This window comes from Dermacentor silvarum, chromosome 11, assembly GCF_013339745.2.
Source record: "Dermacentor silvarum isolate Dsil-2018 chromosome 11, BIME_Dsil_1.4, whole genome shotgun sequence".
In the NCBI taxonomy this organism is placed as follows: domain Eukaryota; kingdom Metazoa; phylum Arthropoda; class Arachnida; order Ixodida; family Ixodidae; genus Dermacentor; species Dermacentor silvarum.
The window spans coordinates 16,483,636-16,555,724 of NC_051164.1; the positions used below are offsets into that span (position 1 = coordinate 16,483,636).

Genomic DNA, 72,089 nt, shown 5'->3' on the forward strand with positions numbered 1-72,089 from the left:
CGGTGGACTCTGTCCCCGTCGCAGATGGATTTCAAGACAAAGCGGCCCGGGCGGGTGCGCGCGGCCGCCCGGGCCGCCCGGAGTAAAACGCCCACCCCCTCTTTAACTTCCCCCCGGTGCCTTGCGCGTGACGGAAGACGGCGCGCCTCCTTCCCGCTTCCCTCCCTTGCATGCGCGAGATTGAGCCGCGATCGCCGGCTCACCCTCGCACGCTTTCACTAACACATACAGCATACTGCGCATACGCATACATACGCATACTACACATACTATTTTATTGCCCTTGGACTTTATACGGAACCTCACGGCGACTGCAGAAATGCGCCTGGAGTGTCCATACAATTGCTATAGCAATAAAATCGTAGTCTAGAAGAGCGACCGCTACTGTGGCCGTCTCTGCAAGGCAGTCTTCCGTAGAGTTACTGTATATGATACCAAACGTCAACTTTAGTCTTACGCCAGCACAGCAAGTTTTCGGCTCGATGATAAGATGCTGTCAATGCTTACCTTTCGACTCAAAAGAAGAACTAAAGGTGCCGATAACCAAATGCAAACGTTGCCCATTCACCATCATCCACGCTACTCAGACAAAGCACGACAGCACAATTACAGAATCGCATAAATGGCCCCGCCGACACCAGCACAAGCGCACTGACGGAAACTGCATGGCACTCGCGTGACCAGAAACCAGCCGGATCTTACAGCTACTCCGATGTTGTCGGTGAGAGCAATTCTGCGCGCTCCAAGTCGGATTTCAGCGATCTGAAAGAACCAACCTAATGTAATTGGCGTGCCCTTTTTGTACCATCCGAACAAGATCACTGCCTCTAAAACGCTAGAAAACGAACATCTGAAAGTGCCAATAGAAAACCTATCATTTAGTAAATGGATACTGGTAAGCGCAGTTTCAAAACGGGACAAGAGAAAACAGCGACACACGGGACAAGCGCTACTCGCAACTAATCTTTATTGTGAACATTTTGCCTATACTTATATACACAGCAGAACAAGATTGCGCAAGCGCATTGCCCATCAAGCTACAACTGCGTCTCATATCACAGAGCGCACAGTTTACAGCATCCTATCTAAAAAAATCAGGCAAGTTTGCACTCGGTCGCGCCAAGCTTAGGCACGGCGAAGCTTACTGGCTGCTACTGCTAGGTATGAACTTGGTTGCTGCTAGGTTTTAACTTTGTTTAACTTAACTACGCATGTAGGAAGGTATTCTCGAGCGATCATTTTCGGAGGTACCTTCCCTTTCGCGACATTTCGCGTGACTAGCGCTGGGCGCGTGGGCGCCTAGAGTGACAGCGCTCCTGGAATGCCACAAACGCAGGCAGGCTAACCAAGTTTGGTACAGTGCCAAGAACGCTGTCGCTTGCCAACGCCAAACGCGTTGGCGACATTTCGCGTAACTAGCTATGAAGGCGTTGGCGCCTATGTTGTTGTTGTTGTTGGGGAAAGGGGGATAGAAAGTAGGAAAAGGGAAAGAAGGGGAGCGAGAGGGTAGTCGTCATTGTCTCTAGCAGGGTGCCCAGCAGGGTCTCTAGCAGGGTCAGCCAGCATCGAATCGGAAAGGTAGCAGAGTACGACCTCGAATACCCTGCTGGAACTGCGGGCTGGGAAGAGCAGGTCCGTGCTGGAGGCTGAAGGCAGGCCCATGCGGCGTAGTTGGGTCCCCATGGCGGCTCGGTGTTGGTTGAGTGCGGGGCAGAAACAGAGGAGGTGCTCCAGTGTTTCGTCTGCCCCGCACTGTGTGCAGGCTGGTGAGTCCTACCCAGGCGGAAGCTCCGGGCGGCCGTCCAGCAGCAGCCAATCCGTAGGCTAACCAAGGTCGGCACAGTGTCAAGAACGCTGCTGCTTGCCGACGCCGAACGCGTTGGAGACTAGTCGCTCGATATCAATCGGCCAGCTTCGCTGTGTCTTGAGGTTTGCGCGGCCTAGTGCAAGCTTTCGCCTTTTTTTTTTCCTGGCTCAGTGCGCCGCGGAGAGAAGAGAGGCAGGGGTCGGAAAGGCAGGGAGCAGTCTCCTCCTCCTCTTTCTTTTCTGGGTTGCCGTGGCTACCACGGCTACGCACCGCAAATTACGGCTGGCTTAAACAGCTTCGCTGTTAAAATTGATTTTCTTTGCTACGCAATTCAACGGACGTATCTCTAATACAGGTACTATCTTTATTTCGAATATATGCTTTGATGATTTCCCTGGCCTATGCATTCCCACTCTTGCCTAGAATCTGAATACCAGAAAGAATTGGCTGACAGGCACAGCACATGACCTACAATGCATACGCAAATGAAATGAAGCACCATTAGCTACAGATCGCTCGTGTTCCCGTGTCCGGTCATTGACGCATCGGCCAGTTTGTCCGATATAAAACGTTTCCGCAAGTGAGCGAAATATGGCATGCTTCTTTCCAAAGGTGGGTGTCCTCGGCTGGTCCCGAAATGCGTAGGCACAACCCAGCAAGTTTGTGTGGCGCAGCAAAAACAATAGGCACATTGTAACTTTTAGTCACAATCTTCACAGGGTGTCGCACAGCTTGAAGAATGTGGCTAAAAGGTACAATTAAGGCGAAAGCCCTGGGTGTCTATGTTGGCGGTGCCCTTGGCGTGTCTTTGGCGGTGACCTTGGCGAAACTGCGCCGTGACGAAATATGGCTGACTACGCAAAAAAAAAATGCTTCGATTGACGTCACATTTCTCAGGGAGGTTCTTGTAAACAAAGTGAATTAGTGGCGTCGTAGAGAAAATTTGGTACATTTCGGTCTGGGTGGGAATCGAACCCGGGGCTCCGGGTTCGATTCATGCTTCCCTGAAACGTGATCGTCTGGCTTACTAAAGGTATTACTAGTGCACACGTCACGTCGCAGCCATATCGCTCACTAAAGGTGTAGCCTAGTGCGTGCACTAACATGTTGCACTTTAGGTACTACGTTAAGTCTTGATATGTGGCATTCAGGAGGTCGTCTTAGTGCCACACGTGTTCATGTACTTCACATTGCGGCTCGTTATGTCTTGCAGAACATCTAGCCCCGATTGTATAACGTAATGCATTACCAATATGTCTTACAAAGGAGTCTAACCCCGATTGTATAACTTCATGTATTACCAGATGTGCAGCAGGCTTTCGCCTTCTTGTGTTACAAGAGTGCAACACCTGCCGAACTTTTTTTTTCTGCGCCACGCAAGCTTGCTGGAAAATTCGTTGCTGGAACCAACTAGCCTAGCAACGAATTTTGTAAACCTGTCATTTAGGGGCTACATGTCTTTTGTTACCATTTACTCTTCGACATTTCGGTTCGTGTAAGGCATGAAGAGCGTGAAAAAATAACAAACATATAGACAAGCTCCAAACCTCCAGCTGTCTTCGTTTCAATGTTTACGTTGTTTATTACATTTGTAAGCTGCCTCACACTCCACCCGTTCTCATTTTTTTTCTCTCAGTTTCGTCCCTGCTAATGGATCGGCCCCTCGTTAATACCTACGTCACGTCATTTTTCTTTGCATCCTTGTACATTTCCTTATATTTCGAACCTTATCTCAATCACACGATTCTGCCTACTTTATGCCAGCCCTTTAGAGCTTTCTGTTTTTCAATACGTCTGCATAAAAGTGTTTTTCCGAGCGTGAAACAATCCCGCAAATGACCCGCGGTGGTTGCTTAGTGGCTATGGTGCTGGGCTGTTAAGCACGAGGTCGCGGGATCGTATCCCGGCCATGGCGGCCGCATTTCAAGGGGGGCGAAATGCGAAAACACCCGTTTAAGACTTAGAGATTGACTCCAACCAAATAAGGAAATTTACTAGCCCGACGTTTCGGAACCTCGGGCTAGTAAATTTCCTTATTTGGTTGGAGTCAATCTCTAAGTCTTAATCAATTTTCCCAACCAGACAGGTAATTCTGTCGAAATGTTTAGCTTCAAGAAAACACCCGTGTACTTAGATTTATGTGCACGTTAAAGAACCCCAGGTGGTCGAAATTTTCCGGAGTCTCTCACTACGGCGTGCCTCATAATCAGATCATGGTTTTGGCACGTAAAACCCCATAATTTTTTAGCCCGCGAATGCACGCCAAATTGGCGCGTGACTGGCTGCTCGAGGCACTTTGCATGTATTCGCGGGCATCTTTCACGCTCGGAAAAACACTATTATGTAGCACGTATTGCGCAACAGAAAGCTGTATCGGGAGTTTCTCATGTTGCTCTACAATTTTCTCATTTACACTTTTCATCTAATTATAATAATTGAGAATTCATTATTGGTTAGGACTAGTTAACTAGGCGGAAGGCAAAAAATAATCTGAGTATCTCCAAGCGATGGCAAACACCATTACTTTGGTTTTTCCAGCTACGTGGCATTTGCATAATTTTAAAGTTTGGCTCAAGTAAAGTGAAACACCCTGTAAATTCCAAAACGGGACGTTGAATCTGCTGCATTTTATACATTGCTTTGCATTGATAGGAATTGTTCCGTGTGAACTGTGACAGCACCATCGCATTCTGTGTACAACATGTTGAGTTTGATTCTTATTCTTTGGTGGTACTCCACAAGCGGGGGTGTATTTGGCCGTCACCGGAGATGAAGCGTAGTTATTTCGTGCTTATCGTATCGCCAGGAAGAGCCACTTCGCGTCCTGCATATATGCCGTGCTGCATCAATAAGCTCGCATGCTAACGGATTTGTTGATAACAAAGGCCAGCAGGCATTAAAATACAATGTCCGTGAATTGCAATATATAACGTTCACTCCGTGATGTGGAATGTAACCATGCGTTTAAAGGCACTTAAAAAAATTCTTGGGCAAGTTGGTGCGATTTGGAAAACGAGATTTTAGGGCGCTAAAGAGACACACGAAGGAAAAAACACACACCGACGCACTGAGCGCCAACTACCAACTGATTTATTGAAATAAAAGATGGGGCAAGGTACAATTCCCGCGCATGCGCGACACAAGATATATAACGTGACAATTAAGGATTATCTCTGTCGTTACATCTGTGCTTATAACACCACGTGTTCGAACACTTCGCTTTGTGTGTCGGTGTGCGCTTCTCCATTACGTGTGTCTCTTTAGCGCCCTAAAATCATGGTTAAAGGGACCCCAATTGCAAGTCAAGCTAATGTGATAGATTAGTGCTCGAGAACCTCCAAGGCGTATTATCGGGAACAGAGCCTTAGTAATCAAGACATTGAGGTTAATGCAGGACACGATTAGAGACTCTCCTGAGACATACAAGTATACTAGCCCGATGACGAATGTACTCCTTATTATAATTCTGCCACTAGTTCTCAACCACTCGTAATAAACATAGTTTTGGATTGCATTATAAGACCGAAGAAAATGCTACTGATCCAGTTCTATTTGATAAAAAAAAAAAGAACCGATTGCAGTTACCCTTGGCGGTCGAAAGGATTTCGTTTTCTCCACTCTGCGGCACCCACGCTTTCGCGTTTCAGTAGTCTCGTTATTGCGTAGTGCAGCGCTGGTTTTGCTGGTTCACGAAATTCACGCAAACTGCAAGTAGCAAGAAACGCCCCGCCCATGTGATGTTGCGGGATTCCCGAACGGTCCACGCCACTTGACCAAGAGCAGCTGCAGCGGCGAATCCACCGCTCTCTCTTGGCTGGTCCCTCCATGATCGCGCGTTCGCGTTTTGCGCAGAAAACCACAGCGCCGTCTGTCGGGTGCCGTTTTACTCACCAACGACAGATGGCGTATGCAACGTCAGGACTTTCCGCTTGGGGGCTGACGATTTGCATTGCTCCCATCTAGCTCGAGAGCAAGTTGACAGCACAAAGAGCAATGAAACGAAAAAATGTTAGACGGGAAGAGAGCGGTGTGGATCAGAGAGCAAACGGAGATAACCGATATTCTAATTGACCATAAGAGAAACAAATGAAGTTGGGCAAGCCATGTAATGTGCAGCATGGATAACCGGTGGGCCATTAGAGTTACAGAATGGATACCAAAAGAAGGGAAGAGCAGTCGAGGACGGCTGCTGATGAAGTTGGGAAATTTGCAGGCACAAGTTGGAAGCCGCTATCGCAAGACAGGGGTAATTGGGGATCGCAGGGAGAGGTCTTCGTCTTGTAGTGGACATAAATATAGGATGATGATGATTATGATGATGATGAAAGGTATGAGAACCCTTGAGACGCAATCTTCTTGTAAGCTAAGTATTTTTTTTTTGCACAAAACAAGCGCTGCCAGGTTTCTGGAATTGTATTTTAACAGTCCACGTCGACTTAGTATTCTCCAGCAAGTACGTCGAGCAGCCATGGCCAGTGGAGACCTGGAATGAGGACTCCACCCACTCGTCCTCAAGATCAACGACCTCTATGGTCCAAATAAATGTTTGCTCTCTCTCTCCTTAGTCTCCCTTTAATGGGAAGAGTTAAAGGGAGAGGTGCGTTTCTTAACACGTTTATTATCAATTACCCAATCTATGTTGGCAGCCGACTATATTCTACTGCAATGGAGGAAAAACATTAAATTTTGGAGTACCACGTGCCGAAACCACGATAGAGTTATGAGGCACGCCGTAGTGCTCCGAATAAATTTTGACCCCCCCCCCCCCCCCCCCCCCGTGCTTCTTGAACGTGCACTCAATGCAGAGTACATAGGCGTTTTTGCATTTCGGCCCCATCGAAATGCGGCCGCCGCGGTATGTGTGTATACAGTTTCGAACACCTGACGCCAGGTGCGGGGTTAGTTCTAAATGCGAAGCATTTCTTGGTGAACATTTGCTACTTTGCCGGTATCTATCTATTTAGCCGCCTACGTCTCTGTGCTCTCATGGTCGTTTCCTTAACTTGGTAGGTACCAAAATTGGCATAGTATGACAGAAGTGTATGACGAACATAAATGATAGGTCATGACATTTTCATGACATAAATGTCATAACATCCGGGTCATGTAGGTCATCAAAATGGCGCAGCGAAAGATATTAACACTCAATAACCACTGAAATGGGTTAGGACGTGGGTACTAAGTAAATGAAACACTAAAGGATGCTGGTAGAAGTCGTAGTCATGAGCATGACTCAGCAAAAATGACAATGACTAAGCGAAAAAAGATTAACCCTCAAAAACCACTGGAATGGGTTCCGACGTGGGCACTAAGTAAAGGAAACACCAAAGGATGCTGGTAGAAGTCATAGTCATGAGCATGACTCAGTAAAAATGACAATGACTCAGCGAAAAAGATTAACACTCAAAAGCCATTGAAATGGGTTCTGACGTGGGTACTAAGTGAAGAAAACACTAAAGAATGATGGTAGAAGTCATAGTCATGACCATGACTGAGCAAAAATGACAATGACTCAGCGAAAAAATATTAACACACAATAGCCACTGAAATGCGTTCGGACGTGGGTACTATGTGAAGAAAACACTAAAGGATGATGGTAGAAGTCGTAGTCATGAGTATGACTCAGCAAAAAAAGATCCAACACTTGCCTTTGCTTCGAGTTGTTGACAAATTCGACTTCGCGCTGCCATCTGCTAGCCGCCTGGTTAGCTCAGATGTTAGAGCGGCTGCCCCGGAAAGGCGGTGGTCCCGGGTTAGAGTCCCGGACCAGGACGAATTTTTATACATATGCAAAAAAGTTGCATGAATCATGAGAACAAACAGACGTAGTGTTATCAATGAAGTGTTTGAGCAGATGTTTGCGAAAGATGTCGTGGTTGCGCTGCAGGGCGATGTAGTCCGGAAGATCGTTCCACAAGCGAATGAGGCGCGGGAGTGACGAGAAGTTAAAATCATTTGTGTTTGTGTAGGGCCGTAAACGCGGGTGTAGCTTTAGTTATATAATCTATGCGATACGTAGGATAGACGTTGTAATTGTACTAGGGGTGACCGAGTGGCATGGGCGTATTTATGAAAGAGAGATCAAATGGCAACGTCTCGACGGGTGTTTAACGGGTGGAGTGAAAGTTCGAGCTTCAACTGGATTACACTGAACTGATGATTATAATTCCGTGAAATAAAACGACATGCTCTGACCTGTATCGTTTCTAGCTTGTCTATTAAGTGTTTTTGATGAGGTGACCAGATGGATGAAGCGTTCTGACAGATGTTATATAGGCTTGTTTACGCACTTGTGGGGTAGTGCTTTGTAGGTTGCGACGAAGAAACAGTAATGATCTGGAAGCATTAGCAGAAATGCAGATTATATTATCAACCCAAGGAAGATTTCGTGTGAGGTGGACGCCTAAGTACTTATACCGTGTGGTTCTAGCCAATGTATTATTTTTGCGTTGTAAGGAAACTGCGAACGAGCTTATTTTCGAGTAAAACAGCTTGTGTTACATTTGGAAATGTTGAGCGTCATTAGCCATGTTTTACACCAATCGTTAATGCGATTCAGGTCACTTTGGAGTGAGGATCATCTTCACGGTGGTCGTTAGTACCTTTTATTGAACGATAAACAATGCAGTCGTCAGCAAATATGCCTATACAAGATGACATGTTATGTGGAAGATCACAGCTGCCCTAAAATTTACAAATGCCTGTAGCACTTTACTGCCTCACCAAGGCCCTTAAACGCAAGGCCCTGTAGGTACGCGAGCTATAAAACGATGCTATCGCAGCAGCAGCCACTGGTCAGAGGTTGTGCAACGAATTCCTTGGGCTTATTACATGTAAGACAATTTAGTATAAATGCAATGCGGTTAAAAGAGCAATCGACGAGGCGGGGTCGCGGTCGGATTTATGCTTGCGGGCTGCGGTACCGCTTCATTTACGGGACTGCTGCCCTAATTAATGATCTCGTGGCTTCAACACGCCCGGATATTGAATGACTTTTCACCGAGCTCTTTGCGCGCAGACAGTGCGCCCCTCTCTAATTTGCATCTTTGATCACGTCCCGCTGCGGGTCATGGGATTGATCGCAATTTTCAGATTTGTTTCTGCGCTGTGACCTGCGGCTCTGATGGCCGAGGTAATCGGTTAAGAAGCAAAATATTTAGAAGATATAACAAGAAATAAAACACCCTTGTGCTACGGGAACCGCTTAATGCCAGAAGTGGGGTGAAGATTAATTGAGGCGCTAATAAATGCTCAGCAATTATAAACCCCGTCGTTAGGACAGAAATAAAGCGGTAACTGCACACATTTATGTCGACGCCGCGGCAGTAGCATTCCGGTTGGGGCGCAATGCAACAACAACAGCAAAAAAAATCACCGCATATCCACGAAGTGAATGATGATGAGTGGGCGAAGCACCGGGGTATCATTAGGGTAAACCAGAGCTACGGACGAGAGAAAGAGAGCGCGCGTCGGGAACGAGCGCCCTTGTGCACCGAAGCGCCCCTAGCGGTCTCCATGCAAACCAGAGCTACGGTATATATATATATATATATATATATATATATATATATATATATATATATATATATATATAACATGTGCACAATATATACAGCGCTTATACAGCCCTTGAGCACCGCAGCGCCCCTAGCGGTCTCCATGCAAACCGGAGCTACGGTATATATATGTAACATGTGCACAATATATACAGCGCTTATATAGCCCTTGAGCACCGCAGCGCCCCTAGCGCTCTCCATGCAAACCAGAGCTACGGACAACAGACGACGAGGGACAAGGCTCAGCCCTAAGGTGCTTCGGCCCTAATACTTATTGCCGTGCTTTAGGTGCTCGCTAGAGAACCACAGGTGGTTAGAATTATTCCGGTTCCCTCTAATAAGGTGCTTATTATAGCGAAGTGCCCAGTTTCGGGATGTAAGACCCCGTAATTTAATTTCTTTTCAACGTGAGAATCTAGTCTTATGCGCGCTTCCTACTGCTCGAACAAGAATATGAATAGAGTGCCTACTGTACACAACCTGCAAGAGAGCTTGTCTGTGGGACTTGCACAGTGGCTTGGAATCTGGTTAGAAGTGAAAAAGTGCTGCAGGAAAAACTGTAAGTGAGTAAGTTATCGGCGTTTTCTGAGTTTTGAAAGCAACGTTTGGTTGATAGTTCTTGTGACCCATCGTTTTTCGAGAGGCAGATCAAGCTCTCATTGTGAAGTGTGGCGTCTTTGTTTCATTATTGCAATATTGCTATCACTTCAATCAATTTCTCAACTTATATTTAATATCTAAGGCACTTCAAGCCCATTGAAGGTGCGGCGAAAGGAGGAGGACGGGAGGAGGAGGAAAGAGAAAGGCAGAAGGCCGGGAGGTTAACCAGAACAACGTCCGGTTGGCTACCCTACACCGGGGAATGGGAAAGGGGAACACAAAGATGACAGGGAGAGAGAGGAGGGAAGGAAAGAAGAAAATTAACGGTCAGTTCACTGACGCGTGTGTTAGTGTACTAATACTCACAGACATTGACACAAGCACGTCGTTCTCAAGAAGCACAGAAGTGCCTTCACCGCTTTATGGGCCGACGAGCGATGGGGGCGGTGTTCCAGCAGCACCTGCACGGAAAGCGTCCGATTGTCCAGTTTTTTTTTTTTTTTTGCGCGTTAGCAAGTTCTTGTCTTTCTGGGGCATATCGGGGACAGTGGCACAGCAGGTGGTCGGTAGTTTCGTCGGTGCCGCTGACCTCGCATGCAGCACCGTCGCTCACTCCAATTAATGTAGTTTGGAGTTTGTAGTTTGGAGTTTTAATTAATCACCTTTGTGAAGGCAACTCCTAACCAAAGGCGACAGACAAGAGAAGCTTCACGTCGAGGAAGTCCGAATGGAGGTCGGAGTTGCAGTAAGGCGTTTAATCCATGCTGTCGTGTAAGTCTTAAGTTTGGCGAGTTCCACTCGGTGAGTGAGAGACTGCGTACCAGGTGTCGAAGCTGCCTTGCGGCGTCTGTCCTCGAAAGCGGAATGGCAACGCTGTGCTCTTCTTGGTGTGATGTGCAAGCAGCGTTATCTGCGGAATCATTGCCACTAATTCCGCAATGACCAGGTACCCATTGAAAGACAACCTGGTGGCCTTTTTGTTGGACGTGATGGTGAAGCTTCACGGTTTCGTATGTCAGCTGTTCATGACATCCGCGTCGGAGAACTGACTGCGTGCACTGTAATGCCGGTTTTGAGTCAGAAAACACAGCCCACTTTCTAGGTTTTTCCGAATCAATGAATTCTAGTGCACGACGCAGAGCCGTTAGTTCTGCCACCGTTGAGGTCGTAACATGCGATGTCTTGAACCGCAGTGTTATTCCTCGCGTTGGTATAACCACCGCGCCACCAGAACTGGACGACATAGTCGATCTATCGGTATAGATTTGCACGTGGTAGCTGCACATTTCATGCAAGATGAGTAAGCTCAGTTGTTTTAGAGCAGGGGCCGGTAGATCTGACTACTTCTGTAGTCCTGGAATCGTTATATGTACTGGTGGACGGCTCAAACACCATGGAGAAAACACTGGCTTGGCCGCGCGGGTGCGTACCCTAATGTAAACGACGCACGATGTGCAATGACAGTAGCGCTAAATGTCACCAGGTGGTGGGAAGGGGTCCTAGCATAGTGTCTGAGATGCGTACGCATTGTCTCAACGGTAATGTGCGTCGTGATTGGGTAATCCTGCGCAATGGCAATGGTTTCAGCCGTTGACGCACTGCGTGGTAAGCCAAGACATATCTTAAGAGCTTGGGCTTCAATGCTCTGAATCGTACGCAGGTTAGTCTTGCAGCTGTTGGATATTGCAGGCAGGCTGTACCGCAGGAATCCAATGAACAACACCATGTACAGCTGTAACATACCGTGTATAGATACTTCCCAACTCTTTCCTGCAAGGAACGTGAGCAGGTGATATATGGCAGTCAGCCGCTTTTTCACGTAATTCACGTGCGGAGTCCAAGACGAATACGACTCCCAAGAACCTGTGACTTCTGCTGTATGGAATAAGTTGTCCGTTAATTGATATGCCGTAAGCAGACATTGGCTTCCTGGTGAATGCCACCATTGCGCACTTTCCACATGAAATTTCAACTCCTTGTTGACGAAGGTAGCAAGATGTCATTGTGGCTGCCTTCTGAAGCCGAGCGCGAAGCTGAAGTGTTACACCTGCCAAATGTGGATGCATAGCCTACTATAGGAGGCTATGGTTTTAGTACATCGCCCGAGGAGCTCTAGCCCCACGCTGAATCTTGTTTCCGCTTTCACTGCTTGGAACTCCGGGCGAAACTGCCAATATTGATCAGGTTTTTGAAAGGAGAAACCCACTAAGAATAAAGAAAAAGAACACAAATTGAAGCGTTATCCGAAAAGTAGGCAGTTCTATTCATAGGCGAGACACGACATATGATGACGGCACTTCACACAAGCGTTTACAGATTTCGCATGTATTCCATTTAATGATTGTTCCTTGGTCACCATGAAACAAATGAATATGCTGGAGTTCACAAAAAAAAACAAATTATATAGACCCAACGTACACATCAGAATCCATAAAACAATATGCTCCCCCTGTATATTACAGAAGTGAACAAGTGGTGTAACATAAGCAGGAGTCGATGAATTTAAACACATACATCTCCAAACAGGCAACATAAAATTGACTGACAACCTAGATTTCAGAAAGGACACATGTTAAGTAAAAGAAAGGCACTCTGGTAGCAGATAAATCACGTCCTCGCTTATTATGGAGGTCCACATGGTTCAAAATCCCACGCGAACGCACGCAGCCCGCTCAAATCGACCACATCCGCGACCACATCTGCCACGTTCATGTCAGAACACACTTGGTGGACGTCTTGAGGTACGCCTGCACCTTTTGTACGGTGGCCTTAAGAGACATAGGCATCTCAAATAGTCCATCACATCGCGGTGAAGTAATTGCAGCTAGCCAGCAACTGCTCCGACTCGTGGGGAAACGACGTCCCGTAACGCCGCGTGTTTGCACACCAGCGCCACCTCTCGGGGCCAGGTGCGAATTGCGAAGGCCGTGGTAACTCTTGAGCATGCGCTGTGACATCACTGCCTCGAAGACGCCGGCTCGGCGGGCTCCCTGACGTCGTCGAGCATCAGGTAGCGACGGACCACCCTCCAGCAGTCTTCGTTGAGGGTGTCCAGTCGAGGGCCGCCGTCGTCGCGGCTCGGGTGGCACACGACGCTGTTCCGGACGACGCGGGCGAGCCGCATGAAGTCGTGCAGGCCTTCCATGCTCCTCAGCCCACGTCGCACCGTGGCAGAGGCCTCGTCCACGCTGACGGACAGCTGCTCGGCGAATTCTTCAAGCAGTGCCTCATGGCGCCAGACCCGCTCCAAGGCAATGGCGCGGTGCCTGCAAGAAGTGAAACAGGCTTTTCCAGCGAGGCTGTCTATGACTAGGTTCCCGGGATTTCTTAGTGGCGTAACGTCGACAGAAAACAATGGTGGGCCGATCCCTGCGGCATTGCAGGGCATAACAATGGCTCATACCCCCTTAAGGCAAAGGCTACAGGCACTCGGCAAAGTGAAGCGAACAGGGGCGATATAACGTAAAATGATTCCAAACTGTTTTGATTACAATTTGTGCAATCAGCCTACATGATTGGTCAAAACATTTTCGGGCCACTCCCAACTTCGCCAGTCTGTCACGCGACGTCACGAAAACTGCGATAACTCCCCATCTGATATAACGTGTGAACACTGATTATGCATGATTAAACCGCACAAAAGAAATATAATTATTCCTCATTCGACGCCTTTTCACGATTAGACCTCTGCTATTGGTCCATTGTTTCCTGGCTATACACCCACTTCGCCTGTCTGTCACGCGACCTCACAAAACCGCGAAAACTCACCACGTCAAAGTGACGTGTACGCGAAAAAAAGGCATTAATATGCCGAACAAAACTGAGAAATTTTCTGAATAGCCACAGGCTGCCCGGTTCCGAAAGGAATAGAAGATGGCTGCCCGCCGATCGCTCAGGCCCTCGCTATTCGCACCTGCCGGTGAGCATGCATTTATTTGCGCATGATAAACCTTTTTGCGTGGCAGTAAAACGCTATCGAGCATTTTCGGCATGCATACGACATCGCTCTGCCAACTCTTCCTTGATGAGGATCCGTTTTAGCGGCATTATTATCCTTCCGTTGCACGCCGCCGCAATTTTCGACCAGCCACCGCAAGCTAAGTAAGGCGAAGCGGACCAATCGGAGAAGCCGGGACCACCCTCTTCATGCGGTTATCTATTTTCACTGTGCTGGCTCGGCCCCATCAAATACCTCTCCAATAGAGCGTGCTCCTCACCTCTTGTCAGCCAATTAGATAAGAAAAACCGCTGAGTGTAGACAATGTTATTGGTTTCGAAAGTGAACAAAGGTGACCTCCTATAAACGAGGAAAGTGTTTGATTGGCTTGTCCAGACAACGCTGCGGGTCCCCGCCCGATGCTTGCGTCGGTGGTTACGTAAATTTGACGTCAGGAGTTTGGAATCAAAAGCGTTTGGAATCATTTTACGTTATAGCGCCCCAGTGCATACATTCTTTGGAATCATTAATACAACGTACAGAAAAGCATATGTTTCAATAAAGAACAAGCACAAAACAACCGTCCGAATCACATAATTGATAAGGCACTCATGATAACAATGCGAAGCAGCCCGCATACGTTTCCCGGTAAAGATTACTGTCGCGCAATTGCGACGGGGGGAGTGACGTCCCTGGAGCCTTTCGTATATAAAATAACCGACTGCTTTCAATGTTTGTCGCTGCACTGCTATGGGCGGCGGCGTGCTGCCAAAATTACCAGTACTCCCGTTACTGCGATTACTCTAAAATAGCACTGCTGTTCTTACTATAAAGCTATAAAGCATTGCATACCCCCCTCAGAAGTTGTAGTGGTGGTTCTCACTAGCTTCGCGGGACCTCCGCTTTAGCAGTGCTGGGATGGCGAGTCAATTTTATTTGTTAAACACTCACGATGAGTACAGCAATAATCGTCCTTATAGTAATGATCAGCCTATATTTACGTCCACTGCCCCAGGACGAAGGCCTCTCCCAGCGATATCCAGTTATCCCTGTCTTGCGGTAGCCAAGTTCTGCCGGCTAATTTTCCAACTTTTTCATAGCATCTAATTCTCTGCCGTCCTTGACTGCGCTTCCCTTCTTTTGGAACCCATTCTGTAACTCTAGTTAGGCCAGGCACCCCTACGCATAACTCGACCAGCACTACAGTCCTACGACACCCTCCCTTCCTCCTCAGATACAATCTGTAATAAAGAACCTACAGCGAATAAAGAACCATATAACGTAAACTACAGCTCAAAATGCGCCTATAACAGCTAGAATTCAACAGTACAAGCTCTGACTCGCAACTAAAGGTTTCATTCCGAAAACAACGTTTACATTGTTAGACTTGTTTATGTTAGGATATACCCGTTGGTTCGCGATAAAAGCTTTAGTTGCGAATCAGCGCTTTTGTCGTCAGCTTACAATGCATTTCCGCGTACTTCGCGCCGTGTTTGACATCACGAAATCGCACCAACAATCCAGCTCCCAGACTTGACAAATAAATGATATCAAATAAATGATGACGAATGAACTGCTGCAAACAGACGGAGCCGGCGTCGATTCGAAATGTCTCATCGCATGGCGTACTGGGTGTCCAATTTTATGTCACAATTCTAAATGCCACGCCCGCATTTTGGGATGCAGTGTTAATATTCGAGACGCTGTACGAGCAACCCGAATTGCGCTGAACCGAGCCATCAGGTAACCCAGCTCCGTCCAAAATGAACAGGAGCGTTTGCAGAACTGCAGAGCAGGCCAGCCCGGATCCACGTACATCTAAATTTTCTAGAGCCACCGTGGCTATTTAGTGGCATTTTCCTTGCTCCGCTGAACACCATGGTCGTGGGATCAAATCCGGGCCGCGGCGGCCACATTTCGATGGGGGGCGAAATGCAAGAACGTCCGTGTACCGTGCATTGGGTGAACGTTAAAGAACCTGAGCTGGTCGAAATTAATCCGGAGTTTTTTTTTGCGCTACGACGTGCCTTATAATAATTTATTTGACTAATCATAGTATTTCACTATGGTGTGCCTCATAATGAGATCGTGTTCCTGGCACGCAAAACCCCAAAATTTCTTTTTTAAGATTGTATAGTTGGCGTCAGATGGTGCCCCAAACCCCCTCCCATTCCTGGAGCACTTAAAACTTAGCTCATACCTGTTTTCTAAAAGTAATACTATAGCGCCGTCGCCTGTTGGCGACATCTCGTTTATTTTCTATTTTCTTTCAGTCTGACGATTCGCCCTGAACTTCCCCAGTTCGCGCAGACCCTAGCAGCCTTATCTAGGGCACGTGAGGAGTGAGCAGCAACGTGCGTTCGTACCGTCTAATCGATGTCGCTGAGTAGGGACAGTTTCCTTTCATCAAGCAGTTGCCTACTGCTAGGTCGTCGCCATCTGCACCGAGGCTTCTGTGCGATGAAGAATGCACGCAGCTGCAAAGAGCACTAGACCAGGGGAGGCGATAAGCGCCTTCACGTCACATCCTAGAAACTGCTGAGGTTCGCCTGGTCTAGGACGGCATTGCGACGATTTTATCGCCCTTGGACTTTATACGGAACCTCACGGCGACGCCGACGGCAGAAATCCGGTTGAAGTGTCCATATAATTGCTATCGCAATAAAAGTCAATTAGCGGAATCAGCTCGCTGTCTGCGCGCTGCTGACAAGCAATGGTATCCGTGTTTCAAACTCCTATAAAAGCCGTGTCTTCATCGTCTGTGACTTCCTGCTCAATCGGTGACATTGAAAGGCAGTTGGCGTCAGAGTGTTGTCGTCCAGACTTGTCATATCGAATTCTTGAAGCCTTAGGCTCCAACATGCTAGTCGACCAGACGGATCCTTTAAGTTTGTCAGCCAGCAAAGGCAGTGATGATCGCTGACAACACTGTAGGGACGGCCATAGAGATACGGCAGAAACTTCATAACTGCCCATACCACCGCAAGACATTCCTTTTCTCTGGTTGAGTAATTAGAATCGGCACGTGAGAGCGTCCTGCTTGCGTATGCAATCACTCTCTAGGCTGAGTCTTGCCATGGCATGTGCACAGCGCCTATAGACTTACGTTGCTAGCGTCCGTATGTATCATGGTAGGAGCGTCCTCGTCAAAGTGAGCCAGTTCAGGAGGTGGTTGCAGGAACAGTCGGAGATCATTAAATGCTGCTTCTTGTTCTTCACCGCATACGAAGGCAACGTCTTCTCTTGTGAGGCGCGTTAACGGTGAAGCTATATGCAAAAAATTGGCAATAAATCTTCGCTAATACGTGCACAGACCTAGGAAACATCTCACTGCCTTCTTATCAGTTGGCCCTGGAAACATTGCGACAGCCGTAATCTTGTCGGGGTCGGGGCGGACACACTGACTCACAACATGACCTAGGAACGGAAGTTCCTCGAAAACAAAGTCATATTTTTCTGCTTTCAGTGTTGGGCCCCCGATCGCATCGTTTGTAAAACCGCCAGCAGCCGTCTGAGGTGTTCCTCGAACGTTTCCGAAAAAACTATGACATCATCGAGGTATACTAGACGTGTCTGCCACTTCAGGCCTGACAGAACCGTATACATGAGTCGCTGAAAAGTTGCTGGAGCTGAGCATAAACCAGAAGGCTGGACCTTGAATTCGTAAAGCCCGTCAGGCGTTACGAAAGCAATCTTCTCTGTCCCTCTCGTCGACCTCAATTTGCCAATAGCCACATTTTAGGCCCATCGACGAGAAATAGCGGGTATGCCTCAGCCTGTCGAGAGAATCGTTGATACGTGGTAATGGGTATACGTCTTTTTTTGTCACCTGGTTCAGCTTGCGGTAGTCTACACAAAAACGTAGACTGCCGTCTTTCTTCTTGGCCATCACTACTGGCGATGCTCATGGGCTTTTTGAGGGCTGGATAATGACGTCGAGCATTTTCTTAACTTGCTCTTGAATCGCTTCATGTTCTTTCGGTGCTGCACGGTACGGGTTTTGTCGGATTGGTCTCGATGTCTCCTCCGTGATAATCCGGTGCTTTGTCAGTGGCGTCTGACCGACTCTGTATGTCGACAAGAAGCAATCGTGAAACTGGTGCACCAGGTCCGCAAGGTGTTGCCTTTCCGCTGGTGATAAGCTTGCGCGCTTACGTCCAGAACAGGTAGCGGTGCCGAAGTGCCTTGCTGTTCCTGTTGTAATACAAAGCAGTCGTGGAATTCCACAACCTCATCGAGGTAAGCAACTGCTGCACCTTTCGCAATGTGTTGTCGTTCCTTGCTGAAGTTTGTCAGCAGTACTTCGGCTTGCCCATGCATTACTTTAGCGTGACTTCAGGGTGTGGCAACACCTTGAGGGAGCAAATGCGTAATTATTTGCTCGTCAAGACCTTCCATTGTACTCTGCGTCGCACCTGACTCAAACAAGAAGGCAAGATAACGGTGGTACGGTCACGTCGTCTATGATGCGCATGCGTTGTAGCCCTGCACTTCGGTCCACAGAAAAGGTTAGTATACCGTCTGGTATGTTGATGACGGCACCGTACTCGTGTAAGAAGTCTATACCTAAGATGACACCTTTGTAACAGCTGGGAAGAATAACAAAATTTGCGAAGAATGCCGAATCCCCTATGTTGATCCTTGCAGTACACATGCCAGTCGGTGTCAGTAGCTGGCCTCCGGCGCCTCTAATGTGCGGCCCCTTCCACTGCATTTTCACTTTGTGAAGCGTATCGCCAGTTTTTCACTCATTATTTCACTCAATATTATTGTCCACCAGCGCCGTCACGTCGGGGCCGTCAACTGATACAGTAATATCGGCGCTAACAATTTCGTCAGTCGTCAAAAATCATCCAGCTGTATCGGCTGCTCGTTCGACGGTAATTGGGATTTTCGGCAAAATGACGTGTGGCAACCTTCCCCCCTGAGGTCGTGGCCTTCAGTTTCCCCGGCGTGGGCGGGAAGATCTTCCTCGGACCACGTCGGTGGAACTGCGTCGTGCAGGTGGGATGTCCCGGAGAGGGGGAGCGCGACCGGAAACCGGGAGAATCGGCTCGCTAGCTCTTTGAATTCGCGTCGATGTTCGCTCGGCCGCCGTCGAAAGCACGACGAGAAGCAGTGGATGGAAATCCTTGGTACCCTGCGACGTGATAAGAGCAATGACGGCAGACGTGGCCCGCTTGCCCAAAGTGGAAGCACAAGGGCCTATCAGCTGTGCGCCAAATGTCGGTTCTGTGAAGCGGTGGTCGCGTCGGTTGCTCCCTATGGTACCAAGGCGATGCCGGTGATGACTGCGGCTACGACGGTGACTGGTGACACTGCGGCGTTGGCATCGGAGGTGGTGGTCGACGGACAACATCTGCGTAACTGAGCTGCCGCGTCTGGGGATTTGGCTCGGGAGCCGAAATGGCTTGCCTTATTTCTTGGCGCACAACTTCAGCCACCGACGCAGCTGTGCATTCACTTGGCGTGACAGTGAGCTCCTAAACTCTTCGAGCACAATTTCGCGTATCAGCCGGCACAAGGAAGCCTCGTTTGTGACCGTCACTGCTGCGGCGCTTGTCGGTCCACCGCTGGTCAAGCGATCATACTGGCGGCAGCGTAGATATAACGTGCGCTCACTTGGCTGCCGATTCCTTAAAGGGGCCGTGAAAAGATTTTGACGATTTAGTACAAACTTACTGAATCGTTAGAGTAGGTCCTTTTGATCATTAATTGACGCATCTAAGCGCTCCACGTAAAGCGTGTAATTTGTTATAAGGTTTTAAAATGGTACATCGCTACCGATCGCAGCACGCCAATCGGCTGAGTTTTCAGCCGCCCCTGACCAAGTGACTCGGTTTGACCATATCACGTCAGTAGGTCCAGCTATCTGATTGGCTGCGCAGGGTGCGTCATCGATAATTTTTCCAACATTATGGCGAACAAATGTTGTTCGTAATAGTTTAGATGTTGGTTAATTTGTTTCTATAAAAAGAAAGTAACAGAAAGAGAATGCACAAGGATGCGTATCACTACACTAAAAGCACTTCCGGCCCACAGCAAGTGTCGTCTGCTTGTGTTACAACGTGCTCCGTGTTGACGACAGCTGCGCTGGCGGCGCGGTCAGTGTTGGTCTCGTTCTTTCTTTTCGCGAGCACCATATGGTTCGCCCTTGTTGCGTTGTGGGCTGCAAACGTAGCGATCGGCGACATGTCAAGCTGCGACATCGTGCCCCGCTGCATGGCAGCAGACGAGCGGAGTGGCTGCAGTGCATCGGACTGTGTATCCAAACGGCGCCAGCATCTACGCGTTTGCGGCCGTCACTTCACGCCGAAGGATTACTACCACAATAGAGTTTAGCGTGTCCGGTATTCGGGTAAGCGCAAGTGTGATGAATGATTTACGTTTATTTTTACGTGATGAACGGAGGCGCAAACGTGAACTGCTTGCACGGTGCAGTTACCTGGCGGCACAAAGCTCAACCAAACAGAGCTGATGTAGCAGTAACCAAGTGTATTCTACTTTGCTGCTGGAGCAAATTTTCGGCAGGAGCGTAATCTTGAACACGTTGTCTTTTTATATGTTTAAAATGCTTTACACTTGGTTACAACAATATTAGCTCTGCATTTGGCTGGTTAAGCTCTGCGCCACCAGATGGCTTGACCGTGCATTCACGTACGTCTACGAAGCTCCTTCATCGCAGCAGTATGGAGGCGCTTTAGTTTATGCCTCTGCCTATCCGTCAAAACACCCAGCTTGCCTGTGGTTACCGGAATACCGGTAACCACAGGCACAGCGCACTCCACAGGCACCACAGTCGCAGCGCACCACAGTGCGCTGCGACCGAACGCTCGCAGCGCACGCTGCTTGATCGCTCTCGCTGGAGATCGTCCGCCAGGCGGCTAGCGGAGAGGTTGGAGAGCCTTCGCGCGCGGGCTCCAAGACAACCGCAAGTAGACGGCATCACGTCACAACATGACGTAGAGCCAGCGAAGGCGCAGCTTAGCCCCGATCACTCGGCGAACGAGTTGAGGAGGAAATGCATGGCTAGGGAGGAGGGTAACTTGTAATCGTTCGCAGCTCTCTTAATATGAGGCGCTTCACTTAAATCGTGACGCGAAAGTTTTACTGTAGCTGAACCCTACCCGTCTACAATATTTGTCCGAACCGTTTCAGGAACCCTTCAATAAATTCATCGACACTTGTCGGTGGTTTCCCCACTAGGCCAGCAAACGGCTTGAAAATTCATCGACACTTGTCGGTGGTTTCCGCACTAGGCCAGCAAACGGCTGCTCCTTTACGCCGCGTATGAGGTGGCTGAGTTTTTTTTTTTTTTTTTTTTTGTCTCGTACATATCGGTGTCTACACGAAGAAAAAGACGATTCAGGTCCTCTGCAAACATGGCGACAGTTTCATTCTGCTTTTGAATCCGTGATTCGAGAAGGCGCTATGCGTGGTCTCGCCTTTCTGTGCTCGCGAACGTATCGAGGAACTGGCGGCGGAACTCATCTCAGCTTGGCCAGTTTCCCTCACGATTTGCGAACCACGTGCGGGCTCCGTCTTCAAGAGAGAAATACACGAGGGATAGCTTCTGGCCAGCATGTCATTCATTATACTTGGCTACGCACTCGTACTCCCCAAGCCAGTCTTCTGCATTCTTGTAGGCGTTGGCGTGGAAGCTCACGGGAGATCGAGGAGTCAAAACAGTCACCTGAGCAGCGCCTCATTCAGCCATATCTTGGGCAGTCGTGGTCACAGACTGACTTCCTGGTAGGGGACCGAATTCTGGTCTTAGGCCTCGTAGGCGACGGTTGGCGCGGTGAACGGTTCGCTCAACGCGCGGAAATCGTCCCGAGCTGGATCTGCTGCTGAGAGGCGTCCCAAACATTTACCCAGCACCTGCACCAGTGTCAGGTTGCGCAAACAGCCGGAACTGGGACAACAGGTCAGGTCACTTTAATTAGACGAACTTAAAACCGATCAAGCGTGAATATCGCGTTTCCTTCCATGCCGCGCGAGATCTTTCTCGACGTGCCGCATATTGAATGTGGCAATATATATATATATATATATATATATATATATTGGGAGCGACCCATGACTAGCTCTTCTTCAGCTCTACACGTCATAATCACTTCTACAAATTTCTCATCTATATTTATCATCATCAGCCACACAGCTTGTACTACTTCGTCGTAGCTCGAGCTCGGCTGGCATAAACGGTTCCTTATAAGTGGTGGAAGGTGCTTTTCGTTCCGCGATACCTCTCGCCCTCGCCCTTCTCACTGGAGCTCCGCTCGGGTCGCCGCATATCACCTACTACCATGTCTGCTCAAGAGAATCTGAGCACGTCCGCTACTACCACCCCACCACAGTCTTCCCCATCCGTTGTGGCCATCCACAACCGCCACCGTGACCCACCAGTCTTCGGTGGTCTGCGGGGAGATGACGTCGAGGAATGGCCCCAAAACTATAACCTGGCCAGCGACTTCAATAAGTGGGATAACTCACAGAAGTTGCACAATGCGCTCTTCTACCTCACCGACGTCGCGAAAACCTGATTTTGGAACCATCAGCCTGATCTCCACGACTGGGAAACGTTCACGCAGCAACTTCGTCAGATCTTCGGTGCTTCCGCTGTTCGCACTGAGGTCGCGAAGAGGAAGCTCGGTGAGCGCGTCCAGTTCCCCGAGGAATCGTACACATCATACATTGAGGATGTGCTAGCTTTGTGGAAACGTCTCAACGACACCATGTCTCAGACCGGCCGCATATGGCATGTTATTAAAGGCATAAGCACCGTCACCTTTAGCGCATCTCGCCGCACAATATCCTGCCACCATCCAAGATGTAATAGCCACTTGCCAGCGCTTAGAGGAACTTCAATGTCTACGACTATGCACGGATGACACCTACCTTCGTCTGCCTTCAGCAGTAGAATTGAGCACGCTCATACGTGGTATCGTTCGGGGGGAACTTCACGGGCGGTGCTCATCCTGTGCGACAGAACCTGGCGTCGCCCCTTCCCCGACCGGCTTACGCGAGATAATGAAGCAAGAGATCGCCTCTGAGCCACGTCTAACGTGCTCCGACGGTCCCTGCGCTCGACAGGTGCCAACATATGCCGACGTTGCGGCTCTCCCTCCGGTCTAACTCTACCAACTGCCCACTATGTCCCTGTGGTTTCATTGTCGTCACCAGTGCGCGTACAGCCTTACCGCTCCGCTCCACTTCCTGCTCGACCGATTTGCTACTCCTGTGGCTATCGCGGGCATATCTCCCGGTTCTGTTGAAGGCGTCAACAGGATGAGCAACGTGGTACACCCGAAGACCAAACAGGCGTCCGTCCAGCAACGGGCTACCAGAGAACCTCTTACCGCTCTTCATTTCACTGATCACCCTCTCCTCCGTACCCTTCCAACACGCCTCTCAATTCTCGAGACTCTTGCCGCAGGTCGCCTTCTCCACATCGCCGTTCTGTATCACCTCTCCGAGCTGCTTCTCATGTCTCCAACGCCAACTCGGAAAACTCTCCTACGCAGTTTTAGGAGGGGAAACTGCATTCACCGGACAGCCTACAATTCCTCCAGAGTGACCGTCGAACTTGCTGTCAGTGTTTGCGGAAGGTGTGCCCGTCGAAGCTCTAATTGACACAGGTGCCGGCATTTCGATTATTCGGGCAGACTTTTGTTCCCGCCTCCGGAAAGTTCGTCCCATCGCGCAATGTACTGTTCGAGTATTCATTGGCGGAATACGTCATCACATTGTTTTTGCTGTGTTTCCCGAGTGTTCCCATGAAGTTATTTTAGGATGGGACTTCTTGTCTTCGGCGTCCGCTTCTATCTCTTGTCGTGAGCGACTAGTACACCTGAATGCCACCGGTTAATCTCTTCCTGATTATGAAGAACGCATGCGCCTCGTCACCTCCTCCGATTATGTTCTGTGGCCATCTAGAGCAGAAATTATAAGTGTCAATTCCAGTGATATTCGGGATGGCGACGTTGTCATTCTTCGGTACGGTCATACGCTATCTAGAGGAATTCTTATTACTCCTTGCCTTGTTCGCTTGTCTCGTGGCTCTGCATTCCTCACCGCGTTAAACCAAACTACCGAACTTCGACTGCTACCCCGTGGATCAAGTGTCACTTGCGCTGTTGATGCGCAGCCTAATGCAGTTGTTGCCATTTTGCCTGTGCTGCCAGAGTCAACGTCGTCGCCACTCACCGCTTCTTCCACACCACTGTCGGCAACCCCTGACCTGACCGCTGCCCAGGGTCGCGATCTGCTCGCACTATTATAAAAAGACCGTTCCTTGTTCGACATCAATTCGCCAGCCATCGGTATGACGGCTGCTGCGACTCATCGCATGCACACTGACGGCTCTCGCATTGTTCACCGGCGGCCATATGGCGTGTCTCATAAAGAGCGCCAAATCATCGAGGAAAATGTATCAGACATGCTTCGACGGAATATCCTATGAGTCTATGACCTTCCTCGAGCCCCTGGTCCTCTCCAGTTGTTCTAGTACAGAACAAAGACGGTTCAGTGCGTTTTTGTGTCGATTACCGAGCCCTGAACAAAATTACGCGCAAGGATGTTTACCCTTTGCCACGGATCTACGACGCACTAGATTCTTTACAGGGTGCCGAATATTTTTCTAGTCTTGAACTTAGATCCGGCTACTGGCAAATACCGGTGTCAGAGTCTGACAAGGATGAAACCACTTCTGCCACCTCAGATGGGCTATACGAGTTTAATGTGATGCCCTTTGGAATATGCAATGGGCCTGCCTGCCACCTTCGAACGCATGATAGATAGTGTCCTGCGCGGTTTAAAATGGAAGACCTGTCGTTGCTATCTCGACGGCATCGTAGTGTTTTCAACCACGTTCCCAGAACACCTGCAGCGTCTTGAACAAGTGCTAACCTGCCGTCGCAAACGCTGGCCTACACCTCAACACGAAGAAATGTACTTTCGCAGGCAAGACTATCAAAGTTCTGGGACACTTAGTCTGCAATGAAGGCATTCGACCGGACCCTGAGAAACTATCCACCGTCCTTGAGTTTCCTCGTCCTCTGCGCCAGAAAGACCTGCGGAGTTTCCTCGGACTGGCTTCCTACTTCCGGCGCTTGAAATGCAACTTCGCTGAGCTTGCGTCTTCGCTCCATCAACTCCTCTCAAATAACACGAGGTTCGTTTGGTCCGCCGAATGTGAAAGTGCCTTTTTGACACTCAAGAAGGCCCTGACGTCCGCCCTGGTACTGTGTCACTTCGACCAAAATGGCAGCTACTATAATTCACGCTGACGCCAGTAGTCATGGTCTCGGTGCTGTTCTCCTGCAACGTGACACCTCCTCGCGTGAACGAGTCGTTGCTTGCGCCAGTCGGACGCTGACTGCTGCCGAAAAAAATTACACCATCACCGAACAAGAGTGTCTTGCTGTTGTTTGGGCAGTGCAAACGTTTCGGCCATACCTCCACGGCCGCCACTTACACAGTCGTCACCGACCATAACGCACTGTGCTGGTTATGGTCGTTAAAGAACCTATCGGGTCGCCTTGGTCGCTAGGTGATCCGATGTTACCCACCGGTCTGGAAAGAGTCACCAAAATGCAGATTCTCTATATCGTTGCCTTTTGCGGAGCAATAATGACTCAGCATCGCCTAATCGTAACCAACAGCCCGAGCCCACTTCATAACCCTTGTCCGTCTCATCGCTCGATTGGCTGAGACCTAATCACCCATCTGTCCTTGTTTCCCACCAACGTGCCGACCCATACTGCCGAACTATTCTCGACCGCATGCAAAATTCTGCTGCACCTCCGAACACCCGACTCCGTCGACAACTTAACAATTTAAGCTTCACGATGGGGCTTTATATCGCTATATTTACCACGTCGATGGCAACAAGTGGGTACCCATCATACCACGTTCTCTGCAACGTGAGGTGCTTGAAGCCTTTCATGATGATCCGATGGCAGGTCATCTCGGATACCACAAGACATACGACAGAACACGAAGTCGGTGCTCTTGGCCTGGCCTCTCTTCTGCCGTAGCCAGGTACGTCGCATCATGCGTTCTTTGTCAACGCCGCAAACGATCTATGACTCCTCCTTCTGGTCTTTTGCAACCTCTTCCTTGTCCCGCTTTGTACTTCGAGGTCGTCGGAATAGACTTGTACGGTCCTCTTCCCAAGACCTTCAATGGCAATCGCTGGATTGTTACGGCCGTAGACCATCTCACACGCTACGCCGAGACAGCCTGTATACAATCCGTGAGTGCCGCTGAAGTCGCCGATTTCTTTCTACGCAACATCCTCTTACGTCACGGAGCTCCGCGCGTTCTCCTCAGCGGCCGCGGCAAAGCCTTCCTCTCGCCTCTTCTTACCGAAGTTCTGCGCGCCTCAAACATCGTTCACAAGACTACTTCGAGTTACCACCCGCAGACCAACGGCTTGACAGAGCGTTTTCATCGTACTCTATCGGATATGATTGCAATGTACATCAGCACCGACCGCACCAACTGGGATGCAAGCGTACCATTTGTGAAATTTGCTTACAATACGGCTGTGCAACACACCACCGGATTTTCTCCATTTTTCATCGTCTATGTCCACTCACCTAATTTCGTTCTGGACGTCTCGTTCCTTACTGCTCCCATATCCTCAGCAACGCCAGGCTTCTCAGAACAATTTTTGTCTCGCCTCGAAGCCTGCCGTCATGGATCCCGCATCAACACCGACATCGCTCAGGATGTTTGCAAGCATCGCTACGACTCGACTCACCGTGTTGTCACTTTTTCCCCTGGTGACGAAGTGCTTCTATGGGCTCCTGTGCGCGTTCCGGGTTTATGCGAAAAATTCGCCAGTCATGTTATTGGGCCCTACACGTTTATTGAGCAGACATCTCGGGTTAATTACCGCGTGTCGTCCCTTAGAATTTCTTCCGACCGGGGTTGCCGTGGTACAGAAATTTTGCATGTATCACGCTTAAAACCGTACACTCGCCGCATTTCATCAATTCCACGCGACCAGGCGGCCGCTTCCAGCGCGGGAAGGCGACCCATGACTGACTCTTATTCATCGCTACACATCATCATCACGTTTACAAATTCCTAATCTGTAATGATCACCATCAGCTACACAGCTTGTTCTTCGTCGAAGCTCGAGCTCGGCTGGAATAAACGGTTCCTTCTATATATATATATATATATATATATATATATATATATATATATATATATAAATAATTTGTTCGTTTATTTATTTAGTTATTTAACTGTTATTTCATGGCGACCTTGTGTAGTGAACGGTTAAGAGTTGCGCTTATCCCGTGTCCGTCCACTTTTTGTTTCGTGCCGTGTTTGTCCTTCTGGCACATTATTATGTCAATTATGGGCCAGCTAGGCCCTCAGCAAGTTGATTTGGGCATTTTATCGACTGATGCTCAAAACAGGTGTTCTAGAATCGGTGGCCTACAGTCAATGGGGAAAACGCACATGTAAGTCCACGACCTCCGCTCTGGAGGATGTGTTCCAACAATCCGCGGAGTCCACCATTTTGAACCGTCACGCACCACCCAATGGCTTGCGGAGCACAATTTCATGTTCACAGCGAAGACAAAATATTACACAAGTGACATTTATAGCTTGAGCCTACAAACGCGTGTCATTGATCTACTGTGCCTCTAGCCATCCTTATGGTTTTTGATTCGTCGCGTCTGGAACAATAAATAACCACATGGTGAACGTAGAAAATGTAACATTTGTTGCTTGCTCTCCATCCAATCCAGCAATCCAGACTTCGAAGTTTCTAGCCCACTTCGACCCGAAAGAACCATTGAGATTGGAATGTGACGCGTCGGCAGTAGGAGTTGGTGCAGTTCTCTCTCACCGGGTAAATGGAATTTACAACCCCATAAGGATTCCGTTCCAGAACGTTAAACCAAGCAGTGAAACTGTGAAACAGTGCATGCAAGACAATAGCCTACAAACCGCCTAATGCGCCCATTTTATCGCAAGAGGTTTTCCATGTGAGACGTCAATTCAGACTTTCGTGTAATAATGTTGGGAAAGTTTGGCTAAACTGCACTCTTAATATTCGCGCGTATCAAGCGTTTAAAAACAAGAGGCTCCATTCCAGTACTAATGAAACCTAGGACATGTTTCTACTTACTACTCTACGATGTAATTATCTTCAACTGGCACAAACTACTACTACTAACAACGTTACGCGCATGGTTGAACGACGCTCTGTAGAAGTAAGCACTATGCACTCACCTGTCGAGTGCACGTCCTCTGGCGAACTGCGCGGCGCGCGCCACCAGGCCACAGTTTCGACGCGCCGTGTCCCGAACTTTGAAGCCGTCCCGCGCTGATTGCGTGCCGAGTTCTCCGCTCGTGGTGACGCGGACTAAGTTGTAGTTGTGCGCGATGTCCTCGGAGAAACGGCGAAGGAAGGCGCCGACTACGCCGGACAGTTCAGCGCTGAAACGGACCCTGCGTATGTTGCGGCTAGAGCCGATCACTTGAGCGAGACGCTGGACTTGGTGGGGCTGGAGCACGTCTCCCACGCCGTCTTCCTCGTCGCTGTGGACCGAGTGGGTGTCCACGTGCACGCCCAGCTCTTTGATGCTCGTGTTGCGAGCGAGCGATTCCGCTATCTCAGTCCACGACGTGTTCGTATCACGCTCCGTGTCACCGTCTACCGAGCATAGAGTCAGCCGCAGCTTCCGGAGCGACGTGGCAGCTCCGATGTACGCGGCGATGGCTGACACTTCGGCCACGTCCCCCATCCTGATGCTAAAGCTTATGGAGGTAATGTGCGTGAATGCCAGCAACACGCTCGAAAGCCGTCCCGCAATGTTGTCGAAGCAGAGCATGTCCACGTCCGAGAACGCCTTCGAGTAGATCAAGTCCCAGTCGTGGTACACGTAGTAGGTTCCCAGCGAGACCTTCTGTTCGGCTCCGCTCTCCTTGAGAGCATTGCACAAGGCTCGCAGGTGGTGGTGAGAGGCGGTGTGCACGAAAATGATCAACTTTTTCAGACTCGGCTTCCTTGAGACAGTCCATAAGAAATCGACCCACTGCGCCGAGTTCCAGATGGAGGACGGAAGGCTGAGTTCCTCCAGCGTCTCGTTGGTGGACAGTGGCGCGTACCAGAAATTGCAAGCTGTGCTCGGCTGCAGGAATAAAGATGGCAGTAAGCCCACTACATTGAAGCTCCGTATGACTCTATTTCCTGTGAAAATCCTCGCTGCCAATTCGGCGTTCTCCTGGTTAAACTGAACGTTGATCAGCGTGACGTTCTTTATCGTCTTGTTTACCAGGAGACCCTCGGCCATCCAGTTGAAGCAGTTTCGCCTGCTGGCCTCGCCTGCCGCTATGCTTAGCGTTGACAGCGAGGTGGTGTCTCTCAGGTACTGCGCGAATTCGCCTCGTCCGGCTTCGCATATGACGGAACCGTGCACTGACAGCTCTTTTAGGGTGGAGTTTCCTTTAAGAGCGGCGACGAATGGTTTGGCCATGCTGCGTGACATGTATAACTCGTCAATCTTGAGGGTCGTCAGTGATGTGCAGAAGCGAACAACCGCCGACATAGCTGATGACACGTCGTCGCGTACCCCCTGGGCTAGACATTTCAATTCTTCCAGATGCTTCAAGGAACGGAAGACTTCGTCGAGGTCCTGCTTGACAACAGACCATCGGAAGTCGATATTCAGTAGCCTAGTCGAAGGGTTGCATTTGAGGGCGTCGCAAATAAGCGGTTCATGAGAGGTGAAGACGCGGGGGTTAATGTGAACGTGTAGCACGCACGAGTGCGTCTTGAGCAACCGGTGAACCAGCGCAACCGCTTGGTTGACGATCTTTTCCGAGCCGCGCGGTATGCATGGGTTGTTCACTGCCAAGCTCGCGAGCGAAAGCTGCCCGCAGGGTGCGGACAGTTCCCGCAGTTCTAGTTTCGCGTGAAAGAGTAACTCGTTCAACGTCGAAAGGTTGGCCACAATCTGGCATGTGCTGTCGGGCGTGGCGGTACAGGGCGGCAGCTGTTCTAAGGTTGCACTCGTGAAAGGAACTGGCGTCGTGTCTCCTCGTTCAGCCAGGACGGGGTCGAAGACAGGTGCTCTAGCTGCCATCTTTCACTCCGGTGATGAGTCCTGCGTTCAAATGGTTTTTAAATGCAAAGCATTTCTTGGCCAACATTTGCCACTTTGACAGTATCTATCTATCTATCTATCTATCTATCTATCTATCTATCTATCTATCTATCTATCTATCTATCTATCTATCTATCTATCTATCTTTCTATCTATCTATCTAGCCACCTATGTCTTGGTGCTCGTATGGTCGTATCGTTAACTTGGTATTTACCAAAATTGGCATACTATGACAAGAGTGTATGACGAACATAAATGATAGGACATGACATGAATATCATGACGTGTGTGTCATGTAGGTCATGAAACAGTTGCCGACGTCTTGGTGCTATCATGGTCGTTTCGTTAACTCATTACGTACCAAAATTGACATAGTATGACAACAATGTATGACAAACACAAATGATAGGTCATGACATGAATGCCATGAAATGCATGTCTGGTAGGTCATAAAACAGCGAAAAAACATCAACACTCAAAAACCACTGAAATGGGTTCGGACGTGGGTACTGAGCGAACGCAACCCTAAATGATGATGCTAGTCATAGTCATGAGGATGACACAGCAAAAATGACAATGACTCAGCGAAAAAAGATTATCACTGAAAAGCCACTCAAATTGTTTCTGACGTGGGTACTAAGTGAAGGAAACACTAAAGTATAATGCTAGAAGTCATAGTCATGAGCATAACTCACCAAAAATGACAATGACTCAGCAAAAAAAGATTAACACTCAAGAACCATTGATATGGGTTCTGACGTGGGTATTAAGTGAAGGAAACCCTAAAAGATGATGCTAGAAGTCATAGTCATGAGCATGACTCTGCAAAAATGACAATGACTCAGCAAAAAAAAAAAGAACACTCAGAAACCACCCAAATGGGTTCTGACGTGGGTACCAGGTGAAAGCAACACTAGAGGATGATGCTAGAAGTCATTGTTATGAGCATGACTCAGCAAAAATGACAATGACTCAGCGAAAAAAAGATTAACACTCAAGAACCACGGAACTGGGTTCTGACGTGAGTACTAAGTGAAGGAAACACTAAAGGGAGGTGGTAAAAGCCATAGTCATGACCACGACTCAGCAAAAATGACAATGACTCAGCGAAAGAACATTAACACTCAAACACCAATTGAATGGGCTCGGATGTGGTACTAAGTGAAGGAAAAGGCTAACGGTCAATGGTTGAAGTCATAGTCATGAGCATGGCTAAGGCTTTCGCCTTAAGGTCCCGTAGGCGTTGCCAAAGGGACTCCTGAGGACTCATAACGTGAATGTCATGACATGCGTGTCATGTAGGTCATGAAAAAGCCGCCTACGTCTTGGTGCTCTCATGGTCGTTTCGTTAACTTGGTAGGCTGCCTCTCCGCACACTGCTTCGCATAGCATCGATTCCCACAGGAAGTGGGATCTGCCGGCTTTTTTTTCTAGCGACATTCATTAGACAGAGAAGCGACAGAATATTATTTTTTTCATCAGAATGTGGGGCCGCACGGAGCTTAGAGATGCGCTAAGCAAAATTAATAATTTGCGGCAGCTGACTGCACTTTTTGCAATACCAAAACATCCCCTCTTACCGTAATACAAGGCTTGGTAAGATAGAGAAGAAAAACTTCGCAGTACGCCAATATAAGTAACTGGTACATCTAAGACAGCCAGCAAAGACAATACGTACAAACTCCTAGCTTACCTCCTACGTGAATCCAATAAAACGCGACGTTAAACAAAGAATTAAGAAACAAACTTGCTCTTACTGGCCCGAGATAAAAACTTCCCCTAACAGGCTTCGCTGTAAAACGCAAAAACCAAAGATATGGTTGGTCGACGCCTCTCTACGCTTGGCCTACTAGCTCGGCGTGACGGCATTGGTTTCGGCAGCGTCATTACAGGTCTAGTTAGGTATTCCTGTTATTCGGTAAAAATGCGAAACCGGACTGCATCACATTATGACGAACCTGGAGACAGGAGAACTCGTCTCTCAAGTACCAAGCATCGAGACCTCTGCCAAAGCTGCCCAAATACGAGAAAGTACGCTGAAATCCCCCGACTCCGCACCGACTTGCCACCGTTGAGGTTTCGGCACGAAAGTCGTTAAATGGAAAATCTGAACCCACTTTTGTGCAGTAATAAGTTAATGACCAGCCATTTACCACCAAAATAACGTAACGTGACCTTAAGACCAGTTTATCACTATCGTGAGTGCGCACAAGATACAGGTTTTCGGTCCAGTAGAACGTTTCATAATGAAGTCGTCCAACTGCAATGGCACTGGTCAATATCTAGTGACGATATCTAATGGAACCACTACGACTGCATGACCGCAGAGGCATGGCGATGACGTCATGATGGCGATGGTGTGACGACGATAGCGTGGCGAAGGCATGATTACGAAGGCAGTATGACGACAACGGAATGAGGACAGTTGGACGACGATGCTGGAATGACGATGTCGGAACGACCAATGAGCCGTGACCTCGGCGGCGTGACGCCAAACGGTATGTCGACAAAAACACGACGATGATTTAGCGATTGACCGACCGACCCAGACTAAGCCATGGGGTGGTAGGGAGAAAAAAAACTTCGCTTGGCGGGCTCCCCCCACTCGGCCGAAATGTTAGCAGTGGCGATAGCCCTAGCTCACACGGAGCGTTCGGAAAGGGACTCAGTCGTGGTCACTGACTCCCAGGAGGCGTGTTGCATGTTTCTCAAGGGGCACGTGGCTGCGTCTAGCCTCGCGAAAATTCCCCAAATCGTTCAACCACCGCCATCACCTACTCTGGTGCCCGGGACACGCCGCGGTTCAGGGGAATGAACAGGCTAACGCTTTAGCTCGACGGTCTACTAACCGAGCGATGGCGTCCTCTACGAGTCCCAATCCCTCACACTATCCCTCACAAAATACCATCAATTTAAATGTAAAAGACATCCTTGCTCATCAGCGCGAAGTTTGTATACCCGCCGCCTCACCCACAACTTAGCGGAGAAGACGCCACCGATTGGCGCAAAATACAGACTGGGGTATTCCCCTATCTAAAAATGCTAAACGCCATGTATCCCACTCGCTATAGGGCAAAGTGTCCTTTGTGCGGTGGCATACCCACCCTAATACATGTGACCTGGGAGTGCACTAAGCATCCTCATAGGCCAGCTAACAATATCACAATGGAGCAATCGGAGGTACAGCTCGCCCGTTCCGACTGGGCAGGACAAAAGTCCTTAATTAGCCAGGTCAGGCAGGCGGCAGAGGCCAGTGGGGCCCTGGACTGAGGGGCTTCGACCACCGCTGCCTAAAATGCTTTCCTGTCAAATGAAATAAAGTTTCTTCGCTTTAAAATCTCGTTCTGGTTGCCTAAGGTTTAAGATGACCATGTAGACCGAAATAACTGGCGTCATTACTCATTCAATTTAGCCCATTACGTATACGACACTGCAAAGCGCTCCTCTACGTCCAAGATCTCTGTGACGTAGAAGTGTGGCGTAAAATGAAGTTCCCGTCGCGCCTCCCTATAGACGACGATCTTATTCCAATAGACACTTTGCGCAACTCCCGATTGATTGAGTCAATTCAGCAGCAGGCGGCGATGACCGAATATTTTGGCACCCGGTGTAACGAAGCATCATTTTGCGCCCTGCTACGTCACAGGTGGATTTGCGCCACGATTCTCTCTTCGCATTCAAGTTAAATTTAACGAATAATTTTACACCATTTATGTCTGCCTACATGGTCATTTTGAAATGTAGAAACACGGAATTAATTTTTTGACGTTGTCCTTCAACTTTCCTGTGTATAAATGTATGTGCCGTAAAGTTTCCAGCTAAGAAGTAAATTAATGTAATTGGTTTGTTTAGCGAATACATTTATTTCGCTTTCGATGTCCTTCCTGGCTAGTATAATTCATATGCACTGATGTGGTTCGAGTAAATTTTGTACTTTTTTTCCTTTGTCATTGGAAGTTAAAAAAGAACACGCACTGCATCTATTTTTATAGATAATTTTATTTTAATCGCTGGACACCGCTGAAAGTTCGCGTGAAAGGAAATATGTTTGACAGCGAAGCCGTTCTAGCTAACCGTAAAATGTGGCGCCTGCTGTCGCGAAACCTCGCCGAACTATGACGTCACTGCGTTGCCTAGCAACCACCTCGCGGAGCTGGCGTGTGCCACGCCTCCTATGCGTGCCGTGCACATGTTGCCTTGACATGGGACGTTAAGGAGAGGACAGAAGAGCATGGGCGCGGCGCGCGCAATGATCGGGAGAGGGAAAGAGAAAATGAGAGCGCGATAGATAAAGAAATTGTAGCAGTATCAACGACGCAACGAGTTGAGCTGCTGCCGACCCCGCCCACGTTGCCTAGCCGCGCATGCGCCGAAGCAGTAGCGATGACGTCACCTCGCGTTGCCTAGTAACCGCCGGCGCAGGTACGCGCTCGCTTCGCCCGACTCAGACATGGCTCGTGCCTGCCTGCCTGCCTGCCTGCGTTTGTATCATGCCAGGAACGCTGTCGCTCGTGCGCGCCGACGCGTCCAGCCCTAGTCACGCGAAATGTCGCGAAAGGGAAGGTACCTCCGAAAATGATCGCTCGAGAATACCTTCGCTACATGCGTAGTTAAGTTAAACCAAGTTAAGACCTAGCACCAGCCAAGTTAATAGCAAGCAGTAGCAGCCAGTAAGACTTGAGGATTGACACTTTCGCGGTGCCTAAGCTTTGGACGACCGAGTGCAAACTTGTGCGCTTTTATTGTTCTTTTAACAGAAACGAAAAAATTGCGCACACCAACGCATTCATATCACGTATAACTTTATGAGATGGGAGACATAACCACGTAACCACAAAACGTGCGTACTGAAACACTTTGAAAGCCATACTATTGTCAAAGCCTCTACATCAACGTGCTACATGCACTGCGCCCGACAGAAAACACTAATATATAGGCGTGCCCGCTAAAACCAGACTCCCCAAATGAACCGTGTGTACGAGCTAACGTCAGCAAAAAAAAAAAAAAAAAAAAAAAAAAGCTGTGGCTCCAATCCACGCTGTGAAACTGTAAACGACACCCACAACGACTACCCATTGTGACGTCACTTGAATTCACACACGTGGCTCTACAAAGAGTGAAACCAGAGACACGTGAAATGTACTTATCCACACCCTTTATTACTTGACAACGACATTATATTCACGCTGTTCTTCTGGAGTCCTTACGTTCCGTGGTCTACCCATGGTAGCCTAGAATGAACTGAATGAGTTGCTAGACTGTGGTGACGTCACTACGTGATTTCTATGCTGTGGGGTACTTTTCCACTCGTAGTAGCTTACCCAACCGTAACCTACCGGGATACACATGCGGGAGAAGGAACGTGCTTCGCATTATTCGCAGACGTCATAAGCAAACACACGAGGGTTTTGAATCATGTCAACCCCTTTCTAATCAACTGCAAACCTAATCTACCGGAACGCGTCGGAGGGTGTTCCCATTGTTCATACGCGCCTTATCATCCATCATGTGGTTTTGATGCTTGTTTTGAGGTTTTTCTTTTGAAAACAAGCGCTGAGCTATATCCTGTATGCCTGATTTCAAAGGACATATCTGTTTGTATTCAATTTATAGCCTGGTGTTTCTTGCTTACGCCAACAACACGAACGTTTCCTTGGCTGGTAGAGGTATACAGTTTCTCTGTAAAAACAAAAGAACACCGCGCAAGATACAATTATAAGACCGAGGCTGTTTGGTCGTAAGAGGTCTCGCGACCGAAAACGATAGGTCTTGAAATCGTATCTTACGCCGTGTATTTTTAAATATTTTGTTTCTCGTTGAACAGTTTGGATAAATTTAGCTGACACGCTATACACTGCGTTGCTACATGACAGCCCGGCCAGTCGGCTACTTTCACACCTATATCATGCAACGCTATGGAGGCTAGTAAGAGTTGCGATAGCTGCCGCGCTCGCAGTAAGTAATATATTTTGGTGTTTATCTTGGGAAATTATGCGAAACTGGTACGGAATCCACAAAGCTCGTAAGTGTTTTTCGCGATTGGCTGATCACCTTCGATAATAATGTGTCCCTCATAAGGATTGGCTGGAAACCTCCTCTTGCAAACAATTTCAGAGTAAGAGCATTTTGTACCAAAATCTCCGCCTGCATTCCACCCTGTGAAAGTGGACGGACAGCGGAGCTGGTGGGGAGGTTAGTCAAAAATCACCAGCCCAACTGACACAAGCACCACCACCACCACCACCACAAGCGACGTGCACGTCACAAGCGCCCGCTCGTGTGCGGAAGTGCAGCATGCATCCCCATTCAAGGCCGTCCTCAAAACGCGAGTGCCTTATTGAACTAATTGAATTTCTCAAAGTAAAATGTGTGAGAAAATTTGCAAATTACGGCTTACGCACAACCTACATATACAATAGCACTGGATTCTAATTAGAGTATACGAGAAAACATAATTACTTTACGCGGAAAGTCAAACACAAACCCCTTTTCATGCTGCCGGTTTTTGGGTGAGCACTCTACGAAATATCTCAACCCACTAAAGCCTAACAGCTTGGCTGTAATACGGGACATGTTATTTATTTGGACTAAGTAATAAATGAAAACATGTGTCAATCCTTCAAAAATTAACAAGCTGCGCAATGCGGCTGATAATACGTTGTTTTACATCATTTTGTTTTTCGTTATCTTTTCCGGGTTTTTCCAAGGTGATTGAAAAAATTGTCGCAGTTTCACCCGAAAGGTGAAGCATCAATTGCGATAGCAAATTAGTAGAGGGCTATACGGAGTAAGGATAGCAGTTTTATCAGCTGTATAAACGTGAACATGCAGGAGCACCAGCAACGCGCAGAACTGTTGTCGACGCCGTCGGCGTTTTGCCCGCGTTCGCATCGAACGCGCGCGGCGTTGGTGACTGTTGCCGATGCCTCTGGGGGCGGCTCGGAGGTTTTCGACGAGATCAGAACGGGACAGTCGTCGAGCAGCGTCGGAAGTCTTTACCACCTTCTTGCTTCACAACGTGTTTATATAAATACGCATTTGGTGCCGCAGCGCGCGTCGCTCGCGCCCTTTCACTCGCACATTACAGCGTCCGGAGCGCGGCGACGATTTCATCGCCGTTGACGTCATACGGAAGGCGACGGCGACGCTGACGGCAGAAATCCGCTTCGGAGTGTCCATATAATTGCTATCGCAATTAAAAAAAAAACGTGTTTTGCATTAGCAGCCCGTCGCGGCAGCCTCACGAGCAAGACAGCGCACACTGGCTCGCGCGAGCATGTGTGACGGCGACACTTGACCACGAAACGCGGGCAGAGATATTTGATGACCGAACTTCTTGCGCATCAGGGCGTTTAGATGAACCTGACAGAAGCGGGTTGGATCGGCTTGTCTTGCGGGAATTGGTCTGTGGAGTCAATGTAAACGCTAGTCGGTCGGTGCTCAACGGGCGTCGAGTCGGGTTGACCCAGCCCAACCCGTTTGCAGCGCGCATGCAAACCCGGACGGGTCGGGCCAGCCAGCGCCGAGACTTGCCCGGAACCACTATGGCGTCAGCGTTTTTATGCGGAGGCAGCGGGAATAGCATCGGGACAAGGCCAAGACAAGCACCGCGCAGTGCAGTCTATAATTGTAACCATAAGAGCCAGGAAATAGATCTGCTGCAGACGGCTGTTCGAACGCGTGTGGGCTCGAGGCTGCGTGCATGCCGCCCTCGTCCAGGCTCGTAGGAAGCGAATTTAACTTGAACGCGGTCACGTCGGGATCGGTCGGCCCGACTTCTGACTCTACTCGACCGAGTCGCGTTCACATAAACGTAGCCAGTGCAACGGGACATAGACAATTTAGAGCACCGTTTTACGGTAACGCTCAGCGCGAACGTGACCGCGTCCACAAAAGAGCATAATGTTTCACTCACCGAGCACGGCGCGTCCGTGGTAGCCGATGCGTTCTTGTCCCGCTGCACACGCCACGAGGATCCTTGTTCGAGACTGGCCGACGTACGAGCACGGCCGCTGGATAAAAAAAAAAAAAAAAAAAAAAAAAAAAAAAAAAAAAAAAAGGAGGTGCTGCCTACTGCGTCGCGTCGCCCAGCGTTCATAGATACTTGAACACTGGCGTCGCCGTCAATGGGCGAGTGCGTCTCGGCTAAGTTGACAGTTGCGGCCGCTGCTTTTGTAGCGTTAGCTATTGTAGCGTTAGCTACACTGGCCTAGCCAAGCCCGTTTCGCGCGGCACATCAAGAGCCGTGCTGCGCATGCGCAAGGATCAGTGATGTCACACGGCTTGCGCACCGGAGCCACCGGAGCCGGCACCTCTCGCGCACTCCGCCGCCGCCGCGCGCGACTCACCGCCGCCAGTCTGCGCATTCCAGAGGAGTGACGTCGTAGCCGTGGTAGACGCACTGGCGCCGGCGCACGCTCGCTGTGCAGTCGCCGTCTGACACTGCGCTGGAGCCGCTGCGCTTCTGACTGACGTTTGCCAGTGTGGTATAGCCATGGAGAAGGAGAGCGCAAATGCTGCTCAACAGCGCAGAAGAACGGAGAAGCTTGACTCATCGGATCCCGAAGTAGTTGCCTGGCAATTAGCGGTTGAGCGTAGGAGACAACCAGGAAAGCTAAGAATAATCAGCTGAACCTTTGCTAACGCTACGTATATCCTGGCATAGCCGAGCTAAGCCACTGCAACATTTTTTTTTGGTGAGGACGCCACTGCGGTACGCAAGGCAGACGCCGATTCGTACTATAATGTGGTTGCCTCAGGATTTATGCGTGTTGATGTGCTTTTTCGTGCGCATTATCGTGTGTTTTTCTTGTGTGATCGTGTGTGTGAGCAGCTTGCATGATCTTTCTTATGCTTGAGTACGGTTCTGTGGTGTGCACGTGTGTGGCAGACGGTTTTTTCTAGCGGTGTGATGCCGCGAAGCTGTTGTGTGCCGCTGTGCAACTCGAACGCGAGACGAGACGCTACTGTGAAGTACCACGAATTCCCCTGCGATCTACAGCGTCGGGAAGCGTGGCTGAAGAATATTTTTCGCCAAGGGCTGTCAGAGAAAGGAAGCAACTAGGAGCCCAGCGACAAGTCGCTGGGCTCCCAGTTCATTACATTTTACTGAGAATGACGGGAGAGGAACGCAGGGCAGCCGACGCGTACGGACGCGTCGCCGCCGGCTCCGTCTTCTAGGAATGATTGTGATCGGAAGTTTTGCTTGAATCCTCAAGATTTTTCACCATTCTACAGATCTCGTCGAGAGGATTTTACCGAGCCTGTTGTTGACCGGTAGGCCCATTTTTCACCACTTTTGGAGACTTTGAAGTTTTCTCCCGCCGATTCCCCCGCTAACCCTAGATTTGGGATTAGCGGCGGCGAGGAGTACGGCCGGGCGCCCGCCCGCGCCGTCGGAACGGCATCATGCCGGAGGTGGAGATGGTCGAAGGGTAAACTCTTTCCCGCGAAGAAGCTGACGCGCCTGGGTGGCAGACCGCTTTAAGCAAGAATAAGCGTTCTTCCCGGCAGCAAAAGAGTGTTTCTACTCAAAGTGATGGCACGGCTGGCCGCCGCATGGCCAACACGCAGGGCGTCGTCCGGCGCCTTGCAACCGCATCGAGGCTCGCCCGCTTGCCGCGGAGCCATATTCGAGGTATTGTCCGACCCAAGGGAGGCCTGGATCTCAAGAAGGTAAGCCAGATTCGTCTGGCCCAAGCCCTGGCGACGGCGGCGAAGCTACCCCCGGAGGAAACAAAGGAGGATATCATTTGCCCGAACTTAACTCAGAATATTTTTGTGGTCTCGACCCCTGAGTCCAAGAATGCGGGCGCCTACGCAGCGCTGCGTCTCATCAGGCTCGGCTCGACTGAGTATCAAGTTTCTGCCTACACCGTGGCCTCCGACGATACCTGCAAAGGCGTCGTCCGAGGTTTTGACGTGGACATTGGCGAGCAGCAGTTGGCGGCCATGATCGTCAACCAGCGTAACCCTAAAGCCATGGAGGTGCGTCGCATCAAGGAAACGACTACGGTCGTCGTTCTCTTCAGTGGACTAAAGGTACCTAACTATGTTATGTGCGGTACGAGCATGCTAAGGTGTACGTTGTACATGAGACAGACTGGTGTTTGTTATGGGTGTGGGGCTCTCGGCCATCGTGCGGATGTTTGTCCCACGCCGACGAAGAAAGTGTGCCGCGGGTGTGGTGTGAGTGACCCTGCGGAGGATCACCAATGCCAGCCGAAATGTGCCTTGTGCGGGGGGGGGGGGGGGGGGGGGGCACATCTAACGGCAGACAAGTCTTGCAGACATCGTTACCAACTCCCCTTCGTGGTGTGACAAAGAAGACGGCGTAGAAAGCGCGCCAAGAAACGCCAGCAGGCCCAGGAGGCGCTGACATCACGGGATTCCAGCGTGGCACTACCTGCGAGAACGCGCTCTCTCTCGCCAGCTCTTGGGAGGCGCCGTAGCTGCTCCAGGAGGCACTCTCGCTCCAGACGGCGCTCTCGCTCCAGGGGGCGCTCCCACTCCAGGGTGCGCATCCAAGAGGCTCCCACCACCTGGGCGGATCGAGTCAAGCCAAGGCCGGCGCAGCAGCCAGCACAGGTAACGCACGCGGCACTGCCAGAGCAAAAGGAATACCCTAGGGTCGCTTTTCTAATTCAGGAGAACGCTACCTTGAAAGATCAACTTCAGGAGATGAGGGTCGAGTTCGAAGCTCTCAGGAATTCAACACAGCCCCCGGCGCGGCCTTCGTCAGCGGAGCGGCGGCCGGCTAAGCGGAGGATAGGTTCGGAAGGAGAGGTTGCGGCGGCGTCCGACTCAGTCGTCCTTGAAGCAATCAAGCAATTGCAAAAGTTGTTTGTGCGGCAGGCGGAATGTTCTGACCTCGTAGCACGTAAAGTCGCAGTGATCGAAAGCAGGCTTGGTCTCGGCGAGAATTCTTTGGTCTTCCCAGTGACGCCCGTCTCACTGGTTCCCCAGGTGGACCCTGGTATGGCAATGGTTCTGGCACCCGTACATAAGGACGTGCCGAGAAGTCGGCAAAACAGTGGTAGTAATTATGGCTCCCAGCGCAAATGAGTTTGACATTTGGCAGTGGAACTGCGCGGGGTTTAGGAAGCGTAAGGCCTCCCTCCAGCAGTATCCCAGTGAACCATTAATGTACCATAGATGTCCATAGAACAACATGTTTGAGAGATTGCACACATCCTATAGATATCTATATTTCTCCAAACAACGTTAGAAATACGTACCATGGATAATCTAAGTCCCATCCAGATCACGTTGCTGTAACGTTGAAAGGATGTCGCAGCTGGACATAAGTAACCTCTAATAGATGTTCTTTTTGGGGACGCAGGAGGTCCATAGAACATCTAGTGGATCTTTCCTGCTGACGCTATAGTGAGCCGCATACCTGCGAGTGCCACACTAGATGTACTATTGAATACAAATGAAATGAGAACAGCAGAGCGTGTGGCCAAAACGTAACTAAAAGCACAGTGAGGGGCGTCGGCCAGCGATGAGTGTACACATGCATGTGGTTTCGATGCGGAGTGCGGGGCTGCTTGTCCTAGTGCGTATTACGTCACCTGTATTTTGTTTGAAGCTTGTATTCTCACCCCGCCATTGCAGTGCCATTCCTATCTGTGATTACTTTTAAGGTGGCTAGCACTGTTGTTGCGCAATACATTTTTCGTGATATTCAAATTACGATTAGACACTGGCAGCTTTGATGGTGGTAACAAAAGCAAAGAAATGCACGTTAGCAAGCTGGGTGCATGCCAGCTATATCACACTACAGATGTAGCAATGGTGCTAGTCACCATAACACTGTACTGCCAGGTGGGTATGGCACTGCCCGAGGAGAGATGAGAAAACAACTTTCGGACAAAATACGGGTGACGTTTATCGCAATAGAGCGAGCAGCGCTGCACTCTTCCTCGAGAACTACATCCTCACGCACGTGCACAACGACTGGCCGACGACATGCACCGTATACCTTTAGTTATGCTTCGGCCACACACTCCGCTGTTCGCATTTAATTTGTCCTCGATGGTACATCTGCTGAGGCACACTAATGGCACAGTTACCCCCATTGTCGGCATGTAGCTGGTGACTTTGCTTGAAATGTTTTGTTAACGTGTAAATGTGAAAATATAAACTGCAACACTTAAGGCGAAATCCTTAGATGGCTCAATGGTCGAAAAATCCGATGTCAAGCGTCGCAGCACCAAAATTCAATGGCACCAAAATTGGGGATTGAACCTTCGACCTTTGGTGTTAATTAGGTCGAAGCGAATTAAGGCATAGTTCATTAAGATAGAGTTAATTGAGGCACTCTAACCCACGGCCTTTGTTGGGAATCGAAACCACTTGGAGATATGGGCGAACCGGCCACATCTCCAAATTATCTCCAAGTTAGATTCCAGTTGACATGGTGAAGGTAGAGTCGAACCCACTACCTTGGGTGTTCATTAGAGCGAATTTACTTAAGGCAAGTTAATTACGGCAGAGTTAATTAAGGCACTCGAACTCTCGACCTTTGGTGGAAGTAGAGCCCGCAACCATTGGCGTTAATTATGACGAAGTTAATTAAGGTACATGTAATTAAGGCACTTGAGCCCACAACTTTGGTAGGAGAAAGCAATAGAAGTAACAACAGCATGCGAATGAGAATGACAAATAATTTAATTAATGCTTCGTGAGTGCGCAGGCTTCTGCCTTCATCCTCTTCAGGGTTCGCTAAAGTGACTGTCAACTTTTATATATAGTTCTAGCGCTCATCAAAATGCGAAAACTGTGCTAAGAAAACCGTAAATCCGCATTCTGATCATTATGCATCATTACAAATGCTGCAATGGATAAATGAAAAATAATGAGTTCAGTAAACGGTAAAGCACACCAGTGAAACTCACAATGTTATACCAATGTTACTTTTTATTTATACAACTGACAAAGCTTTATTACAAAAATGATCGGCCCCCAGCCACGCACATGTATCAAATTATTCATTACATGTTCTCACTGTATACAAACACGTTAAACGCGGATCTAAAAAAAAAAAAAAAACACGAAATCAAAAACAGATTCTTGAAAATTAAACTTTATTAAAACACAAGTAACGAGTAGGCACAAAATGACTAACGAGTAGGTACAAAATGACTAGTAGGCACAGTACCACAATTATAATTAAAAAGAATAAAACTGATTAGTAAGCAGTAGTATCACATACTAATTAATGCCCAAAAGTGCATGGCCTGCTTGCCAGCACCTGCTACTGGGGCCACCGGATTCAAGATAGAAAGCCAGTACTTTCTAGCTGCATTGAAAAATATATGGTAAAATAAATTCCACGCAAGCAGAATCCAGAGATGGAATGTTCATCTTGATAGGCAACTTGGTCAGGCAGCTTCTCAGATCACAAAAGTGCCAATAACATAATGCTGCCAGAGACTTAGAGATAGGCATTGCAAATGAGAAATATCCCTGACACTTGAAGAGGAACGCCGGAAACCAAGCGATACAAACATGTGTGAAAATTAACCATCAAAACATTGCCTCCAGAACATTCCTGTAAGCGCTCCGCAAGGCGAACAAACGTACCACAAATAGCAGTGAGAAGCACAGCTCTAAATTTCAGCACGCAACTGTACAGTTCTGCCTAGTATATACGTACTTAATTGGGCCATGGTCAACCGCACAAAAGTCGAAAAAACACAAATAACGCACACGCTGCTCACGCCCGGAACATTGCTGCGCACTTGCCTCGAGGCGCGTGTTCAGCGTGTTGCTGAATTGATATCAGTGGCGATGCGAAGTCAAAGCTATTGCGAGTTCAAGCTTCTTTTTTTCTTTATAAACTGTCGTAATACATCAGCAAGTTACAGGTTACGTATTTTCAACAGTGTACTAATAGATATAGCTGAGAAATAAAGCATCTTTGTATGAGAAAGAAAATGACGTAACCGAGACCGAAAGCATAGCGAAAAAATGGCGAAAGTATTGGCTTTTGCGCGCGGTGTCCCGCAGCAATGTTACTAGACCTCCAGCAGTGCGTGCAAAGGTCGTCCTAAATTGCAAAATAATTAATTTAATGCTTTTGCTCTCCTAGCTTCCCATTGTTAGGCATTAGAGACAATTTGCTTGTATTTCTGCGGCATAGTGCGTGCATCGACTCATAACGCACAATGTACGATCAATGCACGAGAGCTTTGAATGTGCAAGAGATGTCCAAATCATAAGGACATTCGACGTCCTCTGGATGACCCTTGACTGCCACGTACTAGTCGAACATACTATAAATGTAAACTGGACGTCGTTAAATGTCTTGGATATTTGGTCTTTTGTGGTACATCCAATGGATATTTGTGGTTCACTGGGATATTTCCACATTGGCGGTGAGGCCGCATGTGATTGCCTTACAGGAAACCATTGACGCGGCGGTTGCCTTGCCCGGCTATCGATCTGTATAAGTTAGGGGGGAGGGGCAACGTGGTCTGGCTATCTTGGTTGCGAGCAAATATGCGTTTGTAGAACACAAGCTTCAGCTAGGCAACTTTACTCTTTAGGCCCGGCTGGTCGAAATCATCCCGAATAATTGGCTTAAGTGTAGCATCTTCATACTGAATGTCTACAGTACCCCTCGGAATCACAAGCAGCTGTTTTCCTCGGTGGTTGCAAAGGCGCCTGCCCTAGCGGGCAAGTCGCCGCTCGTAGCTGTCGGGGACTTAATGCACACCACCCGGCCTGGGGATATCCAACGGCCACTGTTAAGGGGAGAAACCTGGTTCAAGCTATGACGGATTGTTCCTTAGAGCTGGTCACGGACCAGTTCCCAACTAGGGTGGGCACCTCCGTTACGAGAGACACCACTCCGGATCTAGCATTTACCAAAAACGCGGCGGGCGTACAGTGGGCTAACCTGCAGGAAAGCCTGGGAAGAGATCACTTTATCCTCTCGGTCACCCAGGAAACCCGGGCGCCTCCGCCTAGGGAGTTCAGGGTGACAGACTGGGACGAGTTTAGAAAGCGCCGCAAGGCTGATCAGACCGAATATGGCACGTTGGAGGACCTCTTCTCGCGATTAGCGGAGGATGCTCTCCTCGCAACCAAGGCGGTCCAGACTGACTTACAGGTGGATGCAATGGACTCACGTCTTGCGCATCTGTTGGAGGCTAAAAAATCGCTGGTTGAGAAATGGCGCACGCAGAAGCTCAATAGGAGGCTGCGGAAGCGCATAGCACTCCTCAATAAAGAAATCGAGGACTATTGTCAGGAACTGTCTAGGCATCAGTGGAATGAAGTTTGCTCAAAAGTAGACGGGCAGATGCGCACCGGTGGCAGATGGAACCTCTTGAAGGTGCTGCTCGATGAGACTAACTCCAAAGGTAATCAGAGGCATTGCAATCGACCGATTGGTCCAAGCACAGAGGAGCGGTTGGGTCGATGACACGACTCTACTTACGGAATTGGCGGAGCGATACCTTCCGATTGGCCCCGTCGGGGACTGGGATTACCCGGACTACCGGGGAAGGCCGCTGGAGTCAGTCGACTCGCCCTTACGAAGCTTGATATTGAAGAGGTGCTTCATGAGCTTAACAGTCGCGCAGACCCTGGCCCTGATTTAATCACGAACAGGCTGCTGCGTAATCTTCATGATAAGTCCATTGCTAAGTTAACCGAGGAGGTCAATCTCCTCTGGGCAGAAGGGCCGCGTGCCGGAGGCCTGGAGGCCTGGAGGACCGCCTCGGTGGTACTCATTCCCAAACCAGGCAAGGCACTCGCCAAGGAGAACCTACGTCCCATCTCCCTTACCTCTTGCGTGGGGAAGGTGATGGAGCATGCACTATATAATAGGGTCACTAGGCATATCGAAGATAAAGACCCGAGATATTCGGGGAATATTGGCCCTTGACCTCGCCAAGGCGTTCGATACCATTTCACATAAGTTCGTCCTGGAGGCTGTCGAGAGCATGGGGCTGGCACCAAAGTTCCACGCCTATATTCGTGCCTTCCTCCGGGACCGCACAGCAACAATAAAGATTGGCCAATTATAATCGAGGGCCTTTACCCTGGGTGCGAGGGGCACGCCGAAGGGAGCGGTCATTTCGCCTGTCTTGTTCAACATAGCCATGAAAGCGGCTTTCCACTGTAGCGAATACCAACCACACCCTATATGCGGACGACATTACTGTCTGGTGCATGGGAGGTTCGGATGCTGAGGTGGAGGAGGCGCTTCAATCGGCACTGTCTATCACCGAAAGTTTTCTGGAGGGTAGGGGGCTTCGACTCTCCCCCTCCAAATCGGAGTTGCTTCTCTACAGACCGGTTCGGCCCGGGAGGAGGCCCTCCACGCCGCTTGATCAGGTACAGATTACGCTAACCACAAGGGACGGGCTGTAGACTCCCAGAGTCAACTGTATTAGAGTGCTCAGCTTGCTTCTCGAGTCCAACGGCAGGAATTCACAGGTTTTGGCCCGCATCACCTCCAAGATGGAGAACATGCTCAGGCTGATTTTAAGGGTCCCAAACCGCAGGGGAGGGCTGAGGGAGAGCAATCTCCTTCGGCTCTACCACGCGTTCCTCATGAGCCATATTAATTACGTCGCATCGGCACTGAATTGGTCTAAATGCAAAGAGGACAAACTCGACACTTTAATGCGGAAAAGTATCAAAGGGGTGCTGGGACTCCCCATGAGCACCGGCACGGACAGGCTCATGAGCCTGGGCATGCACAACACCCTATCGGAGGTTACTGAGGCACAGAAACTAGTTGAGATCACGCGGCTCTCCGCCACCAAGGCTGGGCAGCGTCTCCTACAGTCGCTGGGCTGCCATCATGCGGGCCGTACCGAACAGAAGGTCTTTTTAACACAGACAGTGGAAAGTATAGCACTGCACGGGCCGATTTTTGCGGTCCGGGCCCGTTCTTACATTATTGGGCGGCCCGCCCGAGCCCGATATAAACTTTTATGGCGAGACCCGGGCCCGGCCCGGGCCCGGAAATAATTTACGTTACCCGCCCGGCCCGGCCCGCCACCCCTTTACCTTAAGCCTGAGCCCGGCCCGAGCCCGGCTCGAAACCGGCCCAAACCCGGCCCGAGACCGAAAATGCATGTTTTTTCAGAGTTGAGAAGCCCGAGAATAACTCGCAGAAAGCCCGAGCCCGGCCCGGGCCCGGGTCAAAAAGCACACGCCGTGCCCGAGCCCGGCCCGAGACCGTGAAAAAACTCCTCTACCCGGCCCGGGCCTTCGGGTAAGGCCGAGCCCGTGCAGTGCTCTAGTGGAGGGTACCTACGAGGTGAACCCTTCCCGCGTAACGTCCATCCGCAGTACAATGTTGGCCGGCGAAAGGCACGGGCCAGGTCTCTGCTTGACTTCGTAGCTAAATCCCCGGGAAAGGTGGCTTTCGTAGATGCGGCGCAGTATGGCCGCTCCGATAGCTTTGCGGCCATGGTTGTTGATCATCGCGGTCGCGTACTCAGCTTCCATTGGGAAGGTGTCTGCCTCCGTAGCAGAGCAGGTAGCAATAGCTCTAGCGATGAAGGATCCTTCGCGTCCTGAGATATTCACCGACTCCAGGGCTGCCGTCCGGGCCTTAGCCTCGGGGTTGGTCCCCAGGGAGGCTGCCACTATCCTCAGTTCGAGGGGTGCGGCAGGATTTCAAACAATTACCTGGTTCCCGGCCCACATGGGCTTGGGTGTTCATCCGTCATTTTCCAACGTCAACGAACTTGCCCATAACCGTGCGCGCGAAATCACGTGCCGCGACGGTCCGGGCGGGTCCGCAGGCGGGTTCGCGGAGAGCTTCAAGGATCCACTTGGCACCTTTCACGAAGTTACGTCTCACTATCAGCTGTCAAGGCGGAGGTACCCCCTCCCGCATTCCAAGCTCACTAGACCGCAGTCGTCGGCTCTCCGGATGCTGCAGGCAGGTTAGTTCCCGTCACGTAGCACGTTTAGTCACTTTGCTGAAGGCATAGATCCAGGATGCCTTAGCTGCAGGGAGAATAAGTGCACACTCGCTCGCATGCTCTGGCAGTGCCCGGCGTTACGTGGCGCCAAGTTCAGCACACAGCAGGACTGGGAGAGGGCTCTTAAAAGCGGCGAACTCTCAGTCCAGCTCACGGCAGTCCAGGAGGCCTGCGAACGCGCGGAGGGCCACGGTCTTCCAGTACCGGCGTGGGCGCGGCCAGCAACCGCGGTAGACCACCTTCAGGGGGTGTCTGATCGGTGTTCTTCAGGACCAAATAACGTTCATTTCACGTCACTGAGAATTACTATAAAAAGAACACGAAGATTAAGCTTCTGCTTCCGACTGTGGTGCCGACTGTGTTTCCCGGTTATCCGCCGTACATGCAAAAAAAAAAAAAAAAAAATAACGCACAGCCCAGGCAACTTTTTTTTTTCGAGCCCAGGAAGAACAGCGGCCGCAACTGTCAACTCAGCCGAGACGGGCTCGCCCACTGGCGCCGACGTGACGCAGCAGGCCGCACCTTTTTTATGTAAAAAGAGCCACAATAGGCTTCATCAACTCCGGGCTGTCCAGAAGGCCCACGATGCGGCGGTGAGGCTTGACCTTCCCATCTCAACATGGGAGCGGCCCGCAGTCTTGCCCCTATAAAAATGGGGTGAAGATTGTTCCGGGCCTCAATAAATTTTACTACCTATACCTAGTGGTCGTGCCACTACCAGCGCAGAGAGAATATTGAAACGAGCTAGCGGAGTTCGGTTGGAGAGAAGAACGAAGTTTGGGCTGGATCGGATGCTGAAACGAGCTAGCGGAGTTCGGTTGGAGAGAAGAACGAAGTTGGGCTGGATCGGATGCGGCACCGTGGACTGTTTTCGCTGAGCGATACCTTCGCATTCATCATCTTGTAAATAAACGCGATCCATCGCCTTGAAGTCGTCTTGAAGAAACACGTAAATCCACTCCCGTTTACTCGCAATAGAGCACTTCTTTTCATTTCAGGTGAGTCGAGCGGGCAGCCTTCATGGAGAGCATTGCGGCTCTCTACAAAAGATTGGCACACCTAGGGCAGATTTTTCCCAGATTTGGGGTAATAGCCAGGAACTTCTAATAAGGACTTCAATATTCAACGTGTAATGTGCCACTATAAAACGCGTTATTTACGGCCTGATTAGACTCACTGTCGCGCGTACGAACGCGGCTGTGCAAACGCTTCTCCGTGAACGGCTGTACCAGAGCACTGACGCCAGAGCGGGCGCGAGGAGAACTAGGCCCGAGACGCCATTTCGGCGCCATGCAACGGGCCGCACCTTTTTTTTTATCCAGCGGCCGTGATACGAGGAACAGGGATCTTTCAGTCGTCGTGGTCGTCGTCTTCCTCTCCCCCAAGCGAACATTCCGCCGGCGATTACATCAATACACAAATTATTGATTCGTTTACTGCTTTGATTGCCTCCTTTCTCTCCACAGGTGGGGAAAACAATGATTAACGTTAAAAAATAAAGGGAGAAAATGTCGCAGTTTCCCCCGAAAGGCGAAGCATCAATTGCGATAGCAAATTAGTAGAGAGCTATACGGAGTAAGGATAGTAGTTTTATCAGCTGTATAAACTTGGACATGCAGCAGCACCAGCAACGCGCAGAACTGTTGTCGACGCCGTCGGCGTTTCGCCCACGTTCGCACCGAATGCGCGTGGCATTGGTGACTGTTGCCTGTGCCTCTGGGGGCGGCTCGGAGGTTTTCGACGAGATCAGAATAGGACACTCGACGAGCAGCGTCGCAAATCTCACCCACCTTCTCGCCTCGCAACGTTTTTATATAAATACGCATTTGGTGCCGCAGCTAAACGTCGCCTCCCCTCCCTCCCGCCCGTCCCCCCACGGCCTTTGGCGCGACGGAAGAAGTCGCATTTGCTCTCCGCCGTGCGTTCGCTCCCCGTGAAAGCGTGCGTCCCTCGCACGCTTCCACTCGCACATACAGCATAGACGCGCGGCGATGATTTAATCGCCGTTGGACTCCATACGGAACCTCACGGTGACGTCGATGGCAGAAATCCGATTGGAGTGTCCATATAATTGCTATCGCAATAAAATGTGGGCAGCTTGCACTAGTGGTGCAACACTGGAGTAAACAGCGGAGCTGCAGAGCGACCTAGCTTCTTCCAGGTTTTACGAGGCTTGGCTAAGTTTTGCTAGGAAATGCTAAGGGCTGCTAGACTTGACAGCACTTGCCGACTGAAGCCACAACTCTGTAGCCGCTTTGACCAACAGTAATAAAACGTCCCAACAAATGGCGCGAGAGCAGGGCGAACGCGGGAAATTTGAATTGAATTCAGCGGAAACCTCTCCATTGCATCCATCCTGGGAGGAGAGAAAGTGGGGGGGAGGGGAGAAAGTGAGGGGTGGGAGGGGGGGGGAGAAAGTGAGGGGTGGGAGGTGGGGGGAGAAAAGAGTGTGTTATGTATCAGGGGCGGAAGAAGACTATCGTCTTTCGACATCATTTGGAGAGAAGCAAGCAGATATGCGGCCAATTTTTTTATACGCACCAAATCTTTCAACATTGGCCGTGGCAGACAGCACAAGTCTAACCGTTCAAGTAAGTGAGTCGGCCACTATTTCTACAAGAAATCAATACGCTTAATTAAATAATTAACACAATTGCACTAATTATCGTTTAACCTACTTTATGGCACATATATCAATTTACGAATTGTAGCCGGTGAGTTCGCAAGGCGTATCATCCACTTAGAACGAATTCTCAGGACTACGCCTGTTTCACGATATTAAAACTTTCAAAGGTTCCGCAGATATTGATTGGCGTTCTAGTTACTTTTGTGCTAGAGTGCATAAAACAGGGTATTCTTTAAAAAAGCTCGTGGAACAAGAGTGCATTTTTACCGCAAATTTGACGGAAGTTTGGCAGTGGTGGAAGTGAATATATTGTCGCGAAAGGAAAAAACAAGCAGTCAGTTTCGAGCGAACGGCTGTTTACTGTTTTTGCCACTGCAGCCACCACACACTTCTTCGTGCTTGTCCTCCAGCGTTACTAGCGCGTGGCATTACCCCTCCCTCCAAAAAAAAAAAAAAAAAAAAACGCATCCTCTCGATACCACTACACGAAAGAACAGTGAAAGTTAAGCCACAAAAGTCAGTGACGGGTTAAACACCACACGAAGAAAATAAAAGAAATGAGAAAGACAATGCGCGTAAGGACAGGGAGCGCACCACAAAGCTTATGAATTGGAGTCAGCGCGAGTGGTGGGGCTTCATGCTGGTGACGTGAACAATGTCAGAGGAACGTGGTCTACGAGAGGGGCGGGATGTTTCTGCTGGGACAACTTCGTAGTTGACCTGACTTAGGTTATGCAAAACTGTGTAGGGTTCAGAGAGAGAGAGAGAGAAATAACATTTATTAGCCCCGAAGGAACTAAAGCCCAAGTCCGGGCCTCCTGGTAGGCTCATGCCTCCTGGACCAGAACGTTCTTGACGTGCTGCACCAGAAGCGGCCACCATAGTTTTTCAAACCTTCGTGGGTCCACTCCTCCCAGCTGCCAGGACGCTGGTTGTGTGCTAATTTGGAAAGTATTGTCTTTTTGAAGATGGCGTTTGCAGGGGACGCCCACAAGATGTGTTTATTTGATAGATAGGCCCCGCACTGTTTACAAGTGGGGGAGCCTGGATCCCTGTTGATATATTGCGTATAGTGTGGTGTGAGTAATGTGTGAGTTTGTGCTTTTCGTATGATTGAGGCGTCCTCTCTCGAAGGCGTGTAGGATGGCGTGTTGAGAATTGTTGATGCTTCCCTGCGAGACTTCAAAATATGCATCCTTTCTTTCCGCTGCATCTTCTGCTCTTCTCTGGGTTTGTAAGTATCTTCAACAGGCCAAAGGATAGGAGGTCCCGGATTTTCTGCGCGGGTGAGCTGGTGTGCTCTTACATTTCCTCGCAATCATTGATGGCCTGGAACCCATTGTATGCGTATGCGTAGAAGGGGGTGAGCATGCATGTACATGTGGAGCTTTGTGCGTATGTGGTAAGGAAGGTCATCATTTTGAATGTCTCTGCAAGCGCTTTGACTGTATGTTCGGATTGTGATCGTGTCAGATGTGTGTGTCATTTCCGTTATGGCGAGCATTACTGCCACCAATTCCGTGTCGTGAGGCGTTGGGACTCCCAAGTAATTTTTCACAAGCGTCGAGTCATGGCCCATGACCGCTGCTTTGCTGATTTCGGCATTATGACTGGCAATACTGTGTATATAGTACGGGATTTTATCCTCTGTCCTCTGCATTACACTTGTTCTTTTTAAGCGCCTATTTCGATTCTTTTCCGGGTGCATATTTTTTGGAATGGGATCTACGGTTATCCTTGGCAGATCATCCCATGGTGGTAGTTTCGGGGGAATTGGGGGTAAGTTAGCGGTTTCGTATCCCAATCTATTCAGTATTCGTCGACCCTGATTAGATGATTTAAGTCTCTGTATTTGTTCTTGATTGTGCATGTCTATTCTGTCTTCTAGTGAGTTAAAGAGGCCGGTTGCTTCAATTTTATGGTTAGGCGCAAGCTTAGAAACTCCCAGGGCAAATCTAGCACACTTTCTAATTATAATGTCTATCTTTTTGCGCTGAGTGCTGGTTATCTTAGCGCATGGTAGATAGTACATTATCCTAGAAAATATCAAAGCTTCTATAACCTTACGAAGTTCATGTTCTTTCATTCCTCTCCTTTGTCTAGTTATTCTGCGTATCATTGCAAGGATCTGTTCCAGTTGTACGGTCAGCTTCTGCACCCATGTTAATGCTTTACCATTGTCCTGTAGAAAAAAAACCGAGGATTCTTATGGTATTCTTGCGGGGTGAGACTGCGTCTTTCATTCGAAGTTTGATTAAATTTTTATATTCTTCGGCTCGCTTGCTAACGTCTTCACTCATGACAATATATTCTGATTTCTGAGGGGAACATTCTAGCCCTAGTGTTTCGGCGTAGTCACGTATAGTATCTAGTCCACATTGAATAATGTGTTCTTGCCATCCTGGTGATCCTCGACAGCACCAAATAGTTATATCATCGGCGTACAGATTATGTTCTAGGTTTGGTATTTGTTCTAGTAATGCGGGGAGCTTCATCATCGCAATGTTAAATAAAGTCGGCGAGAGAATAGAACCTTGGGGTGTTCCGCGCGTGATTGGATGGCTAGGTGATACATATTCATCAAGTTTCACTTTAACCGTCCTTTCACTTAGGAAGTGCTTAACATAGTTGTATACTCTAGGCCCAGGTTTAGTCGCCTTGAGGTTTTCTAGAATTGCACGGTGGGTGACACTATCAAAAGCTCGTTGCATATCGACCCCTACGATCGTTCTTAGCTGAGCTATACTTGGTAAATTGAACACCTGGTTTTTGATCCTCAGCATAGCGTCCTGAGTGCGAACATGTTTTCTGACGCCTATCATTGTCTCGGGTAAAAGTTGAAGGCCTTCCAGGTGCCACTCAAGACGTTCTAAAACCATCTTCTCCATTAATTTTCCTATACAGGAGGTTAATGATATGGGCCTAAAATTGGATACTTTGTCGGATGGTTTTCCTCTCTTAGGAATTGGTATTACTACTGCCTCTTTCCATTGTTTTGGAATTACACCTTGTTCCCATGCTTTGTTTATATGTTCCAGCAGAGCCTCTTGATAATTATCTGGCAAGTTTCTCAACATTGCGTATGTGATTCCATCTGCTCCAGGGGTAGTGTTCCGTTTTAAGCTCTGCATGGCGGCATGTAATTCACGAAGGGAAAAAGGCGAGTTGATGCCTTGGACATTGTCATTCCCAGACTCGTCGTAATCTGGTAAGGGATGATCGTCGCTTTTGATTGGAAAAAAGGTATGCAAAGATTCTACACCGAGCTCCTCTGCATTTTTATTTTCCAACATTTGCAGTTTAGTTATCGCGTGCCTTGGTTTCGCCTGGCCTAGAAGGGTCCTCAATATTTGCCAAACCTTCGGGGTATGCAGCTGTCTGTTAAGCTGATCACATGTTTGAAGCCAGTTCTCGTTGGCTAATTCCTGGGCATAATCTTGTGCTTCTATTGTGATTCTTTGAATTGTCTTGCGTAATGCTTTGTTTAATTTATTCTTTTTGTATTTGTTGATTAACCTGTGGCGCTTGTCCCAGAGATTTAAGAGATGGGAGTCAACATAGGGGTGATCTTCATCTGTTCCTATTTCCTTAGCGGTCTTTTTGTACACAGATTTGATATCTTCTACCCAAGTATCTAAGTCATCCCCTGGGTCTCTCTGTAATAGTTGAGCTCGGATATCGTCCCATTTAGTAATCTTTGTTTTACTAAAAGTTCTGTTTTCGGTTCGTCCTTTTTTCACTATAAGCTGCGTTGTAAGGATAAAATGATCGCTACCCATGTTCTCTAGGCTGTTCTCTCACACAGCAATCATGGGTCCTCTGAACCATGTTAAGTCCGGGTTCGTGTCTTTCTCGACGCTGTTGCCTGTTCTAGTAGCAATCGGTTCAGAGTAACGTCGCAGTAATTTTTCTGAGCGGCCTCGTTGACGTGTAGGGGTCCAAACTGAGACGAGATCTCCCCGCTTGTATGTTACGTCTTCGTGGCGTACGTTGTATCGGCGAGCATTTTGAATTTGCCGAGATATAATTTGTTGCCGTGCAAGCTGCCGTGCTTCTTCGGCACGCTGAACAAAAGCGACTGTATCTGGGGTGGTCGTATCAGACGAAGTTGGTAGGAGCATCACGTGCAGCATAGAGGTGACGTCGCGGCCGCAGACCAGACGAAAAGGAGGAAACCCGGTGGTTTCTTGAAGCGCAGTGTTATACGCAGATGTCACATACGGGAGCAGTTCATTCCAATTTTTACGTTCTGTGGTGACATACCTGGAAAGCATATCTGCAATCGCTTTGTTAAGATGCTCAGTTAACCCATTGGTCTGCCGGTGATACGCAGTTACCGTACGGTGCCTAGTGCACTCTACCACTAAGCTGCAGTGTGCTGTACCACTCAGCTGCAAATTATATCGGACCAACTGCGCGGTGAAGGCCGTACCACGGTCTGTGGTGACGACAGCTGGAGTACCATGTCGAAGGACGATATTTTCGACAAAGAAGTTGGCCACATCTAAAGCAGTAGCTCGCTAAACGGCTTGGGTTTCGCAGCATCTAGTCAAGTAATAGGTGGCGACAACAATCTAGTGGTTATCAGCTTAGGACTTGAAAAACGGGCCGAGTAAATCTATCATGACCTGTTCAAAAGGTGAGCAAGAAGGCCGTATAGCAGGCGTGCTGGTTTCATTGGTGGAACTTTGCGGCGTCGGCAATATCGACAACTTCTGATGTACTGTTTCACGGTTTTTGTAAGTTTTCGCCAGTATTACATTTGCTTGATCCTTGCCAGAGTACGCATGAAACCAAGATGCCTGAACGTTGGTTCGTTGTGGAATGCACGTAAAACGTCGTCGTGGAGAGAAGCAGGAAAAACGAGTAGGAAAATGGTTTCCGTTGGGTGAAAGTTCCGCTTGTAGAGGATGTCACTGCGTAGGCAGAAAGAGGACAAGTGACACGTGAACTGCCGCGGTGGTCGTTGGCAGCGTCCTTCAAGGTATTCAGTCAGGGGTTGCAGCTCTGAATCTTGGCGTTGCTGTTGACCTACGTTTAAATATGGAAGAGTACAAAGAAAACCACAGTCCTCGTCAGTATCTTTTGGTGCGGCTCCGACGGGGGCGTGGGAGAGACAATCGGCGTCGTTGTGTTTCTGACCTGGCTTATGGACAATTTTCACATCAAATTCCGGCAGCCGAAGGCTCGATCTTACGAGACGGCCCGAAGGATACTTGAGATTCGCCAGCCAACGTTGAGAGTGGTGGTCGCTGACGACTCGGAAGGGGCGTCCGTACAAGTATGGCCGGAACTTCTGGATAGCCCTCACGACCGCCAGACATTGTTTTTCAGTTGCTGAGTAGTTTTTTTTTTCAGCAGACAACGTGTGGCTGGCATAGGCAATAATGCTTTCAACAGCAGCTTGAAACAGTACGAGTGTCGCTACGAGACTAACGTTGCTAGCATTAGTATGCACTTCTGTGTCGGCCTGTGTCAAAGTGACCAAGGATCGGCGGCGTCTGTAGACGTCGATAAAGGTCGAGGAAAGCGTCGGATTGAGCCGGGCTCCAAAAAAATGCGACGTAGTTCTTGATAAGTGTTTGCAAATGTTCGGCAATCTCAGAAAAATGTGGCACAGAATGGAGGTAATTCGCACAAAGCCCCAGAAATCGGCGTACATCGTTGCTTTGTATTCGGTATCGGGAACCAAACAACTGCCGTGGCTTTGTCAGGGATAGGGCGAGCACCGGTGCTGCTGTTAATGATGACCCAGAAATTGAAACTCCTCGAATCCACATTGGCATTTTTCGGGCTTCAGGTTGGCGACAGGTACGGAGTACGTGTTGTGTTTTAAGCCGCGGAAAAGCTCGGGCGAATGTGCCACCTGGTGAACGATAACAAGAAGAGGCCAGCCTGTAAAATAAAGCGAACAACGCCCTCGTTGATTGTGAGGTTGGTGTGGTGTACAGCATTCCCCTCGCCCGTGGGAAATGTTATATTGCCCAGCTTGGACGCTGTCTTAAATGAATGCCTGCTAGGATATCGCAGGAATCCTGCTTCATTAAGTGGCGGAGGTCATTTCGCTGACCACATTTGCCGTTGCTTGCACAGGCAAGTATGCAAGGCGTTTTTCGAATAAACACGTGTCTTGCGCAAATTCTACACTAAAAAAAAAAACAACAAATTCTTGAAGCATGTCGTATTTCCGATAAAAATATTAATGCATCAGTGCTCCTTCTATTGCCCTCGGGAAAAAAGAACTTGATTATCTCAGGGCAAACGTGTTTGTCGCGTGATCCAGGTAGGGCAGAAAATGCGCAAGATTGTACGTGAGTGATGTGAAATTTTTGCCTTAGTTTGGTTTTTTGCCGTCTTTGATGATTGGGGACTGGTTCAAGACATATCTTTGAGCATTTGGGTGCACCAGCTGCACCTCCCTGCGTCCATAAAGCCTTGTTTTCCGATGAATAAACTTGAGTTGAAGTCCGGCGTTCTTGCTGTTTTTCTCTGCTTGTGCGTGTTTGTTTGTGCGCTGGAACTATGTTTCCTAATGCTATTCACAACCAACTAGCCGAGCCGTCTACGCTTAGCGATATATTTCCTTTGAACCTTCAATGTTGGGGTATCGCACTGGAATGTTTGCAGTGCGGTGAATAACTTTTTTATTGACGCCCATCATCTGCCTTCCAAAAAAAAAAAGTAAATTTGTGCTTACTTTTTATTGATTTTTCGATTCCAACTCGCATGATGACCATTACATTATAGAAATGACTGGCCATGCCTACCTTGCGAAATTGGATGTCCAGAGAAGCTGTTGCAAAACCACCACTACAACAGCTGAGGGGGTATGCACTGCTTTATTTATGGTTCGGACGCTTCTTTTGAGCTTGTTTTTTATGGAAACGTATACTGTTCTGTGTTTTGTATGAATGATTTCACTGCTCGATTCACTTTGCTGAGCGCTTGTCGCCTTAGCATACGGGGGCATGAGCCATTGCATTTTTTCCTTGCTTACGGGGGCATGAGCCATTACAGTTTTGCTTGTTTACGGGGGTATTAGCCATTGCTGATGATGACAGATTCTTGGTTTGAGCTTGTTCTTTGTTGAACCGTAAGCTGTTCAGTACGTTGTGCGCGTGATTTCAATGAATGTATGCACAATTGGCTTCACTTTCTGCTGAATGCTTGCAGCCTCTGCATTACGAGGTGGATGAGTCATTGCATTTTTGCTTGCTTAGAAGGGTATTAGCCATTGCTGATGATGACAATTTTTGTTCACGGACAGGACGCGAAAAATGACGACCACCGAGAGGCTGACAGCTTCTCTGTAAAACAATGCAATAATACGTCCGAAGTACTACGAAATACCACGTCCGACAAAAACTGTCTGCTGGGAAGAGTCTTCCCATCCAACGACCACTGACGAAGCACAGTGTAGAGAAATGAAGGCTCCAGTCTCATTTAAATCGTGCTTTTCTAGGAACAGGCTTACAGTGGCCTTTGTTAACTTCTTGCTTTTCATGGACTTGGATAGGGGCAAGGAAAAAGGGAGAGAACGGCAGGCATCCTAAAGTCGTGGCGCTGAGACGTGTATCGGCAAGGGCTGCAGAATAGAGCGCCAGCCTTCCCCTCCTCAAGAACCACTTCAGGATGGTAGATACGTTGAACCAGACGAAAACAGGCAGCGCTCTCAACGCAGAAAAAGCACCGTAGTAATTTTTTTCGTTATTTTTCAGTAATCTCTTCGTTACTAAGGTCTAATTTTGTAATTGTAATTACTTATCTAACTTGAGGAGATCTAACTTGAATTATCTAACTTGAGAAGTCCTAATTGTCAAAGTGCCAACGAGAAAATTGTAGAGCAACATGAAAAACTCCCGATACAGCTTTATGATGCTCATTACGTGCAACATAAAAGTGTGTTTCCTAGCGTGAAAGAAGCCCGCGAATACACGCAAAAAGCCTCGAGCGGCCAGTCGCGCGTCAACATTGCGTGTATTCGCAGGATTCTTTCACGCTCGGAAAAATACCTTTATTTATCACGTATTGATAAACAGAAAGCTGTATCAGGAGTTTTTCATGTTGCTCGACAAGTTCTGTTCCTGCCTCTTGTTTGTGCCTGTGAATGAGACGGCACGATGTCTGTCTTTGATTGCCTTTGGTTTGCGTGTCATCTAGCATGTGTTTAAGGAGATTCCATTTTCCCCCCAGTGCGCATGCACCCATCGACTGCTGAACAGATCTCATCCCATTGTAGCCTATAGCTAACTCGGTGCAGTACTCTTCAATCTCCCTGTTAAGTGCGTCAACCATTTTCGCAACCTCCGGTTAAGCCTTTGTGTTTTCAATCGCCTCAAAATGCAGGCTTTGGCTTCCAAGAGATGTGCGAGGCGCGGGTCCATCCTGGAAACCTCGAGCTCGTTTTGAATAGTTTTGGTAGCCTTTTCAACGTCTGCTCTGAGTGTCTCGACGAGTTCGCTGAAGCTGGCGTATTCGCCCGTGTCCTCCTTTCTGAGCTTACGCAAAGCATCCCAGTCAGTCACTCTAAGTTCCCTGGCCTGGGGGGGCTCTGACTTGAAGGGTAACACTAATGATGAAGTGATCGCTGCCCGGGTTTTCTCGCTTGTTTGCTCTACAGTTCTGATAAGGGTGAGATCAGGGGTGGTGTTTCTAGCCACCGACGTGCCCAGTCTCGTGGGGAAACGGGGATTGGTGATGACTGTTAGCGCTAGGTCATCGACTGTTTGCGCTAGATGTGTGCCTTTAGCTGTCTGCCTGATGTACTCCCATGCGTTGTGTGGGGCGTTGAAATCTCCCGCGATTACTAACAGCGACTGTTAAAGGTAGCCATCTAGATGGCTTCACACTTACTGTATACAGGGTTTCCCAACTATGACGCACCAAGATTTAAAAAAGGAGCAAGTGCGTTACTCGAAGAAAGCCTAGTGTATATTGTTTCCGGTACAGTGGAGTAGCCGCCAGTAATTTTTGGACTACTAATCTCAGTGGTCAAAAAATTACTGGCGGCTCCTCCACTGTACTGGAAACAATATACACTAGGCTTTCTTCGAGTAACGCACTTGCTCCTTTTTTAAATCTTGGTGCGTGATAGTTGGGAAACCTGTATACAGTAAGTGTGAAGCCCTCTAGATGGCTATCCTTTAACAGACCATTCCTAAAAAAAAAAAAAAAAAAAAAAAAACCGCGCCAGCCTTTCCCCTGTCGAGAAAATGGGGGTAAACGAAGCTTCTCGTGTGTGTATCTGAACTCCGTGGTGATTTTCTTTCTTTCTCTTTCTTTCTCTCTCTCTGTCTCTTTCCTTTCTCTCTTTCTTCATTTGTTTTTCTTTTCTCTCTCTCTCTTTCTTTTTTTGTGCCTAGTGTGTGCAGTCGTTGTGTGTGACACGTCTCTTCTCCGTACTTCGTCTTTTGACTGGTTTTTACTATTCAGTATGTACCAACTGACCCGGATAGCTACTCTACTGTGGCATTGAGCTTGGACCCTTCCGGCACTATCACCACCACCACCGCCGACACTTGTGAGCCTATAAAGCTTCGCTTAAAGAAGCACTCGCGGCTGTGATCAAGGCTTCCAATTTGCTAGTCTAGCGACCCTTTTTTTTTCTGGACGGAATTGAGGCTGAGCGTAAAATAGGTTTAATGCATAAGCGTTCTTTGTTCGGGCCATTAGTCGACCCAAGAGAAGCACGCAACGCTTGGCGTTGCGACACGACGCATTGAGCAGCCGCGAGGAATCTTGAAGTGCCTTGCATGTTGAGTCTCACCAAAAACATACGCAGTCCGCAAGGAAAGCGTCACAGCAACGCTGCCGCCTCGCTACATTATTGGCGCGAGACACGGCAGAGGTTCTTGAAGCTTATTCTGCAGCCGTCGTAGTGTACTTTGCTTTCCTGTTTCGAGTGGCAGCATTCTGCCGAACTTGCTGCAAAACCATCGTTATTCGCTTGCTTCCAGAACTAAGAGGAAATGCCTGCTATGGAGGAAAGACTGTGCTTGCATGATCAATGCTTTAATGAAGCAGCGGCGGACGTTAAGGCGAACGAAAAACGGGTGGCGCGTCGATAATCGCTATGTTTAAAGAACTAGCAGCCTGAGTACCTAGGTTATGGTCAGAGCCGCCGCTCTGACCCGAGAATTGCTGTCTTTTCGATATGTTTTGCTTTGCCCGAAGATGACGAGTTAAGAAAAAATAAATAAAGAGCACACTTGCACCACGCGGTGTAATTGCAAGGAGCGATAAATGTGTCCTCTATCACCTAAACTAAACGTAACCGGGTAGTATTGAAGTAGTATTGAAGAGTTTTCGTTTCTTACAGGACGCATTTCTGTGCCGTACATGTATTGCGTCGTTTCTCAAGTACACCCTTGATATTGGTTTCGGTAAAAAAGAAAAGTAGGAAATAATAGAACCACGTGCAAAAGATCTTAACAAGGATGACTTGTGACGCTTTGTGCCCTCCGTTCTTTAAAGGTGATGCCTGTGTGGCTGTCTCTATAACACGCCGCGCTTCTTCCTGGGTTCATGAGGAGGAGGAAACAACTTTATTAAGAAAACTTTCAGGGCGTTGTAGGTGGCCGCTTGTCTGCGTTGACCTCTTCCGCCCAGGCAATGATTCCTTTTTGTAGCTTTTCTTCTGGAGACCATATTAGGGTCTCCCATGTCGTTTCAGAGGGAGCTGGCAGAAGCTCTTTGGGTGGGGGAAGACCCTCGACTTCCCAGAGGATGTGTCTTTGGTTTGCTATGACATTTTTGTCGCAGTTTTTGCATATTGGGTCAACCTACCCATATGTGAAGATCGCTAAGCGATGAGGAGTGATAAGGCTGTTAGTTTGAATTCGGCGGAGGATTGGGTTCATGAGTGCCTAATTGCCTGCCCCTCTTATTTGTTCTTTACTTGCCTATAACGGTTGTTTCAGCGGTGAGTGTCTACATTTAATAAAAAGGGGAATCGAGAGGGAAGGCTAGCGTTTACTGTCCAAGGTTTACAACAGGCGCGGACGCCGGAAAATTATCGATTGGTGGTTTAGAGAACTAATCAAGTATCATTCGCTAACTTTGCAATGATTAATTCCAGGCCGTCATTGCCAATTGGACGCGTGTAGCTCATGACGACCTCACAGCAAATCAGTTGTTAATATCGAAAGCCTGCTGAAGCGGAGTTCGAGTCATTTAGAGCGCGAAACCAGAATCGATCGTGTCAGGAGTACACGTAACCACACCCTAGGGCTGCGTCACCTGGTGACGTATGTGACATGTGACACCTACCTGTGGCGCACCCGCCCGCAGAGCCAAGCTCATGTACGCGAAGTGATCTCGGCTGGCGGCTCACGCTTGGTTCGTAACCCCAAACAAAGAAACGTATTTTCACTATAGCTTGTCAATAGTGCATTGTGACAGTTGTGCATAGCCAGGGCCTGTATCAATACACAACTTTTCCGCCCCTGCGGCTCTGGTTATTCTAATGTACTTTGTCAAACACAAGTGGTGAAAATATAAGACGTACTGAGAAAGACTCGTCAACAGATTTCAGCACAATTACACCGTGTTTTTTGCAGTTGACTGCAACAATTGATGTCTGCCAGTTTTAATTACGTGCAATGTACGAGGCGATCCTTTCTTTACTTCAAACATTCGTTTCAACAAAAACCTCTCGCTTAGGTTATAGACAGCGCATGGCTGTCATGTCAGCTTGATTACTTGAAGGGGTGGACAGTACTCGCCGTATAGACCTAAGGATTGTGTTTCTAATTAGCACTGCGTCACTAAATAGTTTTTTTCAATTTTTTTCAGTTGGTGGCAAATGTCTTGGTTACGCTGTTGAAGCACAGAAGTAATAGTGAGTTCTTTTGAAGAAATCAGGGGCGAGGTGACGCAACTATCTCGCTTTCCGGACGCTCGCTGGCTTCTCACTTTCGTATACATGGTTGCCAGCACGCCGAGGCGGAAACCCGCATAGGTTAGGCGTAAACCCGCAAAGGCTCATGGGACGCGTTGTCTGCTGAGCGCTTCCGGTTCAACAGATGAAGGTTCCTGCGCACGATTCTCGGTTTGCGCTTGCTCTCTGCGAACCTACATCGACAAGGTATTGCCAACGCTGCTAACTTCTAGAGCCTGGGGTGGTCACATTGATGACTGACCGCGAAATATGAGCATAGGCAGTCATCTAAAATAGATTTGTTTTAACCGAGTCGATCGAACACTACGCTATGCGTGCTGTGGCAGTTTCATGCTTATCTTGAATGACGAGTCGCACTTTATTGTTTTCAATTCAAGTCTGTTCGTGCCAACGACAGCCATTCGTTTCTTTTTTACTTATTTCGTCTCAATTTCACTAGGCTGATTCAAACATGCATGGTTTAGCAGTGGAGGCACTATATAGGCGGGTAGGCGCTTCCAAGCTAAGCTTTCTCTTGGCACAAATGCCTTGGAACACCATTTAGGCAAGCACCTTGTATGGTACCAATTTGGTGTTCGATGCGAGATCAGCTAGGTGTACTCGGAGGATTGAAAATACGTGGACCGTAATTTTTCGTGCATATTTCGCGAAAAGTGCACGGGGCGAGGAACGCTAGCCTAAGCTGCAATGTTTTCTTTATAAAGAAACGTCGAAAGTACATATAAAGACAGACTCAACAGTGCGGGCAAGCCAAGTGCAGCCGACGAACACTTCTAGCATGCCTTACGCTCCTTATCTCGCACAAATATCACAGTGCCCCAAACACAAGGGGCCTACTGCAGCTTTGAACGCGATATATAGACTTTTATAGCAAATGGTTTGTTGAAGTTGGAGAAAAAGATACTACGTTAAACCATGCTGACTGCGTGGTTAACGTTTTGTTATTACGCATGCTCCAGGAAATATTATCAGTAACGTGGACAGCAAGTTATTTAGAAAAAAAACAACAACAACACATGATTGATTCATATGTAAACGTCAGAAAACTTATGAAGGTTTCTCTCTAAAATGATATAAAGGTTCCAAAAGCTAAATGTGCGAAGGTGCTTTTCTACAGAAAAATCAAGGTTTTTGCGCAACGCGATTTATCAGTGAATACGACAGGAGAACAGGCTAGTGTATACGACGGTTTCTAGCTCAAATCTGGTACTCACGACTGAAGTGTCACAAAACCACTCTCGTAGTTGACACGAACACCAGCGACGTGAGAACAGAAAATCGCGACTCGTCATCCATGATAAACACGAAACTGTCAGCACGCATAGCTAATACACGTGTTCGGGCAATTCAATTATAAAAAGAAATATTAGAAATGGCTACCTACGCACAGCTTTCGAGGTCAGGTCATCGATACGACCATCGCAGGATCTAGAAATCAGCAGCATGGGGCACTGCGTTGCGATAGAGGCGCACAGAGAGCAAGGGCGACCGGCTCCGCAGACGGAGAATCGTGTGCTGTCGTCGTTCGTCGAACCGGAAGCGCCGACCAGATGACGCGTCCCATGAGCCTTTGCGAAGTTTACTCCTCACCTATTGAACACCGCCCACGCAGTAACGCAAAAAGGCGAAGAACAAGTACGGAAAGAGAGATGCTTCGGCGACATAACCACATTTGCATAGTAAGCACTTTCGGGAGATACGTCCACGAAATATGTTTCGTGGTGCACGGATCTCCCAGTCAACAGTCGTCTTCACTATTCTTTACAGCGAGTTGATTAGCATGCATGCAACCTGCTGTTGCGGCATGCAGTTTGTATGCATAAGGAGACGCGTGCCAGCACATATTCATTAGCAAGCAGTGCCCCAAGCAGCGATTAGCGAGCCGCTCTGCATTGCGACTGGGTCCACCTTTTACTTTTGGCGCTGTGATTAGGCATTCGATACACGAACGCACCCGTCTCTCAGAAAGTTAGTACGGCCCAGATTGAACGCCAACGCCGCGAACAAGGAGCGCGCCGCACTGAACGTGCATTATCGTCGCAGGCTCCGCGTATCGATCGACAATATCATCAGCATAGAGTTTCTCACAAAAATACTCGAGGTAAATATAGTGGGTGGCATACGGGAGCCACAAGCAGGACGATTCAGTCAGCACTGTAATGATTGTTAGTGCATGAATTTGCCTTAACTTCGTCCTTGTGGTATCAAACGGGCCTTGTGACATTGTAAGTGATGCCTTTCCATAGTGTGTCACAAATGCCACTATTTTTAACGCGAAAGTGTTTTATGCAGGGTTTCACGACAGATTTCCGGCAACGGATGTGAGTGTGACGTCGGCTCCGGCGCCGCCATCTAGGAGCGGTGATGCGAAGTACTGCATCGTGACACGAACGAGAGCCGACAGGGAGTACTTCGGTAGTCACAGCGCAGCGGAGGCTCCAACGCGGTGTAGCCATAGAATAAAGAACCAAGTGTAAACATTTGGCTTCGTGACTTTGTAAACGCGTTATTTTCAACCGAAGTACTGTGTAATAAGTAATAAAATAAACATATTTAAAAGTGTCCTGACGGCAGGATTCGAATCCAGGACCTCTAGTACAGAAGCCCGACATTGAAACCATTACGTCGCGGACGCGTTTTTTTATTACATTGGTATAATAGTCCACCACGTAATAACAAATTAATTTTTACAATTGTTTCATATGTAACAAACATTCTGTACGGGGCACTCAATCGGGTACACACTTTTGCACTTTTTCCATTTCGAGAAATGAAATCAGACTCGCCAAAGTACTCTATAGCAAGGCGAGCATCAACGTCTGCATGGCGAACAGCCATGCGTGACGTCCAAATACTATGCAGAGGCAGTAACATAGTAATATCATACGGAAAAACCACCCTCATTATCAACCATTAGGTACCTTATTCCCTGTGCATCCAAAGGGAAATCCTTCTTTAAGGTCCTTTGTAGGACATCCCAAAAGAACACGCCATCCCAACATTCCAGGAACACGTGTTCAATCGTTCCTGGTTTGCGGCACAAGAAACAGTGGTCACCCCACGGAACGAAGAATCTCTTTTCAGAAAGCCATGTCTTAACTGGCAAAACGCCCGCATGTAATTTAAAGAAGCAAGTTTTCACCCCAGGACGCACAGGCATGCTTTTTACACGTTTCAGCACTTTCCGCCATCTTCATCCAGAGAAACGACTCCGGTACAATACACTTTGGAGATAAATATCGCATAAATCTCGATACAATTTTTTACGGGACACTGCGCTTAAATATTCAATCTAAAAACGGGCCTCCTGGAAGAGACACGACTCAACAACCTCTTTAAGGTAACCCTGTATTCGACCTTCCATTTTATTGGAAGATATGACAAAGTTGGGCAAAGCACTGACCAGTCGTATTTGGAAAACTGTGCGCAGGAAAGGATCCTGAACATCTCGAAGGTACAAAAAACGATTTACAAGCTGTCTCAGAAATAAATGCGATAAACTTAAGCCCCCGTCACGAACACGCTGAAAAAGGTTCGTCCGACTTGATTCGTTCCCATGTCGATGCCCATATAAACACTGCAAAAACTCGATGAAGTCTTTGCACATTCGTTCGAGAACAGTAGAGCACTTGCAAGACCTACCACAATTTACTAATGAAAAACAAATTGCAAACCGTAGCACGAGCAAAAATAGGATAAATCTCTGCCCTTCCATTTCTCGGCTTTTTCGCGGATTTCTTCTGTCTGTCTCCGCCAATAGGGATCACAGTCTGTCGGTGTAATGTTGTAACGTTATGCCGAAATATTTCACCGGGGTTGTTACCCACTGCATGTTTAGGAAAAACTGCGGCGTGAGGTCCCAATCCCCATGCCAAAAACCAATACATTTCTCCCAATTCACTGCACTACCACTTACATCACAAAAGCTGTTTTACAATGGCAATAACCTCCGCTATACTTTCGAGGTTTGTACAAAAAAAAAACAAAAAACGCCTATATCGTCAGCATAGGCCAGAACGCGTACTTCAGATGCATGTAGCATGAAGCCACTAATTGTACTGCGGTACATAATACTTTGGCAAAAGCTTTCAATAAAGATACAAAAAAGGAGAGGGGAAATAGGACATCCATGGTGAACTGAGCGCCACACTTGGATGAGATTTCCAACTTCTTTGTTACTGTACCTACATTTGCATGTTCTAAGACCGTTATCAGCGTCATGTAGCACGCAGTCAAAGGCCTATCTATCTGGAGCATCGCGACCGCACCCTTCATGACGCCGCAACACTCTAATACACACCTCACTTTGTGCATTACAAAATTTTTATTAAAATAGTGGCTAGAAGGGTGCAGAACGTAATAAAAGAAATAGTGGGCCCGCATCAAACATGCGGAATAAAGGGCAGAAGCATCTTTACCAACATCTACGCCACGGAGGAGGAGGAGGAATAAACATTTATTGATGGAAAAAAAAAAAGCAAGGGAGCGGTTCAGGGTGGGTCACTATTCCAAGACTCCAAGGCTTTATTAACCGAGCTGGAGATACGCACAGCGATCAAATAGACGATTCTCCTACTGGTCCGCGACCTGCCCAGCTTGATCCAGGAGGCCCGTCTGGGCCTCGAGGTTGGCAAGAGCGAGGAATGCCTCCCAGGACTTCTTTAGCAAGTTGATTACCAAAGGTGAAATAATGGCATGAGGTATTTTGGCGCACTCCCATGTTACGTGATACAATGGCATCCAGAACGCGCACCACGGGCAAGAGTTATTATACAAGGCTGAGTTTATTGTATCTATCTAAATGTGGGTAGGTATGTGTCTGTATTCTTCTATATTTCTGCGCCTCCTCCCCATTATGTAGGTTGTGTGGTGGGGCGTACTGTTGTCGAGTTCTTCGCTGGTGCTCTAGTATATCGTGAACCAGTAGGGAATGGTCTATTTGATCGCTGTGCGTATCTCCAGCTCGGTTAATAAAGCCTCGAGCAAGAGTGTGTGCCTGTTCGTTTCCCGAGATACCCTCGCGGCCAGGACACCATAAGATTGCATAATTTTCTTTCAATGTGTCGCCGATGATCTTAAGGGCGACATGTGGTATGCGGCCTTGTAGATACATGCTGCATGCCACTAGTAAGTCGAACATTATTAAAGCTGAGCTGTTCTCCCTTTCCTTGTATGCGATAGCGAGTGCGATCGCCGTTGCTTACTCTGTGGCAGTGCATCTAGTACGTATCGAGGCTGATGTGTTAGGTGTTCCGTGGAGTGTAGTTTGAACTGCCACTATTCCATGTCCTTTGCTAAATCCAGCTATATCTGTATAGATTACTTCTTGATTACTGCCGAACGTTTTCTGAAGCTGTTTAGCTCTTGCTTGTCTTGCTCGCTTTGTGATGGTTTTATTGCGATAGCAATTATATGGGCACTCAGAGCGGATTTCTGCCGTCGTCGTCGCCGTGAGGTTCCGTATGACGTCAAACGGCGATGAAATCGTCGCCGCGCGCCGCATGCTGTATGTGCGAGTGAAAGCGCGCGAGGGACGCGCGCTTTCACGGGGAGCGAACGCATGGCGGAGAGCAAACGCGCGTTCTGCGCCGTTCTCCCTGAAGGGCTGCAGAATTAAGAGTCGTTTTCCTCCTTTAATATCACCATATATATATATATATATATATATATATATATATAGAGAGAGAGAGAGAGAGAGAGAGAAAGAGAGAGAAAGCAAACGCGACTTCTTCCGTCGCGCGAAAGGCCGCCGTGGAGGGACGGGAGACAGGGAGGGGAGGCGATGTTTAGCTGCGGCACCAAATGCGTAATTATATAAAGACGTTGCGAGGCGAGAAAGTGGTCAAGACTTCCGACGCTGTTCGACAAGTGTCCTGTTTTGATCTCGTTCAAAACCTCCGAGCTGCCCCCAGAGGCACCGTCAACAGTCACCAACGCCGCGCGCCTGCGGGCGTTGGTGACGGCGTCGATAACAGTTCTGCGCGTTGCTGGTGCTGCTGCATGTCCAAGTTGATACAGCTGATAAAACTACTGTCCTTACTCCGTATAGCTCTCTACTAATTTGCTTTCGCAATTGATGCTTCGCCTTTCGGGTGAAACTGCGACATTTTTTTTTTGTTCATGTTGCGTGGGATTGGGGAGACCATTACGCGCTTGCGTATTGGATCTGGCATCATGGTCGTTTGTTCCTGGCAGTATTGTGGTCTTAATCAGTAACATAAACGCGACAAAACCTTCCTACATGTGCTTGTGAGGCACAGTCGCTCTCTTTTTGTCCTGGGAATGGCGGTTCTTAACTCTTCAAATCTCCTGTACATTCCTAGAGCTTGCACCCTCTCGTTTACCGCATTCGTAGGAAGCCCAAGTACTGCCTTATACGCGTAATTAATTTCTTTAGTTGCTGACGGGGTTAGCTCTTGATATGGTAGCCCGCATGTTATTTTGCTAATAATATAAGCTTGAACTAGTGTTATAGTTTCGTTTTCGTGGAGCCCTTTGCCTTTCTTTGTAATTCTGCTAACTAGCCTAGCGATGCTCTTCGTGCTTGACTTGAGAGTCGCTATGGTATGAGTTGCTCTTTTGTTACTTTGTAACCATAGTCCTAGTACTCTGTCTTAATTCTTTCTGGCAACGCCTGCATGGTATCCCATTGTTAGGTGGATGGCCGGTTTGTTTCTGTAGTTACGCCCATGGATACGAATCAACTCAGATTTTTCCGGAGCGCATTGCATGCCGTTTTGTTCTGCGAAGTACTTTAGCGAGTCGATAACCTCTTGTATAGTTTGTTCTTTTTGCCTTTACGAGCCTTTGCAGGCCAATTAGGCGACGTCATCTGCGTATAGCGCGAAGTGGAGGTGGTTAATTTTCTCTAGTTGTCGTGCCAAGCGGTTTATTCCAACATTGAAGAGAAGTGGCGAGAGGATGACGCCCTGTGGTGTGTCTCTGTTAGGCATTGGGAGTTTGGGGGATCGAATATTTTCCAAACCTTATTGTGGCCTTACGGTCAGTGAGGAAAGAGCGGATATAATTATGGATCTTAATTCCACAGCCCACACTTTTGAGCTCTCTCGCTATGAGGGTATGGGAAATTGTGTACGCGGACGCATGCACAGACACGCGCCTTAGAACGCCCGTATCAATTTCTCGCGAGGCAAATCAGCGCGTTGAAACGCCTGGCGCATTTGAACGCTCGCAAACGGGACGCTGCGCGCGAAGCAAACATGCAACACGGTCGCCGTTCCGCAAATCGTACGCCTTTCGCTGCAAGCAGACCGTGAATTCATGAAGCAAACATGCAACAGCTTCCGTGAAGACACGTTTCACTTTCACGTTCTACCAATTCCTATGAAAGAGGGATCAACCATAATTTTTGCAATGATCATGCATGCGCGCGACAAACAAGATCGCTTCAAAATTTAAATAAGAAAAAAAATGCTAATAAAGCGCAGTGAATAACGCCACAAAAGCTAATGAAGCAGCAAACACAGTGAGACGACGAGTCCATGTACAAACCATCATTGCATAGTGGCTGAACAATGGCATCGCCACAATTTCGTATAATAATTTCAGCAGGACACTATCATTATTAGAGTTCTTTATTAGACAACCATACCTTGGCGAGAGGGCACTGCAGCAGCAGTCGTTTGGCTGCATCACCTGCAGGAAAAAACGGTAGGCGACCTAATCTATGACATGGTGTCTCTTAGTGGCATTCGCACCTTGGAATTCGTGTCCTTTAGGTTAACTTTGCGTGTGTATGTTTTGAAAGAACGTCACAGGCACAGAGAACCATCGTCTATAGGTATTCTTGTGGGTAGGCTGTGCTTGGCCTGGCGGCTTCCTCGTCGACCACCTTCATGGCGAACGCAACGCACGAACCTAACACGGAGGAACAAGCATACAAAGCTAGGAGCCGTGTGGAGAGCGCTTTCAAGATACGGTGCGCGCGACTGCCCGCTGCTGCGCAAAGTACAAGTACGCAATTGCTGGCAGAGTAAAAGCCGCACCCCCTCGCTCCCGCGCTGCCTCCTTTCGCGTGCGAGGGGGTGGTTCCCCGTCGTGCGAAAGGCCGTGGGGGGACGGGAGGGGGGGGAGGGAGGGAGGGGAGGTGATGTTTAGCTGCGGCACCAAACGCGTATTTTGCGACCGGGCGCAAGGGGCACTGGCGACTCAATCACCTGAGTTCCCCTTGCGCCCGGTCTCAAGATACGCGTTTGGTGCCGCAGCTAAACGTCACCTCCCCTCCCAGCCCCCCACGACCTTTCGCACGACGGAAGACACCGTGTTTGCTCTCCGCCGTGCGTTCGCTCTCCGTGAAAGCTTCACTCGCACATACAGCACAGGGCGCGTGACGACGATTTTATCGCCCTTACTTTATACGGAACCTCACGGCGATGGCAGAAATCGGCTTGGAGTGGACACATAATGGCTATCGCAATAAAATCATCACTTATTTAAAATGAGCGCCTAAATCTAAAACAATTGCAATGCATAAAGGGAAGGAAGTTCCCGCGCAAAGGGCAGGCCCTTCCCAAAGGTGCCACAAAGCGGCTCTGTGCTCATAGATATTTTCAGGTCGAAGGTCCGCAAAGGAAACGTTGTCAATCTCCTGTAATTTTCCGCGCCTTTATGCATTTGCTTCTACCGGGGTGGCATCGTTTATGGTGTAAGGGAACTCCTGCACATGGTGTTTTCTTGTTATTCGCAAAAGAACTGATTTTTTAGCATTAAGTGTCATTTAGACTGATTTTAGAGCATTGTTTAGGATTACATGGTCATCTGGTGAAGTAATTTCTTTATACAGTATACAGTCGTCAGCAAAGAGTCTTTTATGTTGACCTGAATGTCAGAGGGCAAGTCGTTAATATAAACTAGAAATAATGCAGGTGCTAGTACGGTGCCTTGGGGCACACCAGAGGTAACCTGAGTTAGTTTAGAATTTGTATGGTTAATCTGTACGAATTGTGTCCGGTTAGTTAAGTAGTCCTTTACCTTTAAGTGATACCACGTTACGAGTCGATTGATATTAACTGAGGCATTGCCTTCTGCTGCTTCGTTGATTCACTGCATTAAAATAAATCGCCAGTAATTGGAAGCAACTAGAAAGAGAGGAAAAAAAAAAAACTAGAATGATTGGCCTTTCCAATGGGCTCACAAAGTGAAAAAACTAAGCGACTAACGGTAATGATGAAACAGATGCTTCTTGGAAAAAATGAGAATCTATCGACGCTGTGACGTCGATGATATCCAAACGATCTCAGCGCAGCGTCGCCTCGCCCAGTGTAAAAAACTCAATTCAACTTTTCTAATATCTCAGAGAACACGGACAACTCTGTGTCATTCGCTCCGGAACATTGCTCAAATCACGAGAAGGTACAGTAAAAAGTATATGTTGATAAGACACCTGAAACGCCATGAAAAAATATCGCTTGCAGTAGTGCTTATTCGAGTTAAAGAGAGTAATAAGAATGATGAACACTCAACCAAATGGCCAAGGCCAACTGAGAGCAAACCGGACACACGTATGATTAAGTCAAATGCGAAAACACTGACATAGAGATAGAACCAACCG

General features: G+C 48.6%; 1 protein-coding gene across 1 annotated transcript; it reads right to left on the reverse strand.

Annotated features, from left to right (window-relative positions):
- Positions 1-12,260: 12,260 nt before the first annotated feature.
- On the reverse strand, positions 12,261-38,050 carry LOC125941588 (uncharacterized). The gene is made up of 3 exons (XM_049659166.1): positions 37,952-38,050; positions 28,160-30,036; positions 12,261-13,229 (listed from the first exon to the last, which is right to left on the reverse strand). Exons 2-3 carry the CDS (start codon positions 30,013-30,015, stop codon positions 12,920-12,922), a joined length of 2,166 nt encoding a protein of 721 aa, XP_049515123.1. The 5' UTR covers positions 30,016-30,036; positions 37,952-38,050; the 3' UTR covers positions 12,261-12,919.
- Positions 38,051-72,089: the final 34,039 nt, after the last annotated feature.

Bases quoted from the DNA above. Each gene is read 5' to 3' on its own strand.
- LOC125941588 (XM_049659166.1), bottom strand. From the start codon at position 30,015: ATGGCAGCTAGAGCACCTGTCTTCGACCCCGTCCTGGCTGAACGAGGA. The intron at 13,230-28,159 runs GTGAGTGCATAG...CACTTCTTGCAG, and splicing joins AGAGGACGTGCACTCGACAG to GCACCGCGCCATTGCCTTGG.